Below are 70,223 nucleotides of genomic sequence, written 5' to 3'. Positions count from 1 at the left end.
CCTCCTGGAGCTTGCAGTCAGAGAGTTCTTTCCAGTATGGGACCTCACAAGGCTGATGCTCACGCCAAGCCAGAAAAACCGACTCAGGACCTCTCTCTCATAAACCCTCAGAAGCTGCTCCAAGTCCCGCCTGTGTCCCTGCGACTTCGTGTGCTGCCTTGGTGGTTCCCAGTCCAGGAACTCAGCAATCCTATGGTGTTCTACCTGGAATCCTGGGTGGCAGAAAGAATCATTGGTGAGCTTCTCACCCCAGGGGTCTGGGTTAACTCTCTGTATTCTTTTAGGGGCAGCAAAGGTCTGGGTTAGCTCTCTGTACTCTGCTAGGGACAGCAAGTCCATACCCTGTCCCTCAGTCCAATCTGCCCTTCAGAGCCTGCGCCTTCCCACCTGAAGCCATTCTACTTCTTAAAGTCTCTTCCTCACCTGTTTAGGCTCAGACCAAGTCGAAATCTCAGAAATAGAGTGGATGAGCCAGGCCTTGCTGAGCGTGAACTCGGCCAACTCTGGGAAACTAGCTGAAATCACCATCTATGGACGACCCAGTGCACAGATTCGAATGAAAAACATTCTCTTGAACATGGTGGCCTGGTACAAAGAAGACGAAGTCCAAAGAGGTGAGGGACTTTAGAAGACCCACCCGGGGAGGAAGCCACGGGAGGGCCTCAGCTTCTACAGTTTCTCGCAGTTTTCAAACACCAGAAAACTTTAGTGTCCCTAGGTATCCTTTTCTCAAAGTCCTTAAGAAATGGCAGAAAGAAGGGAAAGACAGACACACCCAGGGCCCATTAATCCCTCAGCTGAGCTGTAGGCACTGGTCTTCCAGATTCCAGGTTCAGGTCCTCTTCTCTTTAACACCACGCTTCCCCTTTCTCTTGACCGTTGGTGTTGATCTTTTCCCAGCTCTGAAGCTGAAACAAGTTGAAGAGTTTTTAAAACATGCGTCCTCAATCATAACCCAAGCGGCAAAGGGCAAGTTAGACTCGAGCTGACTTGCAGCCCGCTTCCGTTGGAGGGAAGAGAAGCACGGATGGATTCTTAAATCACTACAGGTGTTTTCTTACCTTCCTTCATGAGCACCTTCTGGATTTTGTTTTTTTCTTTGCAAATAGCAATTCGTTGAACTATTCCAATAAAAAAATTTTTTTTGGTATGATGTTGGTTTCGTCACACAGTAAAATTTGTAAACGGGACTGTTCGGTTGATGTGGGGGGATTCCTACAGTTTCTAACTTGCTTTTAGTCCCGGCCTCAAGAATGGCACAGTTGACTTAAAAGTGTTTTAAGTATTTAGGGTGGTGATAATATATTTCCTGGGCTGGGCCCTACCTAACTCCTGTGTCAAGCAAATGATTTGTTTTACGTTAAAGGGTATCATTAAAATGTCAACTCTTAATCCCTTGTCCTTCCTTATCGAGACAGGATATCTATGTAGCCCAGGCTGTCCTGCAGCTTCCTTTTTAGACAAGGTGGGCCTTGAACTCAGATCTTCCTGCTTCTACCTCCCCAAGTTCTGTGATTAAAAAGGTCGTGCTCCACTATGTACTTTTTAACCTACTTTATTTAAGGCAGTGATCCCAACCCGGGGTCAGAATATCAGCCTGTATATCACTGTACAGTCAGAACAGTGGCCAAGTTATGAGATAGCACAGAATGAAACGTATTAAAGGGTCAAAGCATTAGAAAGGTTGGGAACCATTGGTTTAAGGTGTGCAAGAATCCACTTGGGAGCTGGGCAGTGGTGGTGCAATCCCTTTAATCCCAGCACGGAAGGCAGAGGCAGGTGGATCTCTTGAATTCAAGGCCAGCAGGACTTAGAGAGTCTCTGTCTCAGGAAGTGGGTTGGAGAGGAGAATTCACTTTGGAAGTGCTTCAAAACAATGTCCGGGCCCCTTCTCCAGTGATTCCCAGTGAGAGGTTACACTAATTTGCACCTCTAACGTGTTCAGGACTCTGAAACAACCATTCAGAGCAATGGTTTGCAGCTGCCCTTTAACTCGGTAGGCCCTTAGGTGTGTGTGGCTCTGGGAGTTACCCAATCATGAGGTATACTGTCTTCAATGTCCTATACATCACAAAAAAAATCCCCCAGGTTATGTACTTTTAGTGGGCTAAAAGTACAATCCCACTCCCATCCCCCCACGCGCTCCTTGGCTCCTTTTTTTCTAGCATTTTCTTCCAAAATGCCACATTCTCTTGAGGGTAGTAGGACTCGGGAAGGAGGGACACAAACTTCCCATGTCTAGGAAAGCAGAAACTTGGAAGGCTCGACCACCCCTTCCCCAGGATTACAGAAGCTAAGCACCTGCTGGAGGAAGGAAGCTGAGCTGCCAAGAGTAGATCCCCAGGGCTGGAGAGCTGGCTCAGTGGTTAAGAGCAAAGTTCAAATCCCAGCAACCACATGGTGGCTCACAACCATCTATAATGAGATCTGATGCCCTCTTCTGGTGTGTCTGAGAACAGCTACAGTGTACTCACATATAATAAAATCTTTAAAAAAAAAAAGAGTAGATCCCCAGACCTGTCAGGCCATGCCTAGCAGTTTGAAGTGTGAACTGCTTTCCTGCTGCAGCTTCAAAGGTTTCAGCTTTCCTGTCATTCATCTTAGAGAGTCCTCACTGCTCCTGTGAGTAACTAAATTAGCCAATTAAAGTCACCGGTTCACCTGTTGGGACCTTGGTCTGTTGTGGGTTCCCCTCTGGGGTGCGTGGACTGTGTTCTGTCTTCCGCAGGACACACTGATGTCCTTTGTAAGTGCTCTTTGTGGCGCATGCACTTTCCTTTTCCCACGACAAGGATGACCGCGTGCAGCTCTATGCCTTCTTGCTGCCGTCACTTTCCGGGAGTGAAGTTCTTGGTTCAGGAGGTGCCTAAGGTGTGTCTGTGCCCACCACCCCTCAAGCTCTGGGGAGGCAAAGGCAAACGGATCTCTGCGAGTTCAGTTCCCAGCCTGGTCTGTATAGCGAGTTCCAGGCCAGCCTGAGCTACACATAGTGAGATTTGGTCTCAAAAAATAAAAAGTGGGGCTGGAGAGATGGCTCAGTGGTTAAGAGCACAGACTGCTCTTCCAGAGGTCCTGAGTTCAATTCCCAGCAACCACATGGTGGCTCACAACCATCTGTAATGGAATCTGATGCCCTCTTCTTGTGTGTCTGAAGACAGCTACAGTGTACACATATACATGAAAAATAAATAAATAAATCTTTAAAAAAAATAAAAATAAAAAGTGCAGGAACCTCTGTGGAGTTAGACAAAATTGTGGTTGGTTCTGGGGGTTTTCCTTACTGTTTTTTCATTTTGTTTTATCCTTTGACAGAATAAGGTGTTCTAATTCTTTACTCTTTGCAGATGATTTACAGACACACACACACACACACACACACCAATTCACTAGCACAGGAGCTCCTGTCTTCTCACAGACATTTGCCATACTTTTTTTTCTAGTGTAAATTTATTTAAAAAAGTCAATACCTTATCAAGTAGATTGATTAAGCCTTATTAGCAGATTTATGAATAGATTTGTACATAAAACTTAAATTTTTTTAGTAACTTCTGGACAAAGCTCTGTATTTCTACCAGAATTTGTATTTACTAGCCTTTACCCCAAACTCAGGACCACAGACTATGAGTAGTATATTTTCAAATAAAGCTTTCCTGTTTTATTTACTTATTTTTATGTGTACAGGTGTATCTATCAGTAGATATGTATGTCTGTTTGCACACCACATGTGTGTCTTGTGCCTACAGAGGCCAGAAGAGAGCAAACTTGGGTCCTTGGAAGAGAAACTGGCGCTCTTAATCACCAAGCCATGATTCCAACCCACAGATAGCCTCTCTCTCTCTCTCTCTCTCTCTCTCCCCCCCCCCTCTCTCGCTCTCTCTCTCTCGCTCTTTCTCTCTCACTAATTCTCTGAGACAGAGGCTGTTTTTGTTTTTGTTGTTGTGTTTTTTACATTATTTTATGTATGTGAGGACACGCACACGTGCACACACTTTTTCTACATTTTTCTTGTAACTTACACAGCTGCAAAGCCCTTTTAATCCAGTTGTGTCTCAGCCTCTTTGCTGGTTGCAACCAGGTTTTGAACCTGACACAACTCAAGGCACCTGAATAGGATAGCCACAGCTTGGAAAAGTTTTCTAAGGAGCGACAGGAGCTGCTCTATCCAAAGCCACGTGCACTGGGTTCTAACAGCATAAGGAAAGCACTTCATCTTCGGAGTCCCTGGACAGGGGTCGATGGTGTCACGTGAAAAATCACAAGGAGAAGCTCTGTCTCTCAAGATTGCTTTTAAGATTGTAATCTAACTTCATGGTCAGCTAGTTCCTGGGAGAAGCTTTCAGTTATCTTTACTAGGTTGCGAATCTCATATCTAAGGGCCTTATCTTTAAGCCCTTTTATCTAGTTTCTGGGAGAGCAGGCTCAGGAAATGTGACCTTTTTTTTACCTACTTACTGGTAGAGAGCAGGGTCTGGAATTTGAGGTATTTAAGGTTTCTTAGGGGTGAGATAGCATTTATAAACTTCTGACTTTTTGGCTGTATTTTTTTTTTCTTTTTTTCTTTTTTTTTCCCAGAGCTGGGGACCGAACCCAGGGCCTTGCGCTTGCTAGGCAAGCGCTCTACCACTGAGCTAAATCCCCAACCCCTTGGCTGTATTTTTTATTCTTTCAAGAGCACTTGACTTGGCTTGCAGGGTACCCAGGTCTGGCTCCCAGCACTTAGGTGCTGACTCAAAAAATCAACCTAACTCTGATTCTGGGGGGATCTAATGTCCTCTACTGACTTGGGGGTGGGGCACCAATATGGTGCACAGGCATACATACAGGCCAAAAGCTCTTGGCCATTGGAGGAAAAGTTGGTTTCACCTGTGTCAGCATACCCTGGCCACAAAAGTATAATCTCGCCTGTCAGTTCCAGGAGTTGGAGTGAAGGATTCCAAACAGAACCATTTAGTCTTCTATTACTTCTTCCAACCAAAAGTTTTCCCACAGGAGTCAGGATTGTCTGGTACTGTGCACCAGGGGGTTTGTGGAAACGGTCAGCTAAGCTCAACGTGTCCCGTGGTGACAAGGCAGCTTTGGTCTCAAGATTTCAGGCTTTGGGGTTCCTGTTTTTACCTAGTATGTGTGGCTCACTGTATTTGCTTTGCGTTTTATCCGAATAGGAAGAAAGGAGGGAAGAAGACTGGGTGACTTCACCCTTTGGCATGGAAGTTGTGTGGGGGTCCGGAGGATGGCTTGAAAGGGGGCCCCAGGCACTGGAGAGGAGAGGCTTTCTCTGTGACACACCCCAAGTAGGGGAGAATCTGTAGGTGTCAGGACCCTCTGCCTTCTCTCTCTGGCCTACTCAGCAAGCATCAGGGTAATCCTTCAGACAACCTACCTACAGACTCTGGGTACTAAGTATAGAGCCTCTCCGGACAGCTTGCAGTCCCCCAGCACCTGAAATAATGTCCCTTGCTGCTGAAGCTAAGGTTTTAAGCCTCTTGAGAATAGCCCATTCGGCGAGGCCCAGATTGGAGTTAGAGGCCAACGGAATAGCACAAGCTACATGAGATCTGTCAAAACCACACACAACACACACACACACACACACACACACACACACACACACACACACACACACACACGAAGTTTGCGCAGTATTGCCTCTAACACCTTTTTGAAGTTGAAGACATAGAAGCCCAGGTTCTAGGCTGACGGTGGTGGCACATGCCTTTAATCCCAGTGCTCAAGAGGCAGAGGAAGGTGGATCTCTGAGTTCCAGGCCATTGTGGTCTACAGAGTTCCCAAACAGCCAGGGTTGCACAGTGAAACACTGTCTTGAAAAACTGGGGTTGGAGATCGGGGGTATCCAGTTTTCCAGTGTTTTAAAAGTCTTCTGTTGTCCCTCCAGCCAAAGGAATTAGAGATGAAGATTTAGAAATTGTGATGACTTAAGGCATCCCCCCTCAAAATGTCTTGTTTTTAGCAATCTGATGCTGTATGGTACTTCCATTGTCTCTTTCATTAAAAAATTTCAAGGGATTGGGCGGTGGTGGTGCTAATCCTGATCTTGAAAAACAACAAAAAATGTCAAGGATGGTCCAGATCGTTCAGTGGGTATAGGAACTTGTCCCAAGTCTGAGCACCTGGGTGGAAGGAAAGAACCAGCTTCTAGGTTGTCCTCTGACCTCCATACTTGTAACAGTTAGGACGAAGGGCAGAGGTACCTACTTAACACAACAAACCCAACCTGAGCTCCAGGCCCTGCCTGCCTTCCTCTATCCCTCCTGTCTAGCATTCACTGCCCCCTACCTTGAACTTCTCTAGGCTGCTCTTCGCCTACATACTCCACCCATTGTGGTTACCTGGCCTTCTGTTTACTTTCTTGGCCACTTCTCCATCATACCTAGGAACAGTAATGTTCTGTCCATTTTATTTCTTTTTTTTTTTTCCCCATCCATAACCTCCTACACTCGTGTGTGTGTGTGTGTTTAATCAAAACTACAGAAGAGTTGAGGGAACAGACACTTGGTTTTGTTTTGATGAGGCGTGAGCAGTTAGGAAGGTTAACTGCCCTTCCAGGAGATCCAAAGTTAGCTCCTTAGTGCCTATGTAATCCTGTACCTCTCCAGGGAATCTGACCCCTGCCCTCCATTCACCTAAACTTACTATGCATAAACACTCACAGTGTTCTAACAGCTGAGGCTTCTCTCAAGTTCCCTCTTTTTTCATTGTTGAAACGGGGTCTCATCGCAAAGCCTAACCTGGCTTTGACCCATGATTCTCCTACCTCCCAAGGGCTTATTCCAGACACTCTGTAGACATTTCTAAACAATTTTGTAATGCCGTTTGCATTTATTTGTTTTCTTCCTTGCATTGAAATAGTCTTTGAGTGGAGAACCTTAGCACAGCATTTAATGTCCCTTCAGTCTACTAATAAAAGGGCACTCTCACTCTTTTTACATGACAATTGACCAACTTTGTCTCATTGTCTCTGTAGTGGCCCTTCCCCTTGGTCAACCTGTGTATATCTGGAATGAACTACAATCCAGATTTGGAAGGCTCACCTTCGATCCTGATCTTGAGGCATAGTGGCTATGCCTCCCAGGAGATTAAGGCAAGGAGATCTCTGAGTTCAAGGCCATCTGGGACAAAGCAAGTCCCAGACCCAGGTGTGGAGGTACACACCTTTAATCTGGGACACACCTTCTGTTGGAGACCTACATAGGACATTGGAAGAAGGAAGATTCTCTCTTCTTCGCCTGCCTGCCTTGTGGGACTGAGCCACCGCTAGATCCTTGGACTTCCATTCACAGCTGCTGCTGACCATTGTTGGGGAGTTGGACTACAGACCGTAAGTCATCAACCAATTCCCTTACTATATAGAGACTACCTACCCATAGTCCTGTGACTCTAGAGAACCCTAAGACAGTCTCTGTTGTAAAGCAATGCCCTGAGACTTCCAGACCTTTTAAATAGCTAGTCTTCATTAACCTTCATCCAATGGTTTTAGCTATTGGTGATCATTTTCTAAATTGTTAATACTAGTCCTTGCAATAAAGCCCAGACCAAGCCAGGTAGTGATGGCATGCATGTTTAATCCCAGCACTAGGGAGGCTGAATTCTTTATGCAGGCTAGCCTGGTCTACAGAGCAAGTTCCAGGACAGCCAAGGGGCTACATATCGAAACCTTGTCTCCAAAAAACAAAAACAAAAAACAAAACAAAATAAAAAAACCAAAAAACCCAATCATCCAACACCCCCTTTCCCCCAAAAAAGAACCCACCCACAATAAAATGATGGCCTAAGCTGTTACTAAAAACCTGCTGAAAGACTTCACATGATCCCAGGCTTTGCTGGGCCTGGGCTTCATCATAAGCCATAACTGAAATCATCTCCATGCCAGTGAACCCAAGTGGCTCCAGATTTGTTTGAAATACTGTTTTTAATTGTGAATAAGCCAAGTTTATTCAGTCGCTCACTGAAGCCTAGACCAGTTTGGGGTGAAGGGGGCAGGCAAGGAACACGTGACCTTTGAACTTCAGGTTAGTTCAAAACATCGGAACCAGGACCTTGAAGGAAGATAGTGTGCACACTTTAAAGGCACCTAGACTTTTAGTGAAAAGAACGAGATCCCAAACTTCCTTTCATTTTCATTAAACGGCAAGAATTATTGTTGAGTTCTTGGGAGTTGCTCTGACTTCCCACAAAATGAGGCCTCAGGATCCGATTCTTTCCGGATGGGGAAAGCTAGTCTTTTAGAAGTCTTTGAACCTTCCCATGGATTCCTTAGTTTTCGGGGTTCAGACCCCATTGGTTATTTCTCAGAGGAAGGTCATCAGCACTGACTTCTATTCCCAAGATCCCCACCCCTGGATTTGGAAAAACAAGGCAGTACAGGGACAAACCTAGTTAGCTTGGATCAGCTGGACAGGGAGGCCTGGGGCCTGGGTTAGTCTCCCAGGAGCACAGCCTGAGAGTACAGTCTGAGATTGGGCCCCGTAGGGGGCGGGCCCTGGTAGGCGTGGTCTCGTCAAACCTCGCCCTCACAGGTGCTAAACTTCTTGAGCCTGGGGCTGTGGGCCATCAAAGTTAAGTCTGACCTAGTCTTCATTGGAAATTGGTTCCTAGCCAGGAATTAAGATGGCAACCCTTGTGACCCGTAAAGATATCCCCCCGTGGGTGAAAGTTCCTGAAGACCTGAACGATCCAGAAGTATTCCAAGTCCACACGCTGGTGCTAAAATCTCTGTTTGGTGAGTAGCAAGTCTTGACCGGGTTGCCAAGGCCCAGGCTCCGGGTCCTGGAGCGCTCATTTCCTTTCCCCAACAGGCCCACAGGGATCTCGAATGCATCACATCGAGCAGGTGAGCCAGGCCATGTTTGAACTGAAGATTCTGGAATCTTCCGGACTTACGGAGGTCTTAATTTATGGCTCTTGCAACCACAAGCTTCGGGCTAAATGGATGCTTCAGTCCATGGCTGAGAGGTACCGCCTGCGCCAGGAAAGAGGTGAGAGTCGCTTACAGGTGCCCTGAACCAGGGCATGGCGGAGCAGCCTCCTCCCCCTCGCTTACCTCCTTTTCACATCTCCACTGGTTGCATCCCTCTGAAGATTCCTTGCCTTGAGCATCATGTAGGATTCTTCCTTGGTCTCTGAGCTGTCTCTGACAATCTTTTTGGGGGTCAGGGGCCCTAGAGGTAAGGCTAAGGGGAAAGGGGGTTGGGATTTGTCCCTCTGGGCAGGGTTATCTGAGGTAACACTGTCCCACCCCACCCCCATCTCCAGGCTTCTAGGAGAACGTTAGAACTGGCCCTGTGGTGTCCCCCGTTCTAATTAGAGGGCCACAAAAAGATGCTTAAAGATATGGAGAATCATGAGGTCCCCCTACTGTCCCACAACACTTAATCCTCCTGTTGCTGTTTCTCATGTAGGAATGCTCAACCTGGAGGAAGCCATGAAGACCCTGGAACTGGGCCAGTGTTTGGAGTGAAGCCAGTTTCCAGTCAGAATGACTCCCACCTGCACACACACAGATTGAGCCGTGGCTGGTGTTTAGTTCTGGCGTGGTTTTTAACTACGTTATATCCTGTACAGTCTAACGAGATATTCCTGGATCCCCGCTGTGAGTTCTGATGAGAATATCTCTTTTTCCAAGGCTGTTATTTTAACGAATAAAATTTAAATGATTAAAACGCGTGCCATTAAAATACGAAAAGAGCCATTACCCCTTTCCCAGTGTAACTTTATATCCTTGTAAATGCTTGAACTGAGTATAGCTTTGGGGGGGATCTTCAGCTTCTGCATCCAACCTGTTGTGAAATCCAACCTTTCTAGCTTGTAATGTGGGGTCTGAATTGCTGCGTTAGAGGGCTTGTGATGGTTGAAGACTCACCAAAGTAGGTATTTCAGTTTACCCTGTGGAGACCAGTTTGTTAGTTAATGTGGGATAAACCCCACGTGGGGAGCTTTCTGGCTTTATGACCTTAGGTACGTTTCTGTCCTTAAATATATGTAAGGTCTTGGGAGGAAGTAGGATCTGGAGTTCATGGCCAGCCTCAGCTACAAAGCAAGTTCTAGGCCAATTTGGACTAAGTGAAACCCTATCTCAAAATAAAAATACATACCTATTGCTATACATCTATATGTACCTGTAGGGGACTTAGAAACAACTAACAAATTCTGTTGACAGCAATGGGAGAAAATCCTTATCTGTGGAGATAAATCTGTTTCCACTGCATAATTGCTCTCCCAACACTTCCCAAATGCTGGGATTATAAACATGTGCTACCACGCCCAGTGCCAAGAAGTCTGCATTGAATTTTCTCATCCAATTAAAAGAAATCCCAACTCTCTTTGTCCCCTTACTAGGCTTTAAGTAATCTCACTCGTGTGTAGAAGGCAGCATTTTCTGCCCTAGCTCATCCTTCGTCCAGATACCGAGCTTGTTACTTCTTGAAGATCTTTTGTTTTTGTTGTTTTTAGGTAGGGTCTTAACTCCGCCCCTGGCTGAGCTTGAACTCCCTCTATAGTAGGTCTGGCTCTCCTTGAACTCCCACCTTTAAAGAGATCACCTCCCTTTATCTGGGGGCACCAGCTGGTTCTGCTCGTCTGTGATGCACATTTATTTCCGTTGAGAGATCCTTCCCTACAGTCAGCTTTATTCTTCCTTCTTGGAGGTCACAAACCCGATGTGAGTGTTAGCATCTCATTTGTGCCTTTTCTCTACTAGAGGAGGAATCTCCCACTTACTGTGAGCACGTAAGCGGTGGGCTTCAGTATTCCTCTCTGAGTAGAAGGGTTGAAGGGAGGGATACAAGAGTTACAGCTGTCCTGAGCCCAAGTCAAATCAGGACGGTAACAGAACAGCGATCAGATGATCAGATAAACACATTTATACTACATTTATATCACCATTGACTGGTAGACATCACCATATGAATACATACACGAATCTCTGTATATACATGTCACCATTGAGATAAGTTCACACATGTATACACACAGATCACCATACATATACATACATATATATTCCACGTATATACACATCAGCATTGGAACGGATATATACACATAGACACATTGGTGTATGTTTCTTAAGTTTTGTTCCTTTTGAAGCAGGTCTCATTGAAAGAATAAAAAAATACAGCCAAAAAGTCAGAAGTTTAGAAATGCTGTCTCACCCCTAAGAAGCCCTAAATACCTCAAATTCCAGACCTTTTACCTGTAAGTAGGTAAAAGGTCACATTTCTTGAGCCTGCTTTCCCAGAAACTAGATAGAAGGGCTTAAAGGTAAGGCCCTTAGATAGGTGATAAAGATAAGAGGAAGCTTCTCCCAGGAACTAGCTGACCGAAAAGTTAGATTACAATCTTAAAAGCAATCTTGAGAGACAGAAAGCTTCTCCTTGTGACTTTTCAGTGGTATTCTCCACATTTTCCAATGACTGCCATCCCTGCTCCCTTGGGTTGTGGCTTCTTAAATACCCCTTCTCCCAGCTACTGGATGTCGAACTCCTGTGTCCCTGCGTGGGATATGAGTCTTGACCCCAGTGCACTGGTTCCTATCGATAAACCTCATGTGATTACAGCAAGGACGGTCTTGTGTGAGTTCTTGGGGGGTCGTGTCATCCCGAGACTTGAGTGAGGGTCTCCCCACACTGGGGGTCTTTCATCATTATAGCCCAGACTCTTCTCAAATATCAGGATTCCTGCCTCAGCCTTCTGACTATTAGAGATTGCAGGTAGGAGCACCACTCCTGTGTTCAATAAATATTTTTCCTTTTTTTTTGTAATTCAGTTTTTACTAGGTAAATATAGATTTCTGTATGTGCATGTGTAGGTATATAGGTGTATGTTGTCGGAAGAGGGTGTTGGATCCCCTGGAAATGGATGGTTATGAGTGTACCAGGTGGGTGCTGGGAACTGAACCCAAAGCCTCTAAAAAGCAACGAATGCTTTTAGCGGTCGAGGCATTTCTTCAGCCCCAGAATAAGTTAGTGTTCATCTATGAATGAAAGGCTATTCTTATTCCAGTGCTGAAAGGGTTAATTTCTTCCACCTCCGAAGGAGGGCCTCTAGCCTAAGCCCATCCTCCAAGGTTCCCATCCAGGAACACTCAAAACACAATAGGACTCCTTTATACAGTTTTCTGGTGTCCTTGTCTGTCACGCTGGCTGCCTGCGGGTCTCACTGCATTAGCATTTTGAATCTCATCCCTGAGAATTCTGACCTGAGCTTTCTGGACCATTTCGATATTTTGAAGGAAATGAAAAGTTTGGGTTTTGCTTGTTTTTTTAGTTATTTTTTTTTTAGATTTAAAAAGATTATTTTATGTGTATGGGTTTTTCTTGCATGTATATACCTGCCATCATTTGTGTTTTCTGGTGCCTGAGGGGTTAGAAAAAGGCATCCAAGTCCCTGGAACTGCAGTTAGGAGTCACCATTTGAGTGCTGGGATCAAACCCAGGTTCTCTGCAAATGTAGTCACTGGGCCAACTCTCTCTCTACATCCCCCCTCCCCGTTTTGTCTTTTTGTTGTATGTTGCTGGCTGTTTTGTTTTTTTAAAACAGCCCTGGCTGTTCTAGACCAGGCTGGCCTTGAACTCACAGAGATCTGCCTGTCCCTGCCTCCCTAGCACTGGGATGTAAGGCCTGGGCCACCACCACCTGGCCTGCCTTGTTTTAAACTGGGTCTGGTGATATATGTTGGAATCCCAGAACTTAAAAAGTTAGAAGGATCGGGAGTTTGAGACGATGATTTTCAGCTACTTGGAGGTCAGCTTTGGCTACAGGAGGTCCTGACTTCACCAAGCAAACACACAGACAGGCATGGCGAAGGGATGGGATTGTAGGAGACGTGAGTTTGCCCAGCACCCGTGAAGCTGTGAATTTGATCCCTAGCAATTCAAAAGCAGGACAAGGTGGCACATAACACTTGTAACTCTTTGGGAGCTAGGGTCAGAAATTCAGGGTCATCCTTAGTTTTATAGTGAGTGCAAGGCCACCTTGAGCTGCATGAGTTATTGTCTCAAAATTATTTATGTTCCCCCCAGGAAATAATTGTTAAAGCAAGTGCATCTTTGATTAAGTAACTACAGATGAAAGACATCCCATTTGCAGTATAAGACACAAAGGCTCTAATTTCTAGATAGTGGCACACACTTTTAATCCAACACTGGGAAGGCAGAGACAGTTGGATCTGCAAGTTTGAGGCCAGCCTGGCTTACAGAGCAAGTTCCAGGTCAGGCAGGTGTATACAGAGAAACCTTGTTTGAAACACCACCTCAATCCCCCCAAAACCTCAGTCTGCCTTGCAGAATCCTATCAATGCAGGAGGATCTTGTGGCCCCTCAGGGTGAGGTCACGGTGGTTGCCAGGACCCAGATCCGTCCGTGCACAGAGTAGGTCATGTGGAGTGGCGTAGGTTGTGGGTAGGGACACTTTAGTTTCAGAAAAAAACAAAACAGAACAAAAAAGACCCCCATTTTGAATGAAACAGTATTGGACAGGATATTTCTGGAGATTTGTCAGCAGTTAACATATGAGAAAAATAGTGGAACACAGCAGAAAATGGAGACTCTATGGACCCACACTACATTGGAATAAAAACCATTTTTTTAAAGTAACAAAGGCCTGAGATGGAGAGCAGTCAGCCAACTTTTCTGGGGAGGAGGGCATTTGAGACAGGATTTTTCTATGCAGGGATCCACCTGCCTCTGCCTCTACCTCCCTAGGGCTCAGATAAAAGGCCTGCACCCCCTTATCCCCCTTTGCCTGGCCAACATATTTTAGATCACTGTGGTGTCTTAACACACAGAGCGGAGACATTTCCCTTCCCACATTAGATAGTTCATTCATTTGAGTTCCGTTTTTCAGAATCAAAGCCACTTGGCTTCTTTTTCCATTGTGCACAGTAGGGGATTACATGAGGATATTTTCATGCAAGCATACCAGGCACCTGAAGTGTGCCCCTCCCCAATCCTCCCCTCCTCTTTCCCACCCCACCCCCCTCTGTTATTCATCTTTGTCTCTGATACAATTTCTACTTCTACTTCTTTCCAGTGTTGTGTGATTTTTTTGTTTTGTTTTGTTTTTTTTTTGTTTTTGAGACAGGGATTGCACGGTGTATCCCTGGCTGTCCAGGAACCCACCGAGATCAGCTTACCTCTGCCTCCTCAGTGCTGGGGTAAAGGCATGCACCATGCACTACGGTTGACCATCTGATTTATGTGCCGATAGAAATCAAGTATTGCCACGTGAGAAAGAGCAGGCCCAGCTCGTCTGAGACTGGCTTGGTTTACTTACTATAATCACGTCGGCAGTAAGGATACAACTACTTCAACGTATTAAGCTGATTTTGCCCCCACACTACTTAGTTTTAAACTTTTAGACACTACAGGGGTGAGGCATGTAACCAGTGGGAGGTAGTATACTTGTCTGGAATGGTGAGGCCTTGGTTCAGTATCAGCCCCTCAAAGAAAGAAAAGTGGAAATTTAGCAAATACTGCATTCAAGTGGATCAAAATCCCAGGGGTGGGGGGTGGCACCCACAGACGCTTCTTGGCAAGCCAGAGTTCAGTTCCTGGGACTTTTGGGTGGGAAGAAACAACTGACATTCAACACACACACACACACACACACACACACACACACACACACACCCTAACGTGATAGAAAATCTATTATCTGTTTCATGTTCATCTATTTTCTCCTTCCCAGCAATGAAAAAGTTTTACTTTCCTGTATATAGTTCCAGAGTTACTTATTTATTTTTGGTTTTTCAAGACTGGGTTTCTCTTTGTAGCTCTGGCTGTCCTGGAATTCAATCTGTAGACCAGATTGGCCTTGAACTCAGAGATCCATCTGCTTCTCCCTCCTAGGTGCTGGGAGAGTTGGGATTAAAGTCATGTACCACCACTTCGAAGCTTCTAGGGGTTTCAAAAGTGGTATTTATGTCTTAATCTGCCCCCCACACCCTGTGTGTGTGTGTGTGTGTGTGTGTGTGTGTGTGTGTGTGTGTGTGTGTGTTATACTACTGTGTAGAGATCAGAGGACATCTTACTGGAGTTGGACCTCTCCTTTCCTCTGAAGGTTCTGGGGTTAAGACTCAGGTCATCAGGCCTGGCAGAAGCTGAGTTATCTTGTTTTTTGAGACAGGGTCTCATTGCTATGTAGCCCAGTCTGGCCTTGAGCTTGTGGCTTTAACCTCCTGGCTGCTGGGGTTATAGGCATGACCCACCATGCAGTCAGAGTTTGTCAGTTATAAATGTTTATTATTATTTTCCCCTTCCCTACTGTCGGATATCCCATTTAATTAGCTCTCTTTCAAAGGGCCGTTGGATATTCCTGACCTTTTGTCTTCACAGGTGTGTGGAATTCACTGACTAGTGTTGTTTTGTTAACGTGTCGGTAGGCTAAATTCCTAGGGGTAAAACTGCTCTTCTAAAAGAGGGACCGGAAGGAAGCTCCAGGGATATGCCTGTGGTGGAACAGCTTTCTGGGATGCTCAGGACCCTGGCTTAGGTCTCCTACGTCACACATAAAGTACCATAAACAAACCTCACTTGCTCTTACTTTTGCCAACCTTCACCACTTTCCCTCAGGCAAGGTGGTACCAGCTTCACTCCCAAGAGAAACGCTGAGCGACTGACTGGCTCAACGGCACCACCTGGGCAAGCTTTTTTTTTTTTTTTTTTTTTAGGCTGGTAGGTGCAGTATTCAGTGTTTGCTCATGAATCCTGAAAAAAAAAAAATCAGTTGGCAATGAAAGGTTGTATATGGTAATGTTAACTGAGGCTTGAAGTCCAATGCTGAACTGAGAAGCCAGTATTGACCTTGCAGACTGGGGCAGTGGTAGTTCTGAATGTGCTCAAAGCCCAGCCCCCAACACAGCACATTTCCGACCATAGCAAAGATTGACCTTGCCCTTGAGATTGTGTGCAGCACACAGGAAAAGGGAAGATCAGGAAAATACTGTGAACTCCAATAATCAAATCAAGAGTGCTTTAAGGAGTTTTGGAAGTAATAGCGTGAAGGTTAATTTATTATTTGAAATGGCTACTCTGAATAATTTCCAGATGTAGAAGAACTGATTGAAGGAAAACAGCAAACCAAAACAAACCACAGAAATCAGGAGCTTTCATTGTTGTGGGGATGAAGGGTCAAACTCTACTGGGGGCGGAGAGCTGGCCCATAGGGTGGGCATGGCTGTGTCACACCTGAAATCAACACCTTGGGCAGAAGGAGGCTGGAAAACCTGAAGCTATAACCAGGGCTTTATAAGAGGACTGAGAACAAATCACCCCTCCCCCCCAAACAAAAATCCCAATACTATCTCCTTAAGAAAAAAAACAAACAAAATGGCTAACAGTAACAACAGCCAAGGCTTATTGGAAGCCTTGGACATCTGTACAGTTGAGGAAATCAAGTTGTCAATTGTAAGTGACCCTGCTTCACTTCACATAGGACCAAAACAAAATGAAAAAAACAACCCAACAAGAACAACAAATAAGCAAACAAAAACCCTAACAAGACAAAAAGCGAAATAAACAAAAAACAGGGGTTGAATCGTCAAACTGTATTTTATCTCCAGAGCCAGCATCCTGAGAGGCTGGATTTGAGTCCTTAGACTCCCTGTCTTCCATCTTTTGCCAGCATTCTCAGACCGGGAGGGAAAACGAAGGCAGGCAGACAGTCCAAACAGTCTTGCCCTTCTGGTCAGGTAGCAGGTCTTATCTTTGCGAGTTATGGTGGAGCTTTTCTCCATACCTTCCTCTGTGGAAAGGCAGTGTGTTCTCACACACCAAGGCCATGTCAGCCAGTCTTCCTCTTGAGCCAGGCTAACAAAACAAACCATTAGCAGCGAGTCCTCCCTACAGCAGGAAGCAGAATGTAGTCTTACAATGCAGGGTGTGTTGTGTCCCCATTGCAATCCTTCTGTGGGTTGGCGTTTTCATTTTGGGTATTTCAATACAAAGTTTTCTGTGTAGCCTCGGCTGTACTGGAGCTCTATAGAGGACCGGGCTGGATTCAAACTCACAGAGCTCAGTCTGCTTCTGCCTCCTGAATGCTGGAATTAAAGACAGCCACCACCACCACCCAGCGAGTGTTGTATTTCTGTGTTATATATTAAATATATATGTATATATGTGGATTGATGTCTATAAACAGGTGAGGGCAGGAACAAGATAAGGCAAGGCCTGTGATTGGGCAGTGAAAAAGAAAGGTGGGGGAGAGAGAAGAGGAGAAAAATCTAAGGCGGAGGAGGAGAAGGATGAACCAGCCCTGAGTGGCTTTAATAGCCACAGGTAGCTATGACTATCTTATAAGGGACGGGTTATTACAGGACAATTTGTCTTATCTAGGCAGTTTATATCAATGTCAGTTGGCTCTGAGTTTATTGTGTGGACGTTTTGTGGAGTGAGAATTTCCTGATATAAATCTGATTTGATTAATAGATTACAAGCCTCTAGAGTTTTGATTTTACCGGGTTGCTGGGAATGCAAGCAGAGTCTGAAGCAAGAGAGCCTTGAGGTAGGCGGTCTCTGTACGGGACTGGTGTGGCAGCGACCCACCTTGGTAACTAGACGGATGACCACTGATGGGGCTAGCCATGGCGGCGAGATTGCCACAGGGCCCAGGGAGTAGCTGGCAATAGTGTGGGATGGAAATTGGAAACTTAAGAGAGTGGAGACATTTTGAGAGCTCTGGGCCAAATATCTGCTGAGTTTGGCTGACTGAGATGAAAATACCACGCAGATGCCATGTGGCCCGATGGTACTGGCAATAGCGTGGGTTGGTGTTTCATTTCTCAAAACTTCTTACCACACACACACACACACACACACACACACACACACACACAATGTGAGGGCCATAGGAAATGCTTTGCTCCTTGGATGGTTGAAAACAGTAAGGTAACTTCTTGCCAGGGTCCAGTTCTCCTGGACCTCTCTGAAGGGAGGTTGACAGAAGCAACTGTCAGCCTCTTTAGAAGGGAGGGCTCTGCCTTTTAGTACGCTCTAGCCTGACAGGAATCATGTTGTTCTAGGATTTGTGAAATTACATCAGTGCTAAGGGTAACAAGGAGCCTGATGGTTGGCACTCAGCAAGTGAATGCCTGGCATTGGACCTGGGAGGAAAGAGCCCCGGAAGTTACCTCTGCGTGAACCTTAAGAGAGAAAGCAGAACGCCACCTGCTGGAGACCTAGGAAATAAAGGAAGTGCAGCCTGACGGGTGGGGAGAGGGGGCGAGGGGAGGTGTAGGCCGGTGTATATGGTCCCCAGACCTTCCAGAGAGATGGAAGAAACTAAGAGATTGGGACAGAAAGTGATTTGCTAGCGGTCCAGCACCAACCAAGCAGTTTCCTTTTATCCCTGGCTCCCAGCTGGGCTCTCAATCTGGATCCCGATTCCTCGTGACCCTCTTTCCCACCTCTCCGCTGTTTTTATGGATTGATTTACTGCTAATCCATTTCTTGTTTTCTGTACTGAGCACAGAATCCAGGGCCTCCCACATGTTAAGCACCCACTGTACCACGGCGCTAGACTTGAGTGTGTGCTGTGTCATCTCTGCCGGAGCTGTGTTTGTAGGTAGAAAACGAAAGTAATGTTACCGAAAAGCATATTGGGGATTTGAAGGAACGTTTTCAGGCAAGAGTACAGGACACTGTTTACATGGAGAAATTTAAACCAATAACTTGTTTGCTAAATAAATATCTATAGATTCCCCCCCCCATACCTTTCCAAGAGTGTTTATAAGGCAGTATTAGGATTTGAAAGTGAGAATTTTCCAGAGATGGTGGCGGAAGCACGCGCGCGCGCGCGCGCGCGCCCACACACACACACACACACACACGCGCGCGCGCGCGCACACACACGGGCACACACAAATAAATAAAAAGTAAATGTTAAATAAAGCATGATTTGTGATGTAGTATTAGGGTATATCAATGATTTTTATTAATATACTAAATTAATCTGTACAGAAAGAAGGAAGTAAATGCAGCATTCAAGGCTTTTAGAGCGCTCTCTCTCTCTCTCTCTCTCTCTCTCTCTCTCTCTCTCTCTTTCACTCGCTCTCTCTCTCTTTTGCAGGTGAGGGGACTTGAGACAGGGTTTCTCTGTTTAGCCCTGGCTGTCCTGGAACTCACACTGTAGGACAGGCTGGCCTTGAACTCAGAGATCTCCCGGTCTCCTATCTCTTGCCCTGGGTGCTAGGATTAAAGCCATACACCACTACATCTAGTTTAGCTTGTGCTCTTAAAGCACAAGATTTAATTTCATGCAAAACTGGTGTGGGATTCAAGACCTTGTACCTAGGAATGATACTGTGAGAGAGAGAGAAAAAAGTATCACTTAAAACGAACTGGATGGGGGGGGGCGGGGGAGTCGAGGCTTGTGAACTTGAGGGGAGTGGGGATGGAAGGGAAGAGCTGGGCTACGCGCTGCTTTTCTTTGATAGGGTCTCATTTGTAGCCCATACTGGCCTTGAACTCAGTTTGTAGTCCTGGCTGCTGCTGAATGAGCCGCTTCTTTGGGCCTCAGACTCTCGCACGCTGGGATTTCAGGGCCACGCCACCAACGTGAATTCTTCTCTGGTTTTTGAGACACCAGCAGTTTTATTTTTGTTTTTTTTAAATACATTTAAAATTTTTTTAAAGATTTATTTATTTTTATGTCTATGAGTACTCTGTCTGCATGTACACCTGCAGGGCAGAAGAGGGCATCAGATCCCATTACAGATGGTTGTGAGCCACCATGTGTTTGCTGGGAACTGAACTCAGGACCTCTGGAAGAGCAGTCAGTGCTCTTAATCGCTGAGCCATCTTTCCAGCCTGACCAAGGCAACTCTTATAAGGACAACATTTAATTAGGGTAGGCTTATAGGTTCTGAGGTTCAGTCCATTATCGTCATGGCAGGAAGCATGGCAGTGTCCAAGCAGGCATGGCATTGGAGGAGTTGAAAGAGTTCTACACCTTCATCCAAAGGAGTCCAGGAGCAGACTGTGTTCCAGGTATCTAGGAGGTGGATCTCAAAGCCCACTTCAACAGTGGCACACTTCCTCCAACAAGGCCATGTCTTCTAATAGTCCTACTCCCTGGGCCAAGCATATTTAAATTACCACACTGGTGATGGATCAGTTTAAACACTTTCTTTCACCTGGTGGTGATGGCACATGTCCTTAATTCCAGTACCAGGGAGGCAGAGGCAGGCAGATTTCTGTGTTCAAGGCTAGCCTGGTCTACAAAGTGAGTTCCAGGACAGCTGTTACACAGAGAAACCCTCTCAAACAAACCAAAACCAAACCAACGCACAAACCTTTTTGCTGAGACAGGATTTCTCTGTCTCCGTGAATTTGGTTTGTTCAGTTTTGATATGTAGCTTTATTCTATCCTGGTCAGATAGAAAACGAAGGTTATTTCAATTTGCAACATTTGTGGAGACAGTGTTGGAGAAATGTCTGTGGGCTGCTGGGAAGAATTTAGTCTCCTATGTAGCTATTATCAGATTGGCAGGAAGGAGTAAAACAGAATTGATCCTGGGGGTTTGAACATGATGGACTGTCAACGTCTAGTGCGTTGGGGGCCCTGGGTATGGTCGCAAACCACCAGGACACAGGAGGTGCAGAGCAAAGGCAGAAGCAACTGCATGCAGTTGCAAGCTTTGTTAACCCTTATATAGATATGAATATGCATTACTACAATTTCCATTTTGGCAACATACCATAAGATTCCCACGATACCAGGAACAACTGAGGCAAGGCTAAAGAAAGAAATATGACTGAACAAAGATTTCTTCTCAAAATATTCCCATAACAAATCACCCCTCTTCTTATTATCGAAATATACTCGCTATTATCAAGACAGCATGAGAACCGCTTCCACAGAAACAGGACCCAGCAGAACATAATTTAAGGCCAAGTGAGAGAAACATTTTTTCTCAAGGGCAGCATTCCAGCCCCTACTTGCACCTGTCACCAGTCCTTACTTGATCCTGCCTGGGAGCTGCATCTCTATGTCTTAACAATGGCCGTCACCATCCACGGAAACAAGTGAGGGGTTCAGACTGAGTGGGCAGAGGTAGAGAGAAGCTTCTAGGGTGAAGATAGCAACAGGGGATTAAAGGTAATAGAGCATTTGCACATCTGGAGATGTTGATACTGCACTTGGAATGCTAAAATCGAGGGGTTATTTGGGAAATTGGATAGTAGAGAAGCAGTCTCCAACTCGAATCTCAACAAAAATGACCTAGGTGTCACGGTTCAGCGGGATGGGTGGGGGCCTAGACTGGATTTCTGATGAAGTCCAAAAACCTACTCACGCTGCCTTCCTGGACTGTGTGTACAGGCACGCACATGTGTGAGTGAGAGAGAGAGTGTTTGCACGGATGGGTGCGTGTCCACATCTGCCGTTGAGATCCAAGTGCCGTGTGCATGAATCCACCTCGTGCAGAGGCCGTTCTGCTCGTAGACTGCAGCAGAACCATGTCAACTCGTGCATCCACAGAAGCTGGGCTAGACATGAGGTGTGACCACAGTCACAGGCTGGTGTCTGGGGATAGGGGAGGTGGCTGGTGGCTGGAGACCCTCCTCTGGAATCGGTTTTCTTACTGTGAGACTCTAATTCTTTTCAAAACTGCGAAGACTGGCCTTTAAAACTGCTGGGGGACGGGTTAGAGGTGGAGACACTCAAACAGCTTCTGAAGGAAGAAGAGGGAGGCGGTGAAAGAAACACAAGCCCTGCAGGTCGCTGTAGGGTGGCAAACTCCTCCTGAGGCGCATGCTCGCCTGGCAGAGTCAAGCATGTGCCAGCTTAATGGAGCGCCCATTGTCCATGAGCTACCTCAGGCTTGAAATCATTGACCTGTAACTTCGGGAATGATGTTACAGGTTTGACATGTTTTTCCCTACACGCAGAGACCTGTGACAATCCTTTGGGAGAAGGGCAGACATAGCTGTGACCACAGGAGGCCACTCAAGAGGCTGTAATGAGACTAACCCTGGACTTCCACTAGCCTTTCCCCTGCCCCTTCTACAACACGCCCAGAATTTTCTCTTCTTACTCTGAGATCTGTGTGTCCTGTCATTCTTTTACAAACACACTGTCCACAGACTGCTTGGGACAGTCATAGGCACTGCATCTGACTTTTGGTGACATTCAGTGACGCTCAGCCTTTAATAAAGAATGAAAGTCACACATCCAGGGCTACATAGGAAGACCCTATCTCAAAAATAAAAGTCACAACTGTGCAGGGATTCTCTAATTTGTTAGATGTGCTGTAAAACAGCCAAGTTTCTAAGACCACACTCCAGCGAGCGTCTGCTGTTTTCCAAGCCTGGCTTCAGCCTTTCCCTTTAAGGCCCCACATTAACTTTGGTACTTTAACCTCTTGCTTCACTGTACTGACCAGTCTTCACTTCAACAGATGGGGTATCGCAACTAAACCAAGGTTTAGTTATTGAAGGCCCCCAGATGCTAATGACCTGTACTTTGACTGTCAGTGCCTTTTAAAATTTGACACATTGTTTGCTTAGGATTGCATTCCTGACTAATAAATATTTATCTAGACTTAACTATTTCTTTTTGGTGAAATTCTGCCAGGAGAGACTCTTCCAGAGCTTTAAGCACTCCCTTGACCCCATGACCTGTTGACTCCCACTCTAGGGGCCCAGGGGCTGAGGTGCCTGCAGTCTGTGGACATGCTCAACTCCTCTCTGTCATGCACACTATACACACAGTTATCCTAACGATAGCTTCCCGGAGGAATCGCTGCCCTGTCGCACACATTTACACCTCACACTAGCAGCGTTAGGAGCTCCACTGTACCCCTGAAGCACTGGGCTCAGAGATAAGGGGGTGAGTGAGAGTTAGTGAGCACTTGAGACAGTGACCTCAGAGATCCGGGCTCTTCACGCACAGTCACGGGCTGTAGCAGCAGGAGACACCGAGCCGGGTGAACTGACGCACAGCAAAGCTAATCCCGGGCTACGCTGACTCCTCTTTCCGTTTGATTTTGTGGTGCAGGCAGTTGAAGTTCTGGCCTCACACAGCTCTGTCACCGGGCTGTAGCCCCAGCCCTCGGTTTCAACCTTAGCTTGTTGTTGTTGTTGTGTGTGTGTTTATGCATTTTAGTTGCTTTTACATGCAGGTTCTCATAGAGACAGAAGAGGGCGTTAGATTCTAGGAGCTGGAATTACAGACAGTTGTGAGCCTCCTGGGAGCCAACCTCTCATCCTCTGGAGCAGCGATCTCTCTGGCCCTCATCGGAACCATTGTGTGTTTTTACTCTGGGGACAGGAGTTGCAGTGCATTTGTAGGTGCCTGGAACGCCTTATGTAGATCAGGTTGGCCCTGAGTTGGCCCCTTCTGCTTCCCCAAGGCCAAGATTACAGGCCTGGGCCACTGTTGGGCAGCAGTCTCCTTCCATCTGGAGAGAGAGCTCAGCAGAGAAGGGCATTGTCCCAGCAGAGGGCTCAGGTTCTTTGTGCAGCACCTGCATAGTATCTGACACCCGCGTCTGACCTGTGTGACCAGGCATGTGCCTGGTTTTGAAGTCATTTTATATGAATTAAAACAAAGAAGAAAGAAAGAAAAGGAAGGAAAGGAAGAAAGAAAGGCAGAAGTCTGGGATCCGGAATAAGAAATAAATATAAACCTAGAATAGCTTTACTAAAGAAAGTCTCTAGGAAGACTCAGAATACTTCTTATAGCATACGATGCTGGGAAATCCTATGTTGAGGGAGAAACAACATTAATTTACCTTATTTTTCACACACACACACACACACACACACACACATTCAATCAAGTTATCTGGAAATAACAAGGAGGGCCTGGCTTAGCCCAGTTGGTCATTCTTCAGTGTTCAGTCACAGGGTCCTTTGAGAGAGGTGATGAGGGATCAGAAAGTAAGGAGACACATACATTTGAAATGGGGAAGTCTCACGTAAGCTATTTCTTATGCCAAAAACTTTATTAAAGAAGTGCACCAGGGGTTGGGGATTTAGCTCAGTGGTAGAGCGCTTGCCTAGCAAGCGCAAGGCCCTGGGTTTGGTCCCCAGCTCCGAAAAAAAGAAAAAACAAAACAAAACAAAACAAAAAAACAAAACAAAACAAAACAAAACAAAAAAAAAACAGAAGTGCACCCATGGGGGGGGCACCCTCTCAGAGGCAAAGGGGAGGGGATATTGGGGGAACATTTGGGATGTAAACAATTAAAAAAAACCTAATTAAAAGAAAAGGAGTGCATCCATGTTATTTATTAGGTTTAGGGGAGAAAGAGGACAAAGTCAGCAGGAGGCTAATCACACAAGGTTGCACAAAGGAAACAGATGGGTTATCGCAAGACCATTTCAGAGGGAGTACACAGCGGCCTTGGGACTGATAACTCCAGTCTCTTCATGGAAAAAGCCACGTCCTCAGGAACCAAAACTTTAATTCCTTCAAGGCCAGATCTTCATCCCCGAACTGGCATCTACAAGTCCACTCCTTAGCAAGGACACAGAACTAGCTTCTTTTTCGTCTTAGTGTTCAGTATCAAAGACTTCGTCTGGGGCGGGAGAGATGGCTCAGTGGTTAAGAGCACCGACTGCTCTTCCAGAGGTCCTGAGTTAAAATTCCAGCAACCACATGGTGGCTCGCAACCATCTTTAATGAGATCTGATGTCCTCTTCTGGTATGTCTAAAGACAGATACAGTGTACCTATATATAATAAATAAATAAATCTTTAAAAAAAAAAGACTCTGTCTTGATTCACTTAGGTTAAAAGCTTTGATTTATCTGTAAAAAGGGATCTGAGTGCTGCATTTTTAAATATGGGCTTTTCGCCTGCAAGTAGCATGGTTTTCAAGCCCATTTAAAGATCACCCTGAGCCTTTTATCTCAGCACTGGGAGGCAGAGGCAGGCCAATCTGACTTTAAGGCCAGCCTATTCTACACAGTGAGTTCCAGGACAGCCAGGCTTACACTGAGAAACACCATCTAAAAAATAAATAAATAAATAAATAAATACAATTAAAATCCTTCTGAAGCTTCCAGATTAGTTTACTCTCAGCCAGGACCAAGATACATTCAAAAACACGGCTAACAACCTTTAAAAGCTCACACGTTTTTTCCCCTTTGTACAAACTCTTAAGGAACAGAGAGAAACAGCCTCAAAGTGGTGTGACAAAGGGGTCTTGGTGTCTACATTAACCTTCACCCTGGGGAACGGTATCTGAGGAGTCTATGTCTTTGAACTTGTTTGTCTTGTCTACTATTGGACTCTGCCCCCAACCCCTTGGGAGCATTCCAGAACAAGCTGTACCACCAAGGGTCACTCCCAGCCCCAGGAAACTTTTCTAGAACCCAAGTAATTTGAAAGAACACATTTGAAGGACACATTAAGTTTTTTATTGCAAGTAAAGTCCAGGAGTTGCACCAAAGAACTTTGACATTTGTTAGTTTGGTGGTGGGCACATGACAAATCACCAGACTGTCCTTTCTACACTGCACATGTCCAACACTAGTGGGAAGTTGGTCGCATGTTCATCATGGCCTCTCTCTGTGCTGCACACCTGGCCAGCCGTGGGAACTTGGAACCAAGCCCTGGAGAAGTCTTCACTCAGGGCTTCAGCTCAGGGCTCCACACCATCTGCCCACGAAGACTGCCTCTGATGGAGGCAGTGCAGCATGCGCAGAGGATGGAGAGGAGGAGGGCCAGCTGAAGGAACATGAGTGTAGAGCCTGGGCGGCAGAGAAAGGCTAAAGTGCAGGCAGGCTTGAAGAACAGGGACTCAACGTGACCACAGGCAAATGGCACAGACTGGGCACACAGCAGAGGACTTTCTTCTTTCCAGGTGGGACAACACACTCAGCTTTGGGGCAGCAGCAGTCCTCAGATAAAAAGAGGCCAGCCCTGCTCACTGGCAGGGTCGTCAGGCATGTTGCATGCATCCCTGAGGCCAGCCAGATCACTAGGTAATGATTAATAACCAAGACCCATGAACCAACCACTGTTAACTAAGATCAGGACTCAGCATGTGGGTGTGAGTGGAGCCATCAGTGATGACCTTGTTGTGGATAAGAGCTCTGGGTCTGAACTTGGCAGGAAGGATCAGTAATTCTCACGAGCTTGGAAATGGCATTGCTAATGGTGACAAAGCAACTTTCGCACAGGAGAAACTGCAGGGACTCACAGGCTGCACTGAGACCTAGAGCAGGCTGGACAGTGTGGGATGGTCATCCAGATAACGTTAAGTGTGAGTTGTGAAATTCCTTTCTGCCCTTGGGCTCTTGATTTTTTTAAATCAAAACAGGACAAAGATTAGAACTGATATCATGCTATTGCAGGATTTCAAGATTTTAACATGCTTACTCAGACAAAATAAGCAGGGGACAGTGTGACCAGTATTTCAACTTAGCCTTGAATTTGAGACAATACATTAATTCTGTAATTTAAGACTACTTAAAATGCCATCCTCCAAATTCAGCAGTTTAAAGTCACGCTTTGTTACGATAGTGGAGGGTTCTGTGGGTTGACTCAGGTAAGGAAGGTCATACTTTTTAAGACTCTCAAGCTGATTTCCCTTCTGTCCTTTCCTTCCTTCCTATTCATTGACTCCACCTGTGTGTGTGTGTGTGTGTGTGTGAGAGAGAGAGAGAGAGAGAGAGAGAGAGAGAGAGAGAGAGAGAGAGAGAGAGAGGACAGTGATGAGGAGTTTCTGTAGAGTTGTTTATACAAGCATGTGTGCGGGTTATTTACAGGATTGGGGGAACCTTGTCTGTGACTATATTAGAGGATTCTAGATTTTTCAAGAAGGGGTGGGGATTCATGAGCCCCTCCCCCTGGTTTGTCACCTTTCGAGTCTATCACGAAAGTCTGGAATCTTGGACTCTATGGGTGTCTGTGGGAGGGGCTGTTCCCTATTGGTCCCCACACCCTGGGTAAGAATTGTCACCTTATTAAAGTGGCGTGCACACTCCTCTGGAGCTGGAGTTGGGAGCTGAGTGGAGAAGAAGCCACGACTCTCGCTAGGTCAGTACTCTCTTTTACAACCCGGGTAACCTGTTCTCAGGTCTGCATGACTGGAGAATGGGTTTTCAGTGTTTTATTTTACTCAGCATGCACTGATGCATAAAATAGCTGGATTTATTATGTGATTTTACTCCTATATGTAATAGATTTTGATCATATTCACTCCCATTATCAATGATTTACCTGCCTTTGGTTCCGGTTCACATGAACTGCTTTGAGACTGAACATCCAGTAGTGTCCACATCTCCTCCTCTCTTCCTTCTCTCAGTCCTCCCCCTCCCTCCTCCTTCCCTCCCTCCCCACATCCCTCCTTCCTTCCCTCCCTCCCCTGTCTCCCTTTCTTCTCTCCTGTCCTTTATTCTTCCCTTCATCTGTTCCACTCCTCCTCTCCTGCTCCTCTTTCTTCTCCTTCTGCTTCTCTGTCCCCTCCTTCCTGCTGTTGCTTCAGTGTCACTGAGACAAAGGGTGGGGTTTAATGTATTTTGCAAGGGAATCTAAGTGCATGGGATTCAGGATAGTGAGCAGTGGACCTGGCTTGTCCTCTCAGGCAAAATGAAGACCAATAATGTTCTCTTGAATTACATTGGCCAATCTCACAGAACTTAAAAACTTAAATTCACACACTCTCTCTCCTGGGCCACCCTCCCAAAACCCATTCCCAGTTTGGTGTTCCGTTTCTGTCATTTGGATTCTCATTGCTTTGATAATTCTGTTGATAGAGCAGAGTGGCAGGTTTCATACTTAGGATTTGTTACTTTATTACTAGTTTATTATTTAAATATCCAGCCCAGTTTGTGTGTTCAGATGGTGAGCCTGAGAAAGCAAGAGGGAAAAGAAGTGCGAATCTTGAACTATCTGAGGATGGTGGACTGAATGTTCCATCATATACCAGAAAAAAGGCCGTCTACTCATTTCCTTCGGAAACTAAGAAGCATGTAAGAAGATACAGCAGGAGGAAATCAGTCTGTGGAAGAACCAGGCTGATTCCAAGCTCTGACACTAAGCAGTTAGGTGGCCAATCCTGTGCTGAGGTTCAAGGCACCCACAAACACGGACAAGGCTAGAGGACTCTTAGGAGGCGTGCAGCTCTGAATCTGGGAGGTTAAAGAGAGCCACACAGCTCAGCACTGATGTCATGTACAGGACACATGTTCCCAAGAAGGCCACAAGGCCTGATGAATGCTGTGCGATGACTGCACCATGGGGAGGATGGAGCAAAGGACTTCCCTGAGACCCTCAGCACCTCAGAGCCCTGTGACGTCCCCAGACTGAAGCTGTCCAGGGCAAACTATTGCTCTTGGGAAAAGGTGAAGAAAAGCAAACAGACAGAAAAGAACAGAGCTTTACAATGTGCAGCAGTCAGGTGTTAAATGCCCTTGAGGAACAGCTGTAAGGTGATGGCGGGGAGGCCAACGTCTGATGGGGAAGGATGCTGCTGAGGCCTGGTGATGGTGACCCAGCAGGCAGAGGCCACCTCTCTAGAGGATTTGAATTCTCTAGCCTCTGCAGCCACTGAACCCGCAGATACATACACACACCACATAAATAAAAATAGAATTCTTTAAAAGAGACAGACTCTGACCCTCCTACCATATCACGAGTGAAAGATTCTGCCCACGGCCCATGAGTTGTTATAGTCACTGAGCAGCAGGGACCCAGCGTGTCTGCCCACTGTGCATCAGGTGTAATCGACAGCCTTTCCTCCTCATGCGCTGGACGGACTTCAGTCTTTCCTCCTCCTGTAAACTTGCAAGGACAACAGCTCCGCACCAAGGAACTTTGTGATTAAACAAAGCTCAGTGACCTCCAGGCACGATGTGGCGTCCACTGTAGGATGTTCCCTCCCTTGGGATGTGAGGCTGACACATGGGCCACTCTCCTTCTGCACAGTGAATCACTGTTCAGTTGAGAAACAGAGCAGCAGCAGGAGACGCCCCTTCTGCTGCAGGCACAGCCCGGGTGACACAAAGCCAACTGAAGCTCCTGAACCGAGTGATCCAGGGGACGGGGAACTGGGGAGGGACTGTGCCTCGGTCCCCTGGGATGGCTCTGCTTTCCAAGGCTCAACAGGCTCCCAGGTTTTTAATCACTGTAGGATCCAGGCAACTCTCTTCATGGCCTCAAGGTGGAGGCCAATGGCCAGCTGAGACTTGTTTGGAGCAGTTGCAGGTCGGTTGTCGTCAATGGGTGAGAAGTTAAGCTACAAAGCTCTCCCCAGGCTCCCTGCAAGCCTACCATGGAGGAGGCAGACAGCCCTTCTCTAGTGTGCCTTACTCAACACACTCCATAGCACAGGCTCCCTGACTGATCTCTGCCCTTTCTCTCCTAGACCGTGAACCACAGTTGCTGCTATGTCTGGGAAGCCAGTGCTTCACTACTTCAATGCCCGGGGCAGAATGGAGTGCATCCGGTGGCTCCTGGCTGCAGCAGGAGTGGAGGTAGGTGGTGCAAAGTTCTTCTGCAGCTGGACCTCAGGTCCACTTTAAAATCCTCCTCTAAGCTGGGAGATCCACGCCAGGAGAAGCGTGGGAAGGGTGACTTAACCGGTAATTGTCTTGTACTAAAAAGGAGACGGATTGATTTGAAATAGTGAAATTTGACTGTGCTTTCTATGAAGAGTGGATTCACAATTAGAAGCCCTTTTCAGGAGAGAAAATTCAAATATTTATTTGATTAACCATTTATTTGAGATTGATCAAATTAAACACTGAGACATGGACACAGGAACTTGAATATTGGTTATTAGGTGATACTAACTGATTATTGCAGATCTATGCTATGATGTTGTGGTTTTAGGAATGCCACTGTTCTTCAAAATGAGTGCGTATGTTTGGAGATTCATGCTGATGTGTTGTGGTAGGACTGTGTGAGACCGCAGGTCTGTCTGTCATTACATCAGCCTCAGAGGAGATGGGCATAGAGATGAACAGGGTGGACTGCAGCTGGTGATTGACACATGTATTTGGATCTTGTAGTTTTACACAGAGAACCTGACAATTCCATGATATAGATGGTTTAAAGGGATGGAGACTGAAGTGATGGCTCAGTGGTTAGACTCCCATACTGCTCTTGCAGAGGACTGGTGCAGGCTGCTCACAAACACCCGTCACTCCAACCCCAGAGGGGTCCCATGCCCTTGACCATCATGGGCGATTGAGCAAACCTGTGCATGCACACGAACACACAGACGCACACACCTTTCCACGTACAGTATAAAAAGCATTACAAGGGATAAACTATACTAGAAAAGCTAAGTAGAGTTAAATTTAAAACACCCCCCACAAAGGAGAGGCCTGACACAAAAGGATGTAACAATCGACCTGTCAAAACAGAGCAATACTCAGCCATCCGTTTCTCAGGACTATCAAATACCATGCACGGAGCTGTCAGGAGGACATGAGTGGTGAATAAGAAAGAGCTCGCATCCTCAGGCGCCTCCACGTCTATGAGCTTCAGCGTTCAGTGTGAGTGGCCCAAGTGAGGAGGACAGCAGCATTCAGTGGTTAAATGTTTTCCTTTCAAGCTTTTGAGCAGAAAATGCTGGTGGGCTTTGGTGCTGCCCTCTAGGGGCGCCACGGGGAAGAACACCTCCCGTTCACACCAGGGTAGCTCACCTTGGGAATGCCTGGGGATGAAGTAGTGGAGACTGCTAGCTGGAGATCTTGTCCTGGGATAGGAGCAGAATGGGAGGCTTAAAGGATGAAGTGGAATCTTGTGAAGGCTGCTGGTGTCCTCCCTCAGTGTCCTGGCAACGTATTTACGTCAGCTGTGGAATTGCACTTTCTCCGTTCCTAAATGAACAGACTTCAGCTGGATCCGTTCTGAATGAAGGCGAGCATAAGAACTGAGACATTCCAGACAAGCCGTCCCCGGGAGGGAGAATGTTTTAAATAAACACATAATTGGGTGCCAGAGTCTATATTCCAGCTTTGTGGCTCCGGGATATGTGCTAAGCCACTGGGGTTCTGAGTTCAGCACAAGAGGAAAGTGGGGATGGGTCCATGTGCACAGAAGCCTCCTCTCCTGAGTCCCCAGTGACTGAGAAGGCATTGGCGGGGCTGTTAGAGACCCTGGCTTAAACCTTCCAGATTCGGTGTTACCTGCAGGCTGGCCATTGACTTCAATCTCTCCATCAACCTCACCCCCACCAAGCCATCACAATTCAGCCCCCCTCTGTGATGCCAACAGTCACCACTCCCTGTACCTCTCTGAGTGCAGTGCAAGCTGCTGACACTTCTCATTCCCTTGCCTATCAATCGAGTCCTGTGGGGTTATGGAACCGTTAGGAAACTGTCTTGCCAAGCAAGGTGGAAGCCGACTTTCCACCTTGTAAGGCTAAAATGTCTTCTCAAACTATGGAAGGAAAGGAGTTAAGGGGGAGACGACTCAGTAGGCCAAGGCAAATTGGCACGACTGAGTTTGCAACCTAGGAACCCATGTGGAAACACAAATTGTTTTGTCTTGTAATGTGTTCTGGTGTGCGTGTGTGCATGTGTATTTGTGTGTGTGCCTCCACAAAGAAAACATGTACATACATATACACACAAATAAATGTATATTGAGAATATAAACAGAAGGTGGGCGGAGGTTGGGTATGTCCTCAATCCCAGTACGTGGGAGACAGGGGCGGGAGTATCTCTGTGAGTTCAAAGCCAGCCTGGTCTATAGAGTGAGTTCCAAGACAGCTACTGCTACACAGAGAGACCCTGGTTTAAAAAACCAAACCAAACCAAACCAAATCAAACAAACCAGAAGTCCCGTGCTGTAGGGAGCTTAGAGCAGAGGCCAGAAATACGGCGCGACACTTCAGAGTGCTTACTTGCTTTGCAGAGAACCCAGATTTGGTTCCCAGCACGATGTGTGGTCACTCAGAATTGCCTCTTAACTGTATTATCTAGGGGGAACTGTAGTCCCTGAACTCTGCTGCCTCTGTTTTCTGTGGACTCTGTTCTAATTTTTCACAAACAAGCACACAGACACACAGACACACAGACACACAGGCACACACACACACACACACACATATTTAAAAATAATACAAATAAGGAGTTTGGATCTGGCTTGAACACTGTGCGATGATATTGAAGTCACCAGTGTACCTGCTATGGGCATGTCTCACCTGTCCCTCAATCCAAACTTGTCAAGAGCAAGGACCTGCACATCTATTTTGAAACATCAGAGGGAAGGAGTTGACCCAATTATTTTAGAATTATTTGTAGATATCGTTCCCCAAACTGCAGAAAAGTTTCATGCATTGTATATTGGTGGAAAAGGCACCCGATTCACAACCGGGAAATTTCTCAATTGCATCATTAAGACATTTATGATTCCAGGCTCAGACTTCTCAAATGAGGTTAGGGTATGTGGCAACCACTTATATGGAAAACTTTGAAGATGAGAAACTTCATTATTAGCATGATCAAGAGGGATTATTACTGAGCGTGGTAAGTTCAAGTGTCAACGCAACTGGGTTTCCAGTTTTGTTTTTTAAGATTTATTTATTTTATGTGTGAGTACACTGTCACTGTCTTCAGACACACCAGAAGAGGGCATCAGGTCCCATTACAGATGGTTGTGAGCCACCATGTGGTTGCTGGGAACTGAACTCAGGACCTCTGGAAGAGCAGTCGGTGCTCTTAACCATGAAACACCCAACCCTGGATTTCTAGGTCTTGATGACAACAGTTATAAGCCTTCCTTATAAAACATGGTGTTTGGTCAAAGAATTAAAGGATTGTGTATGGCAAGGACGCCTGGAAATGAAGGGATAAAGGGTGCAAAGCCTCTCGATTGTGTATTACTGCAGGACACGCAGTCATTACAGTGACTGGCTTTTCCTCAGAGACCGTGACAGTCACCCAGATTTCCAATAATGATGTATATATACATTCTATTTCAAAACTGTATTTTTGAAGAAGACCCAGAAATTCCTATTCTGTTCTCACTGGAGGTAATAAGTTTTCCTGAGACCCCAAAACCTCAGCAGTCAAAAGTCCCAGTGCTACCCAGACAGTGAAATCACTCCATTCTTGAGTATTGAGTCAGGGAGGAAGAAAACTACTAGAAGGAGCAGCTTGCTTGTGATCAACGCCCTCCTGTCGATGGATCTGATCTGAATGTCCACGTGGCCGTGATCACACTCCTTTGTATCTACTGGAGGTTTTAACTTCTGCAGATGAATTCCTGACAAGGACCACGCAAGTTCAAATGATACACAATCCTACGAGAACAGAGTGAGCCAATAAGCATGCTTTTATTTTTCTGCTTTCAGTTTGACGAGAAGCTTATACAGAGTCCAGAAGACTTGGAAAAGCTAAAGAAAGGTAACACCAAGTGTCCATATGTCCTCAGTGAGGTGCCTCAGGGAGCCCGTCTGAAGGCGATGTTGGTGGGCGGTGGGTGGGAATAGTCCGAATGGCAGAGAGGTATGATGCAGGTGGTGGGGCTCCCTGAGTGGTCTGAAATGGGACCAGTGGGACCAGTGGTGGGGTCAGATGCCTCCAAGGATTTGTCTGGGGACTCATGAATGTTTTCTCATTATTTCTGCATCAGAGTGAGCTAGTTCACTCAGGCTCACTCACTCCTCTGTGTTTTACCCACACTGCCCATCAACCACACACACACGTGACCAGGGATTAAACCATGGGTGGAGAAACAGCTGGGATGGTTTCCTTGGGCATTTTTATTATAGCTGCTGCTGAGTTACTATCCCCTGACAGACACAGCCTGGAGGACCACAAGCCGGCTCCCTGCATAGGAAACTGACTTATGACACCCTGATGCCATGAACATAAGTAGACTTCCAAACTCCCCCACTTAGCTCTGTGGCATGGTGGCCCTCGGCTGGCCCTCATCACCTCCTGAATGTACCCAGGGATGTGAACATAAAAACATACATGAGAGATACAACATGTATGTGAGTAGGAAGTGAAGGGGAATGAGAGATGCTCAAAGGAGGATGAGGTGGGTGAGACAGAGAGGAAACAGAGGCTAAAATAAACAAGATTCCACTTGAAAGATGGGCAGCCACTCCTTACCTTTCTTTTGCATGTTCAGACACTTCAACACTTGTTCTGCTCCCGAGAAGTGAGACTTGGACACTTGACAGACCTTTCCCCTTCATGCTTTCACAGATGGGAATTTAATGTTTGACCAAGTGCCCATGGTGGAGATTGACGGGATGAAGCTGGCACAGACCAGAGCCATTCTCAACTACATCGCCACCAAATATGACCTCTATGGGAAGGACATGAAGGAGAGAGCCCTGTACGATGTGTTTCCTGTTGTTACCTCAGTGGGAAACAAGGGAAGGATTTGGGTCCCTCCTTCAGTGAGCAGGAGAGTGGCAGAGTTTGTGTCCAGGAGCAGGCTGGTTCTGGGCACAAACACTTGGGCCAAGTATGGTAGCGTCTGTGGAGGGGAGGGAAGATGAGGTGGGCTCGGGTGAGTGTGGCTACAGCAGAGGATGACACCCCCAGCACAGCACAGGGACCCAGATGCAGATGTGAGTGGTCGTGGTGGAATCATGACTTCAGGTGCTCAAGCTTCAGTGACTGGACCATGGCCACCTGAAGCTTTTAATTCAGGACTAAAGCAGCCAGGCTGATGGCATCTACCGTCCACAGTGGGAGCCACGCCCTGTGTGGGAGTATCAAGAGCTAAATGTGGTATTAGCCAGCAACAAAGATTTGGTTTTAACAGTGTTCGCATAGAAATATTTCTAGCAGCATCATTTACTTGTTACATCAGTCAAGACATTCAGTAATAGATGCAAGAGGAGCATAGGTTCTAATTTATCCATGAAAATAGCTGGTGCGGTAAGGGGGCCAGAACAAAGATAAAGATCAAGTGTTGTGTTAGGTAAAGGAAGCAGGCCCGGGCCACATTCACGGGAAATGTTCCTTTGCTTACCATGGAGGAGAAGGAAGTGGATCAGTCTTTCCTGGAGACTGCACTACAGTGGGCTGGGTTCAGGGATGGGAGTCACCAAAACCTTCTAAGATTGGAGAATGTTGTTTTCAGAATTCTGCAGAAGCACTAAGATAGAATGTGGATGACCCTGATGACGTGTGAATATGTCATGATGAATCTGTTTTCCAAAAAGAACTGTAGAAAGTATAGTTTGGAACAAGGGAACACATGCGTCTTGTGATGTGCTATGGTTTAATTGAATAAAGAAATTGAGACTTCTTGACAAATGTTAACCAGCCCAGATCTGGCAGCAGCATGTGGAGATGATACAGATGTGCTTCATGAGAAATAGGTGGAGAACTTCTAACACGGACCAAGAATGACTCTGGGCTGTACAGATGAGCAGAGACGCTTCTGGTGGCTGAACCAGGGGCTCTGTGTTGAGCTTACAGGGGGTGCAGCTTGTTAGCCCTGAGCATCTCAGCATGCTTGATGCTTGTTGAGAACAAACTATGTCAAAGAGATATGGGTAGGTAGAGAGAGAGAGAGAGAACAAGCCTGTTGTAAATTGATGGTTATCTTCTGAGATGCCATCAATGATCTTATGACTGCACTGGTAGATGGGCCAGTGATATTTCTTTGTGCTTTAGTTGGGCCATATGTGCATAATAAAAAATTTTTTTAAAAAACTGGGAGGAGTGGAAAGAGGAGGAGAAACAGTAGTCTGGATACAATGTATGAGGGAAGAATTTTTTTTTTAATTCTAAAATTGTACCAGGACCAACAAGATGTTCATGGGGGAAGTTAATGTATCTGTTAAATATAAAAGATAATGACCCACTGGGGCAAATATGTTTGTAACCACCTTTTAGTGTAAATTTCTCAGGTTTTTAGATTAAAATGTAAAATAGGAAACTCTTGACAATTTGGATAATTTTGTCTTTCAGGATTGACATGTACACCGAAGGCATTTTAGATCTGACTGAAATGATTATGCAATTGGTAATATGTCCCCCAGACCAAAAAGAAGCCAAGACCGCCTTGGCAAAAGACAGGACCAAAAACCGGTACTTGCCTGCCTTTGAAAAGGTAAGTAGACTCCATGAAGTCTGGGGACACTGAGTCCCAAGGACAAGAGAAAGGCAGAGGCTGGGAGACAAAGGTTCTGCAACACTGGCCTTCACTTCCATGAGCCTGCTGTGCAGCTCCCTGCCCCACAGGGCACTGTAACAGTGGCCTGGGAAGGAGCACTGCATGCTCATGCCAATCTAGCATCCAGCATTCAGCAGGGTTCATGGCCACACCCAGCACTGGGCCTGTGGAAGGCTGAGCCACCCCAGAGAAGGACCGAGATCCTACAGAACACAGTGTGCTTCCCTTCTAGAGAAAACTGCAGAAAACAACAGATGGGGAAAACTTTCTGTCAGGTTACAGAGGGAGGCCTGAGAGCAGCTGCCTGTCAGGAGAATATGATAGCACTTCAAAGACAGAGGGGAAATATCTGAACAAGGACAGGGATGGAGGGTGGAGAGGAGGAGGTTGATGAACAAATGTAAAGGAAAATTGACCTGCAGGACTTGGGGTCTCATCTTAAGAGAAAAGCCACGCCCACTCAGCAAATGAAGTCGGTGCACATGCAGTGCCTCTCACAGTCAGGGCTTCTCTTTGGAGGTGAACCAAGAGTACTTCAGAAGTACTTAAACTTCAGCCAAGTAAAAGAGCCAGAACTATGATCCTAGAGGGTAAAGGCGTTTTACAGATTCCTGAGAGACCTTGTTTACTGCTCTGGAGGAGGTGGGACCTAGGAGAACAGAGTCCATAAATGAGGTGAGCTAAAGTCTCATGCAATGGACAACTTTACTCTGAGGGTTAAGATGAGTCACATGAGCAAAGTCTACAATCACAAGAGCAAGCCACATGTGCTGGCCAAGTGACAGAACCATGTTTTCCCATATGGATGTATAAATAAATAACAATAGCCAGCTGTGATGAGTAATCTGAGTTAAACTCACTCCTGCCCACTACAGCTGGGCGGGACACAAAACATAATCCAGGAACAAATTTGATGTTTTTGAAGTAACTGAGGTCATAAGATGTTGGTTTCTTCCAGTTTTCTTACAAGCACTCAGACATCTCCTCACATGACGCCCTCCTTGGACCTGACTTGAAAACCCATTTCTGACCAAGCCAGCTCAGTCAGTCAACAGGGTCTAGAGGGAAGGGGTGAGGATTAAAGAAAGACAATTAGGTAACACTTAGCATGACTCCAGTCAGTTCAGAGGCCGAAGCGGGTTTACTTTTCCCAGTCTGCTTTTATACCATTCTAGGTACATGAAAGAATAGGGTCAGTTCCTAGATCAAAGACCAAATAGTCAAGGAACAAACAAAACATAGACAAAGCAGTCAGACAAGGCTGTAAACAAAGTCCTGTGGCAGGAGTGTCTAGGGCTGTGTCAGGATGACCATGACAAAAGGAATACAATATATTCCTCTGCTGTATTTATCTTGAGCCTTGTATTAACTCAACGTTAATATTCTTATCGGATCTACTCCCTTTTCCTCCTAGCCCAGTGTAAACATATTCTTGTCAATCTCCCTGATGCTGCTTGATCAAGGACTCCCCATAGATTTCATAAATTATTACCTTATTTTTTAATCCATTCACTGAAAGTTCATTCACTGCTGCCTCTGCTCTGTGGAAGCAGGGAGGGCTTTAGAACCATCGGATCCTCGTGGTCCTCTGAAGCCTGTGGTGCTGACAGTCTCATACGACACACTGTCTAGCCATCACAGCTGAAATCGTCTCTATGAGATTCATGAACTCCGTGTACACAGAACCCTGGATGCTTACTTTTGTTTTTGAATGGGGTTAATTATAATTATTTTCTCTGTACACATGAACAATTTACAAGCCTTTCAATGGATCTTTATTTGAAGCTGAGTAGAGGTAGTGTCACCTTGAGAGACGTGGGGAGAGTGAGGGCCCCGGCCCGACTGTTTGTGTTCATAATCAGTCTCCTTTATTTTTGCAGGTGTTGAAGAGCCATGGCCAAGACTACCTTGTAGGCAACAGGCTGACCCGGGTGGACGTCCACCTGCTGGAACTTCTCCTCTATGTTGAAGAGTTTGATGCCAGCCTTCTGACCTCTTTCCCTCTGCTGAAGGTGAGACCACCTCAGAGAGGCAGCCACACACATGCCTCTGACAGTACAATGGTGGGCCCGTGGGCTGAGGTCCCAGCCCCTGGTCTGCAAACTGGGCTCCTAGACCCTCAGGTTGAGGCTTAAAAGTAATCTCTTTATGTGTGGAGACTTGAGGATGGTATCCCAGGGAGAATATTTTGCCTTTTGTAATGAGAAAGTGTGCAGGACCCCAAAGCTCTCTCCTTGGACCCCTGTTGTGGGCAGGCTGCTTCTGGCCTCAATTTCATCTACAATCTTGTGTGTCTTTGTGTCTGTCTTTGCTCACTCAGTGTCTGAGCAGGCCTCTGTCATGTTGATCCCCTTCCCTCAGCTCTGTCTCCTGCTCTCTCTAATCTGGTTCCTCTCCACACCCCTCATGCTGTCCCCACCCCACCCTGTGACCACATCTTAGTGTCCCAGTGTGAAAACTGGCCGAGTTGCTTCTGGTTAGACTTGGACATTTCCTGTTTTCATTTGCTTCGTTCAGTTTTTCCATGTCTTCCTTTGTTTTTGGTTCTCTGTTCTTTCACACCCCAAAGACAGTGCCACAGAGACAGATCCACAGGGTGTGTCTAGTGAATATGGCAATTGGATGCCAAAGGAGTTCTTAAGACAAATGGGGCTGAGCTACGGTTTCCCGCTCGTGGTTTTTCATGCTTCTCATGTCTACACTGGAGCGGTTTGCAAGCGTGCAGTTGATGGTGCTTTGGGAGGTGCTCGAATTCCCCAGGTTGTGCACATGAGTACTACCAGCTCTCAAGCTGTGGTTTCTGGATTACAGGCCTTCAAGAGCAGAATCAGCAGCCTCCCCAATGTGAAGAAGTTCCTGCAGCCTGGCAGTCAGAGAAAGCCAGCCATGGATGCAAAACAAATCGAAGAAGCAAGGAAGGTTTTCAAGTTTTAGCGGAGCTGCACTGTCCAATTTCTTTATGTTTTGCAAAAAATGAGAAGCAATTGTTGATCCTAGGTATTTTTGAAATAATAAACACGAAAAAATACTCTATGTAACTAGTATTTGAAGTGTGATCTGGGGGAGGGGGACTGGTGAGAAGGCTCAGTGGTAAAGAGCATTGGCTGCTCCTTCAGAGGTCCTAAGTTCAATTCCCAGCAACCACATGATGGCTCACAACCATCTGTAATGGGATCCGATGCCCTCTTCTGGTGTGTCTGAAAACAGCTACAGGGTACTCATAAAATAAAATAAATACATTTTTAAAAAGACTTAAAAAAGAAAAAAAAAGAAGTGTGATCTGGGATTCCTTGTGTTGCATCTAAGGATGGCAATCTAAAATCCCTTCAAGGAAAAGCAAGCTAGTCTGAGTGATAACCCCATCCCAAGTCATCCAGAAAGGCCCAGGGTCAGGCCCAGGAGGAAGCGTCAATCTTGTATTATCCTGACAATCCAACTTTGGATTCTAAGCAGTATTGCCTGCCCATCCTTGAAGGTCTTGTATTTAAGAGCTGTCTTGGTAACTCACAGTAGGTTCCCTCCCTCCCTCAATATCCTTCCCGGTTGACCAGGCTCAAGCAGGAATGAATTCTTCACACTCTCCTCCTGATTCTGACCCAGGACCTCCCACTTTGCACCCAGCTGGGCTACTCCTCTAGCCCAGTGCTCGGGCCCAGGTGGGAGCTACATGCTTGAATTGTCTTGCCTCATCTGACCCAAGACCATTACCTGAGTTGCCTCTCCATGCTGCCTCTTCAGTCCAGGTTGAAGCCAGATTTATGAACTCTCTTGGTGTGTCTGGTTCCATTTGTCATTCTCCAATGCCCCTGTGTCCCAGGCCCAGGCATGAGTACCATCAGCTCACTCTTCTGCTGGATCTGACCTGGGACCCTCGCTTACTCTGCCCCTCAGGCTCAGGCTAGAGCAGCAGCATCTTGCTATCTTGATCAGTGTCGAGGACCCCTCCATTTATCTCCTTTATACCTAGATGCAAGATGTATTCCTGAGCTCTCTTGGTGTGTTTTACTCAGTTTCTTCTGTCCATGATGACCCTTCATCCCAGCCCAGGCATCGCTGAGAGCCCAATTAGCTGCCTTTTCACCAAGTCTGCTTAATCTGCTTTCCTTTGTAGCATTTCTATATCCATTCCCAGCTGGAAGCCGAACTGGGAGACTTTTGTAGACTGAACTCATACAATCTCACATTACAACAAAGATTCCCATGTCACACTGGTTACCACTGAATTGAGATCAACCTGGCTCTCCAGTAACCAATACTGACTACTTAAAGAAATGACCTGTTTACTACTTCTACCTCACCTGAAATTAAGCAAGCCTGGGCAACAACAAAAGCAGAACCATACTTCCAACCCATTTAGTCAGGCTCAAATATCATGCCAAAAACACAACCAACAAAGTAAATTCATATGCCCAGGTCCCATCAAATAGCCACAAAAAACGATGCAACAGTGATACAACATACAACCTCTCTGAAGACCGCCAGTCTACATACAACCTCTCTGAAGACCGCCAGTCTACATACAACCTCTCTGAAGACCGCCAGTTCTACATACAACCTCTCTGAAACCGCCAGTCTGCTTTCCTCTCTAAAAGACCGCCAGTTCTATGTCCTCCTTCTGAAGACCCCAGTTGGAACAACCTCCTGAAACTGGCCAGAGACCTTTTGACCCGCCAGTCTACATACAACCTCTCTGAAGACTGCCAGTCTACATACAACCTCTCTGAAGACCGCCAGTCTACATAAAACCTTTCTGAAGACCGCCAGTTACCAACCTCTCACGACCGCCAGTTCTACCAACCTCTGAAGACCGCCAGTCTACATACAACTTTCTGAAGACCGCCAGTCTACATACAACCTCTGACGACCTCCAGTTCTAACCAACCTCTCTACCGAGTTCTACAACCCTCTGAAACCGCCAGTCTACATACAACCTTTCTGACGACCAGTCTACATACAATGAAGACCCTGTTCTACTACAACCTCTCTGAAGACCGCCAGTCTACATACAACCTTTCTGAAGACCGCCAGTCTACATACAACCTCTCTGAAGACCGCCAGTTCTACATACAACCTCTCTGAAGACCGCCAGTCTACATACAACCTCTCTGAAGACCGCCAGTCTACATACAACCTCTCTGACAGACCGCCAGTTCTACATACAACCTCTCTGAAGACCGCCAGTTCTAACACCCCTCTAAAGACCGCCAGTCTACACAACCTCTGAAGGACGCTGCCAGTTCTACATACAACCTCTCTGAAGACTGCCAGTTCTACCCAGCCTCTCTGAAGTCCCATCAAACCTCTCTAGCCAACCTTTCAAAAACCTCTCTGACGACCGCCATACAACCTCTCTCTGACGACCGCCAGTTCATACAGACCAGTCTACAACCTCTCTGAAGAAGACCTCTCTGACGACTGCCAGTTCTACATACAACCTCTCTGAAGACCGCCAGTTCTACATACAACCTCTCTGAAGACCGCCAGTTCTACATACAACCTCTCTGAAGACCGCCAGTCTACATACAACCTTTCTGAAGACCGCCAGAAGACCGCCAGTCTACATACAACCTCTCTGAAGACCGCCAGTTCTACATACAACCTCTCTGAAGACCGCCAGTTCTATGAACATGTTCTCCAGTGGGAATTATTTAGATGAAGCTTAGGACACAGAATTTCAAAGAGAAATTAGAAATACGATCAAAGAATTTAAGAAGTTCTGAGAGGACGTAGGTTAACATCCAAATGAACTTAAAGAGACAGAAATAGACTCTTAAGTAAACTCCAACAAAATATGAATGATACAAATGACACTGATACAAACGACTGAGTAAAAATGTGAAGGTAATTCAGGACTTGAAAATTCAATAAGGAAGTAGAAATACAGAAGATAACTAAACTGAAATGGAAATGGGATTGAAAAATCCAAAGACCTAGTTATAAAACTCAGGAGAAAGTGTTACCAGTAGAATGGACCAAGAAGAAAATAGAACATCAGGACCTGAAGATGAAGAATTTGACAATACAGTAAAAGAAATTGATATATACACACACACTACCCAGGGACTTTGGGATACCATAAAAAGACCAAATCTGTAAATTATAGGCATAGAAAAAGAAGAATCCAAGGTCAGTGGCATAGACCAGATCTTTAACAATATCATAGAAGAAAATTTTCCTGACAAAGGAAAAAACAGGCCAATGCAGGTACTAGAGGTATTCAGAACACCAAATGGACAGAAACAGAAAGGAAATGCCCTATTTCATAGTACAGCTGAACACTAAATAGATAAGAACAAAGGATATTGAAAGCTGCAAGAGAAAAATCACGAAACACGTTTAAGGGCAAACCCAGCAGAGTAACACTGACTTCTCAGTGGGAACCTTAAAACTGGATGAGCTTGAAACAATGTACTCAAAATCCTGAGAGACAGAAGACACCAACCTGGAATGATGCTTTACCCACCTAAACTATCTGTAATAGTTTAAGAAGAAAGGAAAGAATTTCAATAATATGAACAAGCTAAAAGGATTCATGTCCAATTAAACGGGAAGAGGTCATGAATTTTTTTTTTTGGAGCTGGGGACCGAACCCAGGGCCTTGCGCTTGCTAGGCAAGCGCTCTACCACTGAGCTAAATCCCCAACCCCGAGGTCATGAATTTGAGGGAGAGTTGTGAGGCATGGAAGGAGTTGGAGGTAGGGAGAGAGTAAGTGAAAATGACATATAGTTCTCATGTATGAGATGCTCAAGTAATAATAAAATAAAATTTAAAAAAAGTGTTCATGTCCACCAAACCAGGTTTTCAGAGAATCCCAGAACTATTTGAGATACAAGAGAAAGGTAAGCTATATTAAAAAGACCACAGGGAAAAAAACAAACAAAACTCTAAGAAGTGAAATTTAAAAATAGGACAAAGATACAAACAACAGCAGCAAAAGCAAAAACCAACCAAACAAACAAAAAAACCCAAAATGAAAAAAACAAAACACCCCTCCAAACCCTACCCAATCAAAATACACAGATCATTTGAATAGATCAACCTTCCCTTGGCAATAGGCAGAGACACCTTGTTGAGATTGCTCTCATATCAGTGAGGGGCAGAGCAGATGGCAGTCCTTTGTTCATGCTAGTTTGATGTCTGGCTTGGTGACCAAAGCTATATTATGTCTAGGACACATAAAAATCTAATCTAATCAAATCCAGGCAACGCAATATGGGAAGAGGAAGACAGAGACTCAAATTCTGCCACGCATGCGGGGAAAGATGCCCATAGACAACTCTCCATCTCATGGCACAGGCAGGCCATAGGCACACAGAGCACTGCCTACAACTACTATGTGCAGCACAGGAGGAGGAAGATAGAGACCTGTGGACTGCCATGCCACCCACAGACCCGCCCTGCCGTGGGGGCCGGCAGCTACATGGCCGGTCTGCAGTGGGGGCTGCCACAGTGTGTAGGGATATGGTGAACAGGTGGAAGAGAAAGAGAAGTGAAGCAGTGTGACCCTTATGAAGAGAGATGGACATTGAGACTCCAGGATGGAGTCTATTCCGTTGTGAGTTGCCGGTCCTGCCACCTGGGGTCAAGGTGAGGTCCTGGCCTGAGCTGTCACTGAGGGCCACAAATGGGTGTCCTTGGCCATGCAGCAGCAAGGGTCTGTTTGATGTGTGTGTGAGACCATGGAGATGTCCCTGGTCATTCCTGGTCAAGGGCCACGCAGATTTGGCTCCTTTCCAGACTGGCTGTAGCATTCTGGAAAGCTGGCCTGTGACTAACAACAACTGAAGTAAACTCACTCCTATGTTAACATATCCAGACTTGTAGACTGAACTTCTACTGGATTCTTGGCCTCTGAAACAATCATTGTTGGAATACCCAGACCACATACAGTGAGCCAGTCTATTAAATCTCCTTTAAACACACACACACACATGCACACATGTGCATGCACACACACACACACACACACACACACACACAAAATCACATCAATCATCAGGACATCCTGACTAATTCAGAAGAGATGTTTCAATACTAAGGAAATTGTCTCCGGGTTTCCATTGCTGTGAAGAGACACCATGACCAAAGCAACTCTTACCAAGGACGTTTAATTGGGGATGGCTTACAGGTTCAGAGGTTCAGTCCATGTTCATCACGGTAGGAAGCATGGCAGTGTCCAGGCAGGCACGGTGCTGGAAGAGCTGAGAGTTCACTATCTTGATCCAAAGGCAACCAGGAGAGGACTGGGCAGAGCCTAAACATAGGACCTCAATGCCCAACCCCACACTGACACACTTCCCCTAACAAGGCCACACATCCCAATAATGTCACTCCCTATGGCCAAGCATATTCAAAGCACTACATTGTTTTACAATGGTATGTCTTTTAAAGTACAGGTGTAGGACAGGGGACATAGCTCAGTGATAGAATACTTGCCTGGCACAATTTTTTTATTCAGGGTGAAATGACAAGTTTTAAAGCTTTGGTAGACAGGCAGTGAGGAGTTAGATAGGAGATCCTTCTAGGAAGTTCTATGAGCTCACCAGGAAACCTCGGCCTGATTCGAGCTTTCTCTGGGTTGTTGGACCCCCCAAGGGATTTGGGTCTGGAGACAACATGACGGCCAGGGTCAAGTCACAAAGTACTTAGTTAGGAACACTGTGGGAGTATTTGTACTTCTTCCTGGCAGAGAACTGTGTTGCTAGGCACATGGTTTAAATAGCCAAAGAGGAAGAGAAGGGGTACCTCAAGGATCCCTCTGAGCTATGGGAAACTTACAGTCCAATTCTGGGACCAAATGTGTGTTGCTGGATCTCTACAACAAGTGAAGACACAGTGTGCCCACCTGACACCAGGCAATGTGACTTCCAAAGTTTCCTACCAGCACCTGAGGAACAGAATCTGCCACATTCTCAGGTTCAAGTAGGTGCATCCCAGAGCCTCCGAACGCCTTCCTGGGTCCTGAGCACCAGTTCAGTTCTCTAACACTACAACCATGGGACATTGGCCTTCACCTCTGGTGACAGGCTTGTCATTAATCCTGGGAGGTTGGTCATGTGGCCTACCAGGCATAAAAAAAAGAGTGATGAAATGGTTGTCCTATAGGTTGTCACTTGTTACAGGCCACTAGCCATTGTCATACTCAGGTTCCAATCCCATCCGTTGCCTTTGTTGAGGCTGAGTAGGCCAACAGTAAAACTTTTTTTCCTGCAGGGAATTCTTGGCACCGTGGAAAGATCACTGTTCCTCCCTCAACTGGCTGTGCTGTGCAATCTCAAGGTATGGTGGTTGTGGGTTAATGGCATTTATCCAGGACCATGGGCTGCTTTAGGGACACTGCAATAATCCTGGATGGGACAGTAACTGAACCTGGGCCCTGGCCATGTGGCTGCAGCTCCCTACTCAGTCTCCAAGGCCTCCCAGTGGCTCTCTGTGCTCTGCACTGATATTTACCCACAGTCTCTGAGGTGTGCTGGCCACCCCAGTAGTGAATGTGTGGGTCCCAGGCAACCTCTTTTATAGGGGTTGCAGTATCCGTAGGCGGGTTCTGGTTTGAGATGGATTGAAAGGAGGACAGGAATGGTGGCACTGCCTCCTAAGCCTGACTTCATTCATCACCGTGCCCATGCAGGCCACCTGTTGCAGTAGCAACCTGCTGCAGTCTCCTGCTTGCAAGTCTCACTAGACAAAGCCTGATCCAGTGTATGGGGCGTCTGCAAGTTTGTGAGTCGCTTTTGCCAAGCCACAAGGATGGGCCATGCACTGCAGATTCATTAGGGATGCTAGGGCCAGTGTGGGACCCATAGAGACTTCTGTCTTTCTTTGGTTTTCTTTTGCTGTGATGTAACACCCTGGCAAGTTCTGGAAGAGGGAGGGGCTTATATGAATTACAATGTCCCGCTCACAGTTCATCTCTAAGGAAAGCCAAGGCAGGAAACTTGAGGCCGGAACTGAAGCAGAGGCCATGAAAGAATGCTGCTAACTAGGTTGCCATGCGCGGCACGCGCCCGCACACCACACATGCACACCCTCTTAACTAATTAACGATTATGACGAAAGCAAAGAATTAAGATGAGAGTGACTGAAGCCACCTGTCTTCTTCTTTACTGGCAAGAATATGCCTGGGGCAAAGAGGAAGCATCGTCTGCTGTGACCCCTACAAGAAAATGAATCGAGTAGTAGCTCATGTACAGCAACCCTCCAACCCTTGAGCCTCCTTTCCCACTCTAATTCATTTTTCTGAGGTGCAGCGGATTTTATTGATGGTATTCAAGAGGAAGGGAGGGCTCCCTAGGCCCCTCCTGTTATTATGGGTGTCTGGGATGAAATCGTGAGGGAGATGCTCAGTGTTGGGGGCTGAGTTGGGATGGGGACTCCTCAGCAACTGAGGGCCTCTTTCTTGCTCTCAGTATCCTTGCTGGACTGGGGTGGGTAGCCCAGGGTTTCTTGCTCCTTGGAGGCCATGTAGACCATGAGGTCCACCACCCTGTTGCTGAAGCCATATTCCTTGTACCAGGAAATGAGCTTTACAAAGTTGTCATTGAGAGCAATGCCAGCCCCAGCATGGAAGAGTGGGAGTTGCTGTTGGAGTCGCAGGAGACAACCTGGTCCTCAGTGTAGCCCAGGATGCCCTTTAGTGGGCCCTCGGATGCCTGCTTCACCACCTTCTTGATGTCATCGTACTTGGCAGGTTTCTCCAGGCGGCATGTCAGATCCACAACGGATACATTGGGGGTAGGAACACGAAAGGCCATGCCAGTGAGCTTCCTGTTCAGCTCTGGGATGACCTTGCCCACACACAGCCTTGGCAGCACCAGTGGATGCAGGGATAATGTTCTTAGTTGCCTCACAGCCATCACGCCACAGCTTTCCAGAGGGGCAATCTGCACTCTTCTGAGTGGCAGTGATGGCATGGACTGTGGTCATGAGCCCTTCCACGATGCCAAAGTTGTCATGGATGACCTTGACCAGGGGGGCTAAGCAGTTGGTGGTGCAGGATGCATTGCTGACAAGCTTGATGGAGTTGTCATATTTCTCATGGTTCACACCCATCACAAACATGGGGGCATAGACCGAAGGGGCAGAGATAATGACCCTTTAGGCCCCACCCTTCAAGTGAGCCCCAGCCTTCTCCATGGTGGTGAAGATGCCAGTAGACTCCACGACATACTCAGCACCAGCGTCAGTCACACCATTTGATGTTAGTGGGATGTCGCTCCTGGAAGATTGTGCTGAGCTTCCTGATGATGACAAGCTTTCCTTTCTGAGCCTTGATTGTGCCGTTGAACTTGCCATGGGTAGAGTCATACAAGAACATGTAGACCATGTAGATGAGGTCAATGAAGGGTTCGTTGATGGCAACGATGTCCACTTTGCCAGATGCAGAGCCCTGGTAACCAGGCGCCCAATATGGACAAATCCTTTCACAACGACTTTCACCATCTTGTCCATTAGACGAGGCTGGCACTACACGAGAAGATGCGGCTGTCTCTGGAATAGGGAGGAGCAGAGAGCCCCCACTCTAATACTTATTTTCATTATCTGTCTCAAAAACTTATGTTTCTTAAAGTAATTGCCCACGATCACATAGGAAATTGTTTAAACCAGGACTGTGCCCAAGACAGGATTCTGTAGACCACCTCACTGATTGCTTCCAGCTCTGACAAATTCTGTCAGAACTCGAATCAGTCTTTTTCAGATGGTGTCGTCAGAATCCACAGTCCTATGTCAGGGGCTGCAGTATCCCTCAGCATTTGTATCTCAGGCTCTTGAGTGCAATACAGGCAGTCACAGGTGTGCCAATGTACCCACTCCCTTAGGCACACTAGTGAGCTGGGGAGTCTGGAACAGCCTACAGGGTAGGGGGATTTGAAAGCATCAGGCTTCAGCCTGGCTCCCCACCCCTTGTAGACCCTATAATGCTCTGAATGACTACCAACCATAAGCATGTGTGGTCTGTGACACAAGAGAGACAAGGGTAGCAGTGAGTGGGAAGACACAAGATAGGAACAGTATGGGCACAGAAGGAGGGCCGGCTGAGTGGGCTGGGCTAAGAGAAGGAGGCCAAGGGGAGAGCCACCTGTGAGTAAGGAGACTGGCTGCCTCCAGGTGTCTGCTGTCTTAAGGAGTTAAGAATCCCAAAAAGAGAGAATCCTGCATTCATTTCTACTCAGACCTTGAGCCCAAGTTCAGGCTCCTTTTTCTCAGGTTGGGGGGCACCGTGTTCCTCCTAGGAAGTCTTGATTTCAGACAACGAGTAGCGAAATACCTGGAGTGAACTGGCAGCCTACAATGTAAGACTCTGTAGGCTAAGTGCAGTGTTCAGGCTGCAAGGCAGGGTACACAGGAAGCAGAGATGGGCGGCTATGAAGCTATGGTTTCTTTGGGGACAAGAGAGTCCTCAGACGATGTGTGGGCCTCATTGACAGTAGCCTTCCCTGACTTTAGATTCTTTCTCCTTGACATGTGGTGCCCTTGGTCAGAGAGAGCCCTACATGGCTAGTTCATCGGCAGATGCCCCCTGCCAATGTCCACGCTCTGGAGCCTTTAGTCATTGTATGGATCTTAGTGGACAGGAATGAACACAAATGACTGAAAGAGAAGAAATGGAGCACTGGCTAATGGGCCAGGGAGCCTGGGACCTTAGGGGCGGCCGTAGGGGGACCATAGGGGGAGGGCTTAGCAATGGAGAGACAGGAAGGCAGACAGAAGGCAGCATTTAGAAGAAGGTAGGCTGAACAGGATCTTCTGATGCTTTTTGCAGGGCAAGAATGATGTCTCAAATTAACATATGTTTTGGGCCTTACCATGACCTTCTGGCTTCTCTGACTGTGCACCTGGAGAATTGGGTCTTCAAAGCATTGTTTGGTAAGCTGGTTGAACATGGTCTGGTAATTGCTACCAAACCCCCAGAGGGTCTATAATGCAGCTTCTCTTAGAAAGATACACAAGACATCAGCTTAGTCTGGGTGGACCCTACACGAGTCCCCCTTTTCCTTCAAGGCCGATGATTGCTGCTCTTCTCTTAACTCCTTTCTTCCTGGGGATTGCTGCTGTTGCCACTTGCTAAGCATCATTTCCACTTCCCAGGTTGGAGCATGGAACTACTGAATGGACTTTCAGAAGCCTACCACGTTTATATCAGAATCGAAATTGTTGTACATGGCATTATCCTGCACATTTATGGATCAGAAGATTTTAAGACTTTAACAATGTTTGTGCTTGTGGCGCTAGCTTGCAATCTCCGGATCAAACGAAATCGAGGTAAACTGTGGCGTCATGTACCCTGGTACAGGGTATTTTATTTCCAGGGGATGGGGGGTGTCTGAAAAGGTGGGTTTTCCTACTACTTGTGTTCCCCTTAGTTAGCTGCATTGCCTGAGGCCCAGGGCAGAGAATTCTGAACACTACCACCCAATCTAACAATTCCTAGGTGTGGGTTCTGGTTTCACAGGAAGATGAGCAAGGTGCAGCTGGGGAAGGTGCATTTGACTCAGATGGGTAAGAGCTAGTCTGTTTGCAGGTGTGCAATTGAGTCCCTAGGGAGGGCTTCTCTAGAGGAATGGATTCCCTCAAATCATTTCCTAGCCCATCACTTAGGTTCTCCTGATTGTCCATGTTAGCTGTGAGTCTGGGACCAGAAACTTCAAGGTCACCCAGGCAACTGGGTAAAAATTTTTTACCTACTCAGGTACCTTCTCCATCACCACAGAAGCAGAAAGTAGAGAGGCAAGGCATGGCAGCCTGTGCTTTAATAAGCCCTTCAGAGGACTCTGATATGGGCACAAGTCCAGAATCTTTCCTGGAAAGTCACCTCTGCAAGCGTGTGCCTGACCAGTCGCTTTCTCTTTAGCCAGAGCTTTGGCCAGAGGTCTGCAAAATCCTTTGTGGTGGTCCCGGAGGCGGTACATTTAAGGAGGAGGGCTGTCCGGAACCCATTGTTCAGATGCCCTTGGCCATAACTCCAACATCAGGACAGCCTTGCCTGTGGAAAAGCCGGCTTGACCAGGATGCCAAGTTCCAGATCTGTTTGTGCCAAGATGGGTGGGGAGGGGTGGGGTTTTTACCAGTGGTCTTAACTGTACTGTGCTTTTCACTATTGCAATGGCCAGTGTTCTTAACTGTACTGTGCTTTTCACTATTGCAATGGCCAGCTTTTAAATGGAGTTTTAAAGGTTTTATAATAAAAGGTGCAGCTGGGAGAAAGGACCGTGCGTTTGACTTACATGAGGGAGATCTGGCTTGTTTGCTTTATTGGTTTCTCTTGTGACATTTTAGTTGTGCCTTTCTGAAACACAAATATTCTTTATCAGGTAAGATGAAGAGGTAAGGCAGATCTTCATAGAGACTTTTGGGTTTCTCCTGGATTTAGGATTATGGGTGAGTTTTCTCTATTTTTTTTTTCCAGAGCTGAGGACCGAACCCAGGGCCTTGTGCTTGCTAGGCAAGTGCTCTACCACTGAGCTAAATCCCCAACCCCTATGGGTGAGTTTTTTCTGGAGGAGTCAGTCCCTCCTGCCCACTCGGGATGGTGACCCGAATTAAAGGTGGCTCTCCCCACCTCAGGAGATCTGAATTTAAAGTGGGCCTTCCCACTTCAAATGACTTAATTAAGAAGGAAAAAAAAGTTCACAGATGCACCTCTCGCCTTGGGTTTTTGTTCATTCCAGACATAGTCAAGTTGCCAATCTCCACCATGCCATCACAACGTTGACCCTTGGTCTAGGTACCAAGGGGGCTGGGCATGGTCCATGCTGCCAGGGATGGGGATGGCAATGACCAGGCCACAGTGTAGCAAACTTTATCATCTCTCTACCGAGAAATACAGGTGGAAGGGGGTGTGGTCTGATTTCTGGAGGGGGCAGGGGTTCTGTAACTATGAGATGTCTGCTCTGACACCAAACACTTGGTGCAGTAGTGGAGAACAGGCTGGAACACCAGAGGTAGGGAATGGGAAGCAGAGCCCAGTCCTGGAAAGGTGGAGGAGCTTGGGAAGGAGGCAGGCAGAGTGGTGGTCACCAGAGAAGAAGGCCGCCCACTCCAGCCTGTAGGTCCTTGTCAGTTGTTAGGACCCACAGCCTCAGCTGAGTGTCTGGCTGGGCTGTGGACTTCCTGAGTATTCTAGGCACTGGGTGGAGGTGTACAACCTCTGCCACTCCCTGGTGGTCCTGATCCATGAGAGCATTCAGACTCCTGACCTTTGCAGACAGAGCCTCCATTAAGGACACCTGCTCTCTCCTCTCTGGCTGCTGACTATGCCCCCCTCTCCCCATCCTTCACATGGTATTTCTCTGGAAAGTCTCTCCTTGCTCCTTTCTGTGAACTCCCTACTCCCTTGGTACCCACAGCTCACTGATTGCTAATTTTTGAGATCAGTTTGACTCCTTGTGGGATGGACTGTGGAACCTCTATCCAGTGGACCCTCAGTTTCTCTCCCTATGTTGTGTGATGTAGTTCCTCCTGGGCTAACTGAGATGTAGTAGGTTGCAATGGCCTCACCATTGTCCCTCGGTCTTTGTAAGACACCTTGTCTGTGGGTGCTGACACTATAGCAGGACTCCAGCATGGCGACTGCTAAAGGACAGCCTACAGAGATGGAGATGGTAACAGAGTTCAGAGGCAAAATCAGAGGACAGCCCCGGTTGCTTCCTGACTGGCAACACTGCAGTGTGGTCCTTTGCATGTTGCCTCTCATTGGTACCTGGACCAACCCACCTACAGCCCCTTTCCTTCTGCCTCTTGAAAGCAGCCCTCTGGGGGTGAGACATGTGAGTGCTGGGTTTGGGGCTGGAGAACCCACAGGGAGTCCTCCCAGCAAGTCTGACAAAGTCTTATCTCCTAAGGATCTGAGGTGGTGCTGCCTGCCAGCCCTGATCTGGGCCTGGGACTTTCCATGGCATCCTTCTCCCTCACTGAGCCTTTCAGCCTGCTTTTATTAAGAAATTGTTTATGCCCCTGTTTTGGTGCTGGGACTTTCCACGACACAGATTGTTCCTGTTCTCCTATTACCTGGTTGGGGACTTTCACCTGCTTTGTTGTTTTTCCACGGCTTTTGTCTCTGGTATAGAAGGAGATCTCAGTAAAGCCTCGGTGGCACTCTCTGAAAACGGGTGATCTGTGTACGTGTTTTCTGTCAATCCCACAGACCTATGCCCGATATTCACACACTGGCGGCCCAGGCGTCGTCATTTTGGAGATCTCACTGATACCAGGAAAGAGAGGACAACCTGAGGAGATTGATCCAAAAGGCTGGCCGGTGAGGAAGCCGAACGTATTGGGGACAAGTAGGGACCATGGGACAAAACTGAAAGTAGGTAGCACTACAAAGGTTTTGTGTTAGCCATGGGAACTACAAGTTCCTTGTTATCAGTTGTAGATCAGCTTGTACGTTTACACAAACAGGTAAAAACAGCCCAAGATTTTGTTAAAACTACAGAACAAGTCAGTCTTTGGTTTATAGCTAATGGCGGTTTGAATATTCCGGATTGGAAACAGGATAAACAGGATTTACAGAAGGCCCTCCAAGATGGGGGATCAGAAAGCATTCCAATTGCTACCTTTTCCTTATGAAGAACACTTTACTAGTGAGACTGCGAGGGTCGAAGAACAGATGATGGAAATTGAAAGGACATTGGCAGCTGCACAGGATGAACATAGTAAAGAGTCAGTCAATTGGTAGGGACAGCAGTGACTCTGATTCCACTTCCTATGAGTCTGATGCAGATGAGGAGATAACCTTGGAAAGGGAGATCGAGGAATTGAAGGGCAAATTGGAAAAATGTCGGAGTGGAGGTAAAAAGGGAAAAGAGGAGTTATCCCCTCCCTGGAGCCAGCTTATGATGATGATCTCCCTGATGAGGAATGGAGGACTGAAACTTCTGATTCTCCCCTTAGGGGAGTAATATTCCGACCCTCAAGAAGAAAAATATTTATCCAGTCATGGAGGAGCCTAATCCTGGCCATCCAGATCAGATGGTTCGACAGCACATTCCACTCTCATTTAAGGAGTTGAAGGCCCTTAAAGAGGCAGTATCGTCCTATGGGGCCCCAGCTCCCTTCACTATGGCCATGCTCGAGTCCTACACCAATTCTAACTTGACACCTAGTGATTGGCAATAGCTTTGCCGTGTAGTCCTCAGTGATGGGGATTATCTGTTGTGGAGGGGTGAATATCGGGAACAATGTTTTGCCACTGCCAGGCTCACTGCCCAGGATGGCCACAGCAATAGAGATTTGGAAATGGTAATTGGCACCGGTCAATATGCTCCTTTACAGGTACAGATTAACTATGATCCCGCTGTATATCTTCAAATTGCCACAGCGGCCATCAGAGCTTGGAAGTCCCTTCCCAATAAAGCAGCAGGAGATCAGTTGTCAAAGGTTATTCAGGGGCCATCAGAACCTTTCCAAGAATTTGTAGACAGGTTGTTACAATTGGCAGGGAAGCTTTTTGGGAATGCAGATACTGCAATGCCTATAGTGAAACAACTGGCTTTTGAAGATTCTAATAAGTATGGCAAGGAGGGCTATCCGGCCTCATAGATCTAAAAGCCTAAATGATTATATCAAGGTTTGCAAGGAAATTGATGGAGCTTATCATATGGGCCAGGTGATGGCAGCTGCCATTCAAAAGGGGGACCACAGAAGCAAGACTTGCTTCTCCATTGGGCAGATGGGGCACTTTAGAAGAGAATGTCCTGAGAATAAGGCTATTAATGAACCAGGACTCTACCCGCGATGCCTTAAAGGTCTTCATTGGAGGAATGAATGCTGCTCCAAGATGGATGTTGAGGGGCGCCCTCTCCCACCTTCAGGAAATGGGCAACAGGGCCCACTCTGGGGCTCCCAAACCAGAGTGTATGTAGCCATGAATACTGCCGCCCCACATCCAATTCCTTTCCTCCCTCAGAACAACCCCTTCATGTTCAAGACCTTATCAGAGGTACCCCAGGAAGTGCAGGATTGGACCTCTGATCCTCAACCAGGGCAGTGTTAACACCTCAAATGGGTCCACAAGCCTTAGGGACGGGAGTCTATGGGCCACTGCCTTTTGGCAGTATGGGCCTTCTTTTAGGATGCAGTAGTGCCCTCATGAAGGGAATTAGAATACTGCCCGGGGTCATCGATGCCAATTATACAGGAGAAATTAAAATCATGGTCTCTGTCGATAGGGGTGTGATAGTTATCCCCCAGGGAGACCATATAGCTCAGCTTATATTACTCCCCAAATTCAACACTGATAATCTAGTAAGGAAATTCAGCAGAGGGAATCAAGGATTTGACTCCACTGGTATTAGCGCCCTTTGGGTTTCCTCTTTGGCAGAGCGACCCGTACTGACCTTGTGGATTGAAGGCAAGGCCTTTAAGGGAATATTAGGTACTGGAGCAGACTGCACGGTCATTTCTAAGAGTTTCTGGCCTAAGGCATGGCCGTTGGGTACTACGCAGTTACTACTGCAGGGAATTGGCACTGCTTCAGCCCCCTTTAGGAGTAGTAAAATACTTGACTGGAAAGATGAGGGAGGACATAAGGGATATTTTCAACTCATTATCATCGATAATATTCCTGTTAATCTGTGGGGGAGGGATGTTCTTCTTGACTACGCAACCTGCTTAAAGAATGATGAAAAGTATGGGGTGTAGCCCGGGTTAGGGGACTGGGAAACATTTTTTTTACAGGGAAAACCCTACAGTATTAATGAGGAAGAACAGATTACACGCCATCCCTGGGACAAGAGTGGCCTGGGAAATTTATCTTAAGGGCCACTGCTAAACAGCCTCCATGTACTCGACCTTTACCCATTACATGGAATTCTAATAAACCAGTGTGGGTTAGGCAGTGATCCTTATCCAAAGAAAAATTTGAGGCTGCTGATCTTTTATTGCAGGAACAACTTGAAGCAGGACATATAGTTCCATCTACATCTCCCTGGAATACTCCTATCTTTGTGATCAAGAAAAAAAAATCAGGGAAATGGCATCTCTTGCAAGATCTTAGAGAAATTAATAAGAGTATGAAACCTATGGGGGCCACATAGCGTGGCCTTCCCTTCCCTGTAGCAATTCCTAAATCTTGATTCATGTTAATTATTGATTTAAAGGATTCCTTTTTACTATCTCTTTGCACCCTAACGATTGTAAAAGATTTGCTTCCAGTGTGCCTTCAATTAATTTCATGGAACCGGTCCATCGCTTTCCTTGGGTAGTTTTACCTCAGGGTACAGCGAGTAGCCCCACCCTTTGTCAAATTTATGTTGCTGCTGCCCTAAAGCCTCTTAGAGATAGATGTCCTCAGTTGTATATTGTTCATTACATGGATAATTTCTTACTGTCAGGGCCCAATAAACTTGAGGTTCTAGAGGCCTTTGGAGACCTTCGGGAGGATTTGCAATCAGCGGAATTGGTCCTCGCCCCTGAGAAAATACAACAGAATTTTCCTTACCAATATTTGGTACATCACTTATTAAAAAAGGGAATAAACCATTAAAATTACAAATATTAGATAATTTGAAAACCTTAAATGATCTCCAAAAATTACTAGGAGATATAAATTGGCTTCATCCCTCATTACATCTTGGTACAGGACAGTTAAAACCATTATTTGATATTTGAAGGGAGAACCTTCTCCAATTTCTTTAAGAACTCTAATACCTGAAGGCCATAAGTGTTTAGACCTAGTACAAGAAGCTTTGGAGAAAGCTCATCTTAATTATGTTGATTATAACAAGCCCTTTCCCTTGCTTATTTTTGCATCCTCACATTCCCCAACTGGACTTTTTTGGCAGGATGATCCCCTATTATGGGTCCATTCTCAGGTCTCTCCAGCCAAGGTGGTAATGGCCTATTATCAGGCAGTGGTGAGGTACATTTTAATGCTCAAAAGATGAGTATTCAGGTCTTTGGTGTAGAGCCTACATTTATTATTTTACCTTATGATCAAGAACAGGTAAATAATGTGATTAGAACTTTTGATGATTGGTTCATTTTTTTCATGTTCCACGACTAGTCAATTTGATAACCATCATCCTGAAAGTAAAATTTGTCAGCTTTTTAAGTTACATCCTGTGATCTTTCCATCTATAGTAAAAAGAAAAAAATCAGCCTGTGAGTAAGGCTAGATTACTTTTTACTGATGGTTCTTCTAAGGGATATGCTGTGGTCCTTTCAGAGGGCAAAGTGGAGAAAATGATGCTTGATTCCACCTCAGCACAGTTGGCTGAATTAAAGGCCCTTTTGGCACTATCCTTGTCTCCTGAAGAGCCCTGCAATATTCATACAGATAGTGTTTATGTATCTAATATTATTTTACCTTTGGAACCTGCTGCGTATGTTGCTCCTGTATTCCCCACTTGCTCTTGTCCTTTGCAAGTGCAGGCATTATTGTGGCAACACAGAGAGCCTACTTAGGGCATATCAGAGGTTATTCTGGATCGGCTGGCCCCTTGGCAGAAGGTAATACTGCTGCAGATTTGTGTACTAGGCCACAATTTGTAGCTATAGCTCGTGATTCTTATGATTTGGCCCTTCAGTTACACAGAAAATTTCATATAAACTCACAATCTTTAAGACATGGTACAGGATGCACCAAGGAACAAGCTGTTCAGAGAGTTACTCAATGTCCCTCGTGTGCTCCGTTAATACCCTCACCCAGTCTGGGTGTCAATCCTAGAGGATTGATGCCCAGTGATATTTGGCAAATGGATGTCACACACGTACCTTCTTTTGGGAGATTGAAATATGTCCATGTGACTCATTTCAGGAGTGATCTTTGCTTCTGCTCATAGTGGAGAAAAGATCAAAGATGTGAAAAGCCATTGTTTACAAGCCTTTGCCTTTATGAATGTGCCTAGGCAAATAAAAACAGATAATGGACCAGCCTATACCAGCAAAACATTTCAACAATTTTGGGCTTATTTCGATATTCTTCATAAAACAGGTATCCCTTACAATTCTCAAGGTCAAGCAATTGTAGAGTGAGCCCATTTGACCATAAAAAACCAACTTGAAAGAATAAGAGAGGGAGAGTATGCAGACCCTCCTACTAAATTATCAACTATTCTTTATATCTTAAATCTTTTAGTTGTGGATAAGGCTGGTCTCTCAGTGGCCAACAGGCACTGGAGGAAGGACAGAGCACATAATGGTTTGGTTGAATAGAAAGATCTGGCCTCGGGATCCTGGAAGGGACCTGACCCCATCTTAGTCAGGGTGAGAGGATCAGCTTGCACCTTTCCCAAGGATGCTGAGGCCCCTGTTGGGTTCCTGAGTGTTCTGTGCATCCTGTGGACGACAGTTCACCCAGGGATATACTGAAGCTTTATGAGGAATCCCCTGATCCTGATGCCAATGGGAATGCATAACACGGCATGGCCTGCCGTTATTCCAACAAACTGCACAACAGGTAAAATGGCAGCTCGCATGAAGGTAAAACAAACAATTCTTAACCTTACTTTTCGTCTTAAAAGATAGACTATGTTTTGTTATGATTTTTATAAAGCCTCGTTAAATAGCTCCTTTTTTCATTCATGTTTACTTTTAGTAGTGTTTCCATAGCTGATTTAAGTATTACTGTTACCGATGCTAGTGTTATAGGATTGAGAGATATTTTGTACCCCATTAGTCTTGTTAGAAATGATAGTTATCTGCCTCTTAGACCAGCACACAGGTGCTGGCCTGGACCTTTAAGTACTGCCTCTTGAAGTGTATCTGATATTTTTGAAACCTCTCTACATTTTTGCCCAATTAAGAAGAGTAACAATTTTCTGAAATGTGTGCCATGCATGTTGGCACACTTTTACTATTTTGGTTTGGAATGGGGCTAGGACAGTGTCAAGAGAGGAGATTCTCAATTGTTCTTCCAGGTCCTGTGTACTGACCAGTGGCTGGGAACAGGAAGATTCTGCATGGATTGTTTGAGCTCCTGCTGTGATCCCCTTACCTCTGGATGAAGGCTGATTCCCAGTGGTACTCTACAGGTATAAAAGAGACTTTGGCATTACTGCGACAGTCATTGCTGCCATCGCCATTTCAGCCACCACTGCTGCTGCAGTGGCCAGTGTGCCCATATCTCAGTGGGCAGCTGTCATTGGAACTGTGGATATGTTGTCTGGAGAGGTCACCACGGCATTGACTGTGCAGAAATAGTGTTAATATTCAGATTCAGTTGGTCATTCTTAATCTCAACCAACAAACTGCTCTCCTGCAGGAAGAATCGGACTTTCTCTGGGAAACCCGTGTTATATCTTGTTCTACCTTTTATCATTCTGTGTGTGTAACTCCTGTTAAGGTCCTTACTTAGCAGCAAGGCTGTTGGGGATTTAAATGCTTATCTTTAGTGCTTGCTCTTAGCAGCTGCCCTTGGGCTGTTTTGCTGTGCTGTTTTCAGTACCAACAGATCCAGTTTCAGGTTGAAACCAAAAAACTTTGGTTTTCATTGGCCAGGAATAATCCATCAGTTTGTATGACAAGTAGTTAGCCAAAGACAGGCAATCTTCTGGGACCATACTTGCCTAAGACAGAAACCCTGAGGACTGGCAGGGTTTTCAGAGACATGAAAGAGTTTTGGAACCCCAGATTGATCCTAAAACAGGTGCTACTTAAAAGAATAAAAGAGGGGGAATCTTGGGCCCTACCTTGGTGTTTCCCTTCCCCCTAGCTGATCCTTTTAGCCTGCTATAGCAAGAAGTTGTTTACACCCTTGGCAGCTGCTCTGGGTCCTGATTTGGGCCCAGGACTTTCCATGTACCCTTCTCCCTCACTGAGCCTTTCAGCCTATGCCTTGCTTATGCCCCTGTTTTGGGGCCAGGACTTTCCATGACACAGAATTTTCCTGTTCTATTTCCTGGTTGGGGATTTTCACCGGCTTTGTTGTTTTTCCATGGCTTTTGCCTCTGGTGTATAAGAAGATCTCAGTAGGGCTGGCGAGATGGCTCGGCAGTTAAGAGCACTGTCTGCTCTTCCAGAGGTCCTGAGTTCAATTCCCAGCAACCACATGGTGGCTCACAACCATCTGTAATGAGATCTGATGCCCTCTTCTCGTGTGTCTGAAGACAGCAACAGTGTACCCACATAAAATAAATAAATAAATCTTAAAAAAAAAAAAAAAAAGATCTCAGTAAAGCCTTGGTGGCACTCTCTGAAAACGGGTGACCAGTGTATGTGTTCTCTTTCAGACCTATGCCCGATATTCACACAGTGGTGGCGCAGGCATTGCCACTCCCCCGATCTTCATAAACCATTATGAACAATATAAATGAAGAAACTCCAGGATATAAAGCTATAAAAATGCCACAAAATCATATTTAGTACTAATTTAAAAATATAAATTAATACATGCAAGGGGAAAACAGAAAAAGAAATGCACTTTCATTCACGAGAGTGTCAAAGTCTTCCCATGAAAATCAGCAAGGGCTTGGAGGGAGAACAGTTAATACATAGCTGGTAACTATATATTTTAATTTCTGTGTAATGTGCATGACACTTGACTCTCACCCCAGCTTGGGCATTGAAGACAAAAAATTCCTTGCAACTAGTTGGTGAACTGATGTTTGTATTGGTGGGGGTTTGTAATAGGATGGTGACATGACAGCTTCTAAGTGAGTCTTAGCTACACCAGCCTGCGGGTGGTGTGGGAGAATGTTGCATCTTGTGTCTGTGGAGCTCTCTACTCTGGACACAGTCAGAGCCATCACAGGCCCCTCCCTCCCAGCACTGCAGCTTGGACAGACCTGAGTCACCTTGAGAAACTGAGGAGTCTTGTGAAATCCTCAGCTCCCTGAGTACTGAGCCACTCCCTCCTCCAGGTGGGCCTGAAGCTAAGTCTTGGCTGTCAACTTGGCTGCACCTGGAGTCAACTAAACCAGGCACTGCTGAGCACTCCTGTGAGGGACTCCTGTGAGAAAAGGCATGGGGCTTTCTTCTTAATATTTATTTTATATGTATGACTGTTTTGCATGCACATGTATGTCTTTCTCATGTGTGTCTGGTGCCCATGGAGGCCAGAATAGGGTATTGGATCCTCTAGAACTGGAGTCACAGATTATGAGCCACCATGGATGCTGGGAATCAAATCTGCATCCTTTGAAAAAGTGTCCAGTTTTTTAAGACAGGAACGCCATCTCTCCAGCCCCTTCCTTGACAGGATTCTTTGAAGGAAGACCCACCCTAAATGTGGATGACACCTGTCAGTAACAGCCTAGAGAGAAGAACACTGAGGAAGGAAACTTTGCTTTTTTGCCTGCTTTCCATCATTCTTGCTGACAAGTTCATCTGCTCTGTTGCTGTGGCATCCCTTGACTGCTATTAAGACCAACTCTACTTGGATTCCAACACAAACTGAAGACAAGTGACTTTCTAAGGATTCTCCAGGCTTCCAGTGCCAGACTGGGATTGTTAACATATCCAGACTTGTGGACTGAACTTCTACTGGATTCTTGGCCTCTGAGACAATCATTGTTGGAATACCCAGACCACATACAGTGAGCCAGTCTATTAAATCTCCTTTAAACACACACACACACACATGCTCACATGTGCATGCACACACACACACACACACACACACACACACACAGTCAATCATCAGAACATCCTGACTAATTCAGAAGAGATGTTTCAATGCTAAGGAAATTGTCTCCGGGTTTCCATTGCTGTGAAGAGACACCATGACCAAAGCAACTCTTACCAAGGACGTTTAATTGGGGATGGCTTACAGGTTCAGAGGTTCAGTCCATGTTCATCACGGTAGGAAGCATGGCAGTGTCCAGGCAGGCATGGTGCTGGAAGAGCTGAGAGTTCACTATCTTGATCCAAAGGCAACCAGGAGAGGACTGGGCAGAGCCTAATCATAGGACCTCAATGCCCAACCCCACACTGACACACTTCCCCTAACAAGGCCACACATCCCAATAATGTCACTCCCTATGGCCAAGCATATTCAAAGCACTACATTGTTTTACAATGGTTTGTCTTTTAAAGTACAGGTGTACGACAGGGGACATAGCTCAGTGATAGAATACTTGCCTGGCACGATTTTTTATTCAGGGTGAAAGGACAAGTTTTAAAGCTTTGGTAGACAGGCAGTGAGGAGTTAGATAGGAGATCCTTCTAGGAAGTTCTCTGAGCTCACCAGGAAACCTCGGCCTGATTCGAGCTTTCTCTGGGTTGTTGGAGCCCCAAGGGATTTGTGTCTGGGGACAACATGAGGGCCAGGGTCAAGTCACAAAGTACTTAGTTAGGAACACTGTGGGAGTATTTGTACTTCTTCCTGGCAGAGAACTGTGTTGCTAGGCACATGGTTTAAATAGCCAAAGAGGAAGAGAAGGGGTACCTCAAGGATCCCTCTGAGCTATGGGAAACTTACAGTCCAATTCTGGGACCAAATGTGTGTTGCTGGATCTCTACAACAAGTGAAGACAGAGTGTGCCCACCTGGCACCAGGCAATGTGACCTCCAAAGTTTCCTACCAGCACCTGAGGAACAGAATCTGCCACATTCTCAGGTTCAAGTAGGTGCATCCCAGAGCCTCCGAACGCCTTCCTGGGTCCTGAGCACCAGCTCTGTTCTCTAACACTACGACCATGGGATTTTGAGACAGAAAATGAAGATGTTTCTTAAAGTAATTGCCCAAGATCACACATGAAATTGGTCAAACAGGACTGTGCCCAAGACAGGATTCTGCAGACCACCTCACTGATTGCTTTCAGCTCTGAAGAATTCTGTCAGAACTCGAATCAGTCTTTTTCAGATGGTGTCGTCAGAATCCACAGTCCTATGTCAGGGGCTGCAATATCCCTCAGCATTAGTATCTCAGGCTCTTGAGTGTAATACAGGCAGTCACAGGTGTGCCAATGTACCCACTCCCTTAGGCACACTAGTGAGCTGGGGAGTCTGGAACAGCCTACAGGGTAGGGGGATTTGAAAGCATCAGGCTTGAGCCTGGCTCCCCACCCCTTGTAGACCCTATAATGCTCTGAATGACTACCAACCATAAGCATGTGTGGTCTGTGACACAAGAGAGACAAGGGTAGCAGTGAGTGGGAAGACACAAGATCGGAACAGTATGGGCACAGAAGGAGGGCCGGCTGAGTGGGCTGGGCTAAGAGAAGGAGGCCAAGGGGATAGACACCTGTGAGTAAGGAGACTGGCTGCCTCCAGGTGTCTGCTGTCTTAAGGAGTTTAGAATCCCCAAGGAGAGAGAATCCTGCATTCATTTCTACTCAGACCTTGAGCCCAAGTTCAGGCTCCTTTTTCTCAGGGTTTGGGGGGCACCGTGTTCCTCCTAGGAAGTCTTGATTTCAGACAATGAGTAGGGAAATACCTGGAGTCAACCGGCAGCCTAAAAGGTAAGACCCTGGTGGTTAAGTGTAGTTGTTGAGGCTGCAAGGCAGGGCACACGGGAGGCAGAGATGGGCGGCTATGAAGCTATGGTTTCTTTGGGGACAAGAGAGTCCTCAGAGGATGTGTGGGCCTCATTGACAGTAGCCTTCCCTGACTTTAGATTCTTTCTCCTTGACATGTGGTACCCTTGGTCAGAGAGAGCACTACATGGCTAGTTCATCGGCAGATGCCCCCTGCCAATGTCCACGCTCTGGAGCCTTGAGTCATTGTATGGATCTTAGTGGACAGGAATGAACACAAATGACTGAAAGAGAAGAAATGGAGCACTGACTAATGGGCCAGGGAACCTGGGACCTTAGGGGTATTCTAAGGGGACCTTAGGGTGGGCCTTAGGAGGGTGGAGAGAGAAGAAGGCAGACAGAAGGCAGCATTTACATGAAGGTAGGCCGAACAGAATCTTCTGACACTTTTTGTAGGAGAAGAATGTTGTTTCAATTTCAGCTATGTTATGGTCACTTGGATGATATTCCGCCTTTCCTTGACCTTCTGACTTCTCTGCCTGTGCACCTGGAGCTGTGGGTCTTCCAAGCATTGTTTGGTAAGCTGGTTGAACATGGTCTGGTAATTGCTACCAAACCCCCAGAGGTTCTGTAATGCAGCTTCTCTTAGAAAGGTAGACAAGACATCAGCCTAGTCTAGGTGGACCCTACACAAGTCCCCCTTTACCTTCAAGGCCGATGATTGCTGCTCTTATCTTAACTCCTTTCTTCCTGGGGATTGCTGCTGTTGCCACTGGCTAAGCATCCTTTCCCCTCTCCAGGTTCGAGGATTGAACTACTCTTCGAACGTTTGGAAACCTACCATGTTTATATCAGAATGGAAATTGTTGTAGATGGCATTATCCTGCACATTTACGGATTGGAAGCTTTTAGGGCTTTTACAATGTTTGTCATTGTGGCGCTAGCTTGCAATCTCCGGATCAAACGAAATCGAGGTAAACGGTAGCATCATGCACGCTGGTACAGGGTATTTTATTTCCAGGGGTTGGGGGTGTCTGAAAAGGTGGGTTTCCTACTACTTGTGTTCCCCTTAGTTAGCTGCATTGCAGGCCCAGGGCAGAGAATTCTGAACACTACCACCCAATCTAACAATTCCTAGGTGTGGGTTCTGGTTTCACAGGAAGATGAGCAAGGTGCAGCTGGGGAAGGTGCATTTGACTCAGATGGGTAAGAGCTAGTCTGTTTGCAGGTGTGCAATTGAGTCCCTAGGGAGGGCTTCTCTGGAGGAATGGATTCCCTCAAATCATTTCCTAGCCCATCACTTGGGTTCTCCTGATTGTCCTTGTTAGCTGTGAGTCTGGGACCAGAAACTTCAAGGTCACCCAGGCAACTGGGTAAAAATTTTTTACCTACTCAGGTACCTTCTCCATCACCACAGAAGCAGAAAGTAGAGAGGCAAGGCATGGCAGCCTGTGCTTTAATAAGCCCTTCAGAGGACTCTGATACGGGCACAAGTCCAGAATCGTTCCTGGAAAGTCACCTCTGCAAGGGTGTGCCTGACCAGTCTCTTTCTCTTTAGCCAGAGCTTTGGCCAGAGGTCTGCAAAATCCTTTGTGGTGGTCCCGGAGGCGGTACATTTAAGGAGGAGGGCTGTCCGGAACCCATTGTTCAGATGCCCTTGGCCATAACTCCAACATCAGGACAGCCTTGCCTGTGGAAAAGCCGGCTTGACCAGGATGCCAAGTTCCAGATCTGTTTGTGCCAAGATGGGTGGGGAGGGGTGGGGTTTTTACCAGTGTTCTTAACTGTACTGTGCTTTTCACTATTGCAACGGCCAACTTTTAAGTGGGGTTTTAATGGTTTTAAATAAAACGTGCAGCTGGAAGAAAGGACCATGCGTTTGACTTACATGAGGAAGATCTCACTTGTTTGCTTTATTGGTTTCTCTTGTGACTTTTTAGTTTTGCCTTTCTGAAACACAAATTTTCTCTATGGAGGTAAAAAAAAGAGTGTATGTGTGTGTGCATGTGAATGTATGTGAGAGTGACTTGTGTAAGTGTGTGAGTGTGTGCATGCGCTGGAGAGTATGTGTGGTATGTATGAGTGTGTGTGTGCATGTGAATGTGCGTGTGAGAGTGAGGGTGTGTGTTCATGGGAGTATGTGTGTGAGACTGTGTGTGCCCATGTGTATGTTCATGTTTGTAGGTCACAAAACAAAGGATTGTGAGAACAGAGGAAGGGACTAGGGGAGGATGCAGAGAAGAACTTCCTCTTTGTGTGTGATGCTCATACTTGGGACATATGCGGAACAAATGCCATTTGTTCATTTTTTTATTATTGTAAAATAGCCAGGATCAACAATTGCTTCTCATTTTTTGCAAACATCAGAGCCTGGAATACAAGAAATTGGACAGTGCAGCTCCGCTAAAACTTGAAAACCTTCCTTGCTTCTTCGATTTGTTTTGCATCCATGGCTGGCTTTCTCTGACTGCCAGGCTGCAGGAACTTCTTCACATTGGGGAGGCTGCTGATTCTGCTCTTGAAGGCCTGTAATCCAGAAACCACAGCTTGAGAGCTGGTAGTACTCATGTGCACAACCCGGGGAATTCGAGCACCTCCCAGAGCACCATCAACTGCACGCTTGCAAACCGCTCCAGTGTAGACATGAGAAGCATGAAAAACCACGAGCGGGAAACCGTAGCTCAGCCCCATTTGTCTTAAGAACTCCTTTGGCATCCAATTGCCATCTTCACTAGACACACCCTGTGGATCTGTCTCTGTGGCACTGTCTCTGGGGTGTGAAAGGACAGAGAACCAAAGACAAAGGAAGACATGGAAAAACTGAACGGAGCAAATGGAGACAGGAAATGTCCAAGTCTAACCAGAAGCAACTCGGCCAGTTTTCACACTGGGACACTAAGATGTGGTCACAGGGGTGGGGGTGGGGACAGCATGAGGGGGTGTGGAGAGGAACGCAGATTAGAGAGAGCAGGAGACAGAGCTGTGGGAAGGGGATCAACATGACAGAGGCCTGCTCAGACACTGAGTGAGCAAAGACAGACACAAAGACACACAAGATTGTAGATGAAATTGAGGCCAGAAGCAGCCTGCCCGGACAGGGGTCCAAGGAGAGAGCTTTGGGGTCCTCCATCTTTTCATTACAAACGGCAAAATATCCTCCCTGGGATACCATCCTCAAGTCTCCACACATAAAGAGATTACTTTCAAGCCTCAACCTGAGGGTCTAGGAGCTCAGTTTGCAGACCAGGGGCTGGGACCTCAGCCCACGGGCCCACCATTGTACTGTCAGAGGCATGTATGTGGCTGCCTCTCTGAGGTGGTCTCACCTTCAGCAGAGGGAAAGAGGTCAGAAGGCTGGCATCAAACTCTTCAACATAGAGGAGAAGTTCCAGCAGGTGGACGTCCACCCGGGTCAGCCTGTTGCCTACAAGGTAGTCTTGGCCATGGCTCTTCAACACCTGCAAAATTAAAGGAGACTGATTATGAACACAAACAGTCGGGCCGGGGCCCTCACTCTCCCCACGTCTCTCAAGGCGACACTCTGCCTTTTCTTGGCAGGTTTTACAGACATTCCCAAGGCCTATGATGCAAGGGGAACATGACAAGTTAGCTGTGTGACTTGTTTAAAGGACTGGTGACCTTTCTCTGTGTTTGCCACATTCCTAGGGCCTTCACACGATCTCCCTTACATATATTTTCCATATGTGATAAGTGCTTAGCCCTTGACACAATATGCTTCTCCGCCTTGTATGAAAATGATGGAGCACTGAAATTTCAGGACATTCCTCTCTCTGTTCTCTGTTTAGTCTTTCATGGGCAAAGGCTTCACCTCCAGGACAGAATCATTCACCCCAGAGAACCCTGGAGTCTGCCTTTCTCATTTCTCTGGAATCCAGACTACAGCATTGGCTATGATTCCTACCTCCACTGCCTCATGGCTGACATGCTTGGATTGTGCTTTCCCCCTCATCCAGCTGTAGTGGGCAGGAGTGAATTTAACTCAGAATACTCATCACAGCTGACTATTGTTATTTATTTATACATCCATATGGGAAAACATGGTTCTGTCACTTGGCCAGCACATGTGGCTTGCTCTTGTGATTGTAGACTTTGCTCATGTGACTCATCTTAACCCTCAGAGCAAAGTTGTCCATTGCATGAGACTTTAGCTCACCTCATTTATGGACTCCGTTCTCCTAGGTCCCACCTCCTCTAGAGCAGTAAACAAGGTCTCTCAGGAATCTGTAAAACGCCTTTACCCTCTAGGATCATAGTTCTGGCTCTTTTACTTGGCTGAAGTTTAAGTACTTCTGAAGTACTCTTGGTTCACCTCCAAAAAGAAGCCCTGACTGAGAGGCACTGCAGGCGACTTCATTTGCATGTGGCTTTCTCTTCTTTTCTTTTTTTCTTTTTTTTTTTTTTTCGAGCTGGGGACCGAACAGGGCCTTCATTTGCTGAGTGGGCGTGGCTTTTCTCTTAAGATGAGGCCCCAAGTCCTGCAGGTCAATTTTCCTTTACATTTGTTCATCAACCTCCTCCTCTCCACCCTCCATCCTTGCCCTTGTTCAGATATTTCCCCTCTGTCTTTGAAGTGCTATCATATTCTCCTGACAGGCAGCTGCTCTCAGGCCTCCCTCTGTAACCTGATAGAAAGTTTTCCCCATCTGTTGTTTTCTGCAGTTTTCTCTAGAAGGGAAGCACACTGTGTTCTGTAGGATCTCGGTCCTTCTCTGGGGTGGCTCAGCCTTCCACAGGCCCAGTGCTGGGTGTGGCCATGAACCCTGCTGAATGCTGGATGCTAGATTGGCATGAGCATACAGTGCCCTGTGGGGCAGGGAGCTGCACAGCAGGCTCATGGAAGTGAAGGCCAGTGTTGCAGAACCTTTGTCTCCCAGCCTCTGCCTTTCTCTTGTCCTTGGGACTCAGTGTCCCCAGACTTCATGGAGTCTACTTACCTTTTCAAAGGCAGGCAAGTACCGGTTTTTGGTCCTGTCTTTTGCCAAGGCGGTCTTGGCTTCTTTTTGGTCTGGGGGACATATTACCAATTGGATAATCATTTCAGTCAGATCTAAAATACCCTCTGAATACATGTCAATCCTGAAAGATAAAATTATCCAAATTGTCAAGGGTTTTCAATGGTTCCCTGTTTTACATTTTAATCTGAAAACTTGAGAAATGTACACTAAAAGGTGGTTGCAAAGTTATTTGCTTCTAATGGGTCATTATCTTTTATATTTAACAGATACATTAACTTCCCCCATGAACATCCTGTTGGTCCTGATACATTTTTTAGAATTTTTTCAAAGGTCTCGTCTCATACATTATATCTAGATCACTGTTTCTACTCCTCCCAGAGTTTTTTTTTAAAAAAATGTTTATTTAATATCTATGAGTACACTGTAGCTCTCTTCAGACACACCAGAAGAGGGCATCAGATCCCATTACAGATGGTTGTGAGCCACCATGTGGTTGCTGGGATTTGAACTCAGGACATCTGGAAGAGCAGTCAGTGCTCTTAACCACTGAGCCATCTCTCTAGCCCTTCCTCCCACTTTAAAAAATAATTGTTACACATATAAGGCCCAACCAAAGCACAAAGAATCACTGACCCCTCTTGATATGCAGTCTTGAGATACATGGTGGCATCTCAGAAGAAAACCAGCAACTCTACAATGGGGCCCCTGCCCCTCTCTCCTCTCCCTCTCTCTCTCTCTCTCTCTCTCTCTCTCTCTCTCTCTCTCTCTCTCTCTCTCTCTCTCTCTCTCTCTCTCTCTCTCTCTCTCTCTCTCTCTCTCTCTCTCTCTCTCTCTCTCTCTCTCTCTCTCTCTCTCTCTCTCTCTCTCTCTCTCTCTCTCTCTCTCTCTCTCTCTCTCTCTCTCTCTCTCTCTCTCTCTCTGTTTATTCTCAGCAAACATGCTGAGATTCTTAGAGCTAACAAGCTGTGGCCCCTGGAAACTCAAACAGAGCTCCTGATTGAGCAGTCAGAAGGGTCTCTGCTCATCTCTCATTCTCTTGCACAACCCAGAGTCATTTTTAGTCAGCGTTAGAAGTTCTCCGCCTGCTTTTCACGAAGCACATCTGTATGACTTCCACGTGCTGCTGCCAGATTCTGGGCTTGTTAACATTTATCAAGATTTGAATATTTTTTTTTTTTAGGCAGGGTTTTACTATGTAGCCCTAGCTGCTCCAGAACTCACTCTGGAGATCAGGCTAGCCTTGAACTCATAGAGCTCTGCCTGCCTCTGCCTCCTGAGTGCTTGGCTTGGATTAAAGGTTGTCACCCCCACCACCAAGTCACAACTTGTCTGTTTCTTTATTCTGTTAATCCACAGCATATCCCTAGACCTATGTTTCCCCTTGTTCTAAACTGCATTTTATGCGACTTTTTTAAGGAAAAGACAGTCGTTGTGATATTTTCACACCGTAGCATTTTTGGCCCCTTAAAAGATCATATTCTGTGTTTCAGTGCATCTGTAGCAGTCTAACAATATTAGCATATTGCAATGTTAGAAGAGTTTGATCCCCATTCCCTTCCACTTCCTTCTTCTCCATGCTAAGCACAGGAACATTTCCCGTGAATTCAACCCTGGACCATGTGGCCCGGGCCTGCTTCCTTTACCTAACACAACACTTGATCTTTATCTTTGTTCTGCTGCCCTCACCACGCCAGCTATTTTCATGGCTAAATTGTACCATATGCTCCTCTCTCATCTGTTACTGAATATCTTGACTGATGTGACCAGTAGAAAATATAAATAATTTTGCTAGAAATATTTCTTTTTTTTTTTTCTTTTTTTCGGAGCTGGGGACCGAACCCAGGGCCTTGCGCTTGCTAGGCAAGTGCTCTACCGCTGAGCTAAATCCCCAACCCCGCTAGGAATATTTCTATAGGAGCACTGTTAAAGCCAAGACTCTATCTCCCATGGACATGACTTCCACACTAGTGTTCCTGGCTAATACCACCTAGCTCTTGAAACAACAACCCTGTGTGATACTCCCACACAGGGTTTATGAATGTAAGATTCTGCTGCAGCAGAGCGGCTCCCACTATGGATAGTAGATACCATCAGCCTGGCTGCTTTAGTCCTGAATTAAAAGCTTCAGGTGGCCATGGTCCAGTCACTGAAGCCTGACCACCTGAAGTCATGATTCTACCACGGCCACTCACATTTGCATCTGGGTCCCCGTGCTGTGCTGGGGGCGTCATCCTCTGCTGTAGCCACACTCACCTGAGCCCACCTCATCTTCCCTCCCCTCCACAGACACTACCATACTTGGCCCAAGTGTTTGTGCCCAGAACCAGCCTGCTCCTGGACACAAACTCTGCCACTCTCCTGCTCACTGAAGGAGGGACCCAAATCCTTCCCTTGTTTCCCACTGAGGTAACAACAGGAAACACATCGTACAGGGCTCTCTCCTTCATGTCCTTCCCATAGAGGTCATATTTGGTGGCGATGTAGTTGAGAATGGCTCTGGTCTGTGCCAGCTTCATCCCGTCAATCTCCACCATGGGCACTTGGTCAAACATCAAATTCCCGTCTGTGAAAGGATGAAGGGGAAAGGTCTGTCAAGTGTCCAAGTCTCACTTCTCGGGAGCAGAACAAGTGTTGAAGTGTCTGAACATGCAGAAGAAAGGTGAGGAGTGGCTGCCTGTCTTTCAAGTGGAATCTTGTTTATTTTAGCCTCTGTTTCCTCTCTGTCTCACCCACCTCATCCTCCTTTGAGCATCTCTCATTCCCCTTCACTTCCTACTCACATACATGTTGTATCTCTCATGCATGTTTTTATGTTCACATCCCT

General features: G+C 46.4%; 4 protein-coding genes and 1 non-coding gene across 5 annotated transcripts in view; 4 read left to right on the top strand and 1 right to left on the bottom strand.

The window, feature by feature from the left end:
- Positions 1-22: 22 nt before the first annotated feature.
- On the top strand, positions 23-989 carry Ooep (oocyte expressed protein). The gene is made up of 3 exons (XM_032911488.1): positions 23-235; positions 432-614; positions 901-989. The coding sequence occupies exons 1-3, from the start codon at positions 37-39 to the stop codon at positions 987-989; spliced, it is 471 nt and encodes a 156-aa protein (XP_032767379.1). The 5' UTR covers positions 23-36.
- Positions 990-8,579: 7,590 nt separating this feature from the next.
- On the top strand, positions 8,580-9,638 carry Dppa5 (developmental pluripotency associated 5). Its single transcript, XM_032911412.1, has 3 exons — positions 8,580-8,737; positions 8,814-8,993; positions 9,417-9,638. Exons 1-3 carry the CDS (start codon positions 8,626-8,628, stop codon positions 9,473-9,475), a joined length of 351 nt encoding a protein of 116 aa, XP_032767303.1. The 5' UTR covers positions 8,580-8,625; the 3' UTR covers positions 9,476-9,638.
- A 17,279-nt stretch (positions 9,639-26,917) lies between these two features.
- LOC116906793 (glutathione S-transferase alpha-2-like) lies at positions 26,918-39,098 on the top strand. Its single transcript, XM_032909659.1, has 7 exons — positions 26,918-27,001; positions 29,335-29,440; positions 33,274-33,325; positions 34,136-34,268; positions 35,861-36,002; positions 37,946-38,077; positions 38,877-39,098. The coding sequence occupies exons 2-7, from the start codon at positions 29,354-29,356 to the stop codon at positions 38,997-38,999; spliced, it is 669 nt and encodes a 222-aa protein (XP_032765550.1). The 5' UTR covers positions 26,918-27,001; positions 29,335-29,353; the 3' UTR covers positions 39,000-39,098.
- A 4,008-nt stretch (positions 39,099-43,106) lies between these two features.
- Positions 43,107-43,245, top strand: LOC116908386. The gene has a single exon (XR_004388931.1). It is a non-coding gene; the product is annotated as a small nucleolar RNA SNORA48 (small nucleolar RNA).
- A 21,472-nt stretch (positions 43,246-64,717) lies between these two features.
- LOC116906828 (glutathione S-transferase alpha-2) overlaps positions 64,718-70,223 on the bottom strand; it is a 13,700-nt gene continuing 8,194 nt past the window's right edge. The window contains exons 4-7 of the mRNA XM_032909713.1: positions 69,830-69,962; positions 67,379-67,520; positions 65,750-65,881; positions 64,718-64,949 (exon numbers count right to left, since the gene is read on the bottom strand). Coding sequence (XP_032765604.1) covers positions 64,827-64,949; positions 65,750-65,881; positions 67,379-67,520; positions 69,830-69,962 — 530 coding nt within the window. The 3' untranslated portion in view covers positions 64,718-64,826. The remainder of the gene's footprint in view (positions 64,950-65,749; positions 65,882-67,378; positions 67,521-69,829; positions 69,963-70,223) is intronic.

This window comes from Rattus rattus, chromosome 8, assembly GCF_011064425.1.
Source record: "Rattus rattus isolate New Zealand chromosome 8, Rrattus_CSIRO_v1, whole genome shotgun sequence".
NCBI classification, from domain to species: domain Eukaryota; kingdom Metazoa; phylum Chordata; class Mammalia; order Rodentia; family Muridae; genus Rattus; species Rattus rattus.
The sequence above is the reverse complement of the archived record's forward strand: the minus strand, read 5'-3'. Positions and strand labels throughout refer to the sequence as shown.

Excerpts from the sequence above, each read along its gene's own strand:
- Dppa5 (XM_032911412.1), top strand. The coding sequence starts at position 8,626 with ATGGCAACCCTTGTGACCCGTAAAGATATCCCCCCGTGGGTGAAAGTT. Across the intron at positions 8,738-8,813 it reads GGTGCTAAAATCTCTGTTTG|GCCCACAGGGATCTCGAATG; the intron begins GTGAGTAGCAAG and ends TTTCCCCAACAG. Across the intron at positions 8,994-9,416 it reads CCGCCTGCGCCAGGAAAGAG|GAATGCTCAACCTGGAGGAA; the intron begins GTGAGAGTCGCT and ends TTTCTCATGTAG.
- Ooep (XM_032911488.1), top strand. The coding sequence starts at position 37 with ATGGGACCTCACAAGGCTGATGCTCACGCCAAGCCAGAAAAACCGACT. Across the intron at positions 236-431 it reads GGTGGCAGAAAGAATCATTG|GCTCAGACCAAGTCGAAATC; the intron begins GTGAGCTTCTCA and ends TCACCTGTTTAG. Across the intron at positions 615-900 it reads AGAAGACGAAGTCCAAAGAG|CTCTGAAGCTGAAACAAGTT; the intron begins GTGAGGGACTTT and ends ATCTTTTCCCAG.
- LOC116906793 (XM_032909659.1), top strand. The coding sequence starts at position 29,354 with ATGTCTGGGAAGCCAGTGCTTCACTACTTCAATGCCCGGGGCAGAATG. Across the intron at positions 29,441-33,273 it reads TGGCTGCAGCAGGAGTGGAG|TTTGACGAGAAGCTTATACA; the intron begins GTAGGTGGTGCA and ends TTCTGCTTTCAG. Across the intron at positions 36,003-37,945 it reads ACTTGCCTGCCTTTGAAAAG|GTGTTGAAGAGCCATGGCCA; the intron begins GTAAGTAGACTC and ends TTATTTTTGCAG.